The sequence below is a fragment of the Telmatherina bonti genome (genome assembly GCF_933228915.1).
Source record: "Telmatherina bonti genome assembly, chromosome: 2".
NCBI classification, from domain to species: Eukaryota; Metazoa; Chordata; class Actinopteri; order Atheriniformes; family Telmatherinidae; genus Telmatherina; species Telmatherina bonti.
The window spans coordinates 6,083,768-6,155,856 of record NC_136620.1 but is presented as its reverse complement, the minus strand read 5'-3'; the positions used below and the strand labels follow the sequence as shown (position 1 = coordinate 6,155,856).

The 72,089-nt window shown below is 46.5% G+C and overlaps 1 protein-coding gene across 4 annotated transcripts; it reads right to left on the bottom strand.

Moving 5' to 3' along the window:
• Positions 1-11,686: 11,686 nt before the first annotated feature.
• On the bottom strand, positions 11,687-59,781 carry zc3h18 (zinc finger CCCH-type containing 18). 4 transcript variants are annotated; one of them, XM_079255403.1, is made up of 19 exons: positions 59,638-59,781; positions 58,138-59,030; positions 54,409-54,493; positions 52,470-52,618; positions 52,232-52,327; positions 51,618-51,760; positions 49,094-49,123; positions 48,850-48,964; positions 43,114-43,379; positions 33,157-33,339; positions 32,393-32,512; positions 32,204-32,296; positions 31,581-31,859; positions 28,361-28,471; positions 27,015-27,244; positions 21,661-21,875; positions 21,485-21,581; positions 16,850-16,946; positions 11,687-12,384 (listed from the first exon to the last, which is right to left on the bottom strand). In XM_079255403.1, exons 2-19 carry the CDS (start codon positions 59,017-59,019, stop codon positions 12,174-12,176), a joined length of 3,402 nt encoding a protein of 1,133 aa, XP_079111529.1. In that variant the 5' UTR covers positions 59,020-59,030; positions 59,638-59,781; the 3' UTR covers positions 11,687-12,173. The 4 variants fall into 4 exon arrangements, with proteins under 4 accessions (XP_079111529.1, XP_079111531.1, XP_079111532.1 ...); XM_079255405.1 differs by having other exon boundaries at positions 27,039-27,244; XM_079255406.1 differs by having other exon boundaries at positions 31,581-31,820.
• Between the last annotated feature and the right edge of the window lie 12,308 nt (positions 59,782-72,089).

Sequence of the window (72,089 nt, the reverse complement as noted above, 5' to 3'; positions counted from 1 at the left end):
CCTCTTTCCAGCGCGAGGGTGGGAGGCAACAGGTAACAAAACAAGGAGGAATTTTATCTGGTTTTCACCTCCAACGAACTTTCACCTGAACTGTCACGTGACATTCAGACGCGCGTGTTTGTGACAGCTGATGCGTTAAGTTTGGTTAGGTGGACAGAAATGTTTGTTTTTCTGTATGTGGTTATAATTACACACACACACACACACACACACACACACACACACACACACACACACACCCTCCAGATGATGGTTCGTGGTGCATTTTCCAGGGACGTTGAAAAGACTTAAATCGGGGCGACTCTACTGGTTCCTGTCTCATGTGGACTGGGACTAAGAGACGTCCTGGCCCCGGTCCAGACCAGTCCAGAATGGTCCTGCCCGGCCCAGACCAGTCCAACCTGGTCCAGACCGGTCCAGCCTGGTCCAGACCGGTCCAGACCCGTCCAGACTGGTGCGTTCAGTCCATCAGTATTCTCTGAGCTGGTTTCCATGTCGATGAAACTAAAACATGCAGACAGACAGTCTGATGGAGGACGAACCGAGATGGAGACGTTGTCATGGAAACAGAGACACTGTTACCCTGGAAACAGATGGAGACACAAAGGCCTGGAAATGTGACGGAGCATTAGAACATCTGGATGAACAGAAATGTTGGGTCTGACATGAAGCAGCAGAAACGCTGGATGATGATGATGATGATGAAGCTCAGGCAAGGCCGGATTATCCAATGGGCATTATGGGCACAAGCCCAGGGGCCACACCAACGTGGGGCCCACATCTTGCAGTTTGGACATGAAACTAAATGTACATAAAAGCCAGAAAGTTCCACCAGAGTCTCCAGTGTTGCTACTGGTTCCACTGGCTGAGAGATGATTTGTCGTTTCACACTGGTTCATTCACAATTTTCACCATGTTCCGATGGGGAGTGGGGCCCGAGCTCAGTGATGTCACAGTGATGTCACAGTGACATCATCTGTCATGATGCTTTCACAGCCTGCAGGTGTGAGCTGACGTGGCGGGCCGGCACCACCTTGCAGGAACCGGCGAGGTGCTTCTGGTTGCTGTTGTGCTCGGACAGCCGATTCATCAGCCTGAGCTCGGCGTGTCTCCAGAGGTTATGACATCACGCGGCGCCGCCTGGTTTGCTTTGGTGACATCATCTGTTTGCAGCCTGCATCGCTGACGCAGCTTTTTATTTCTGGGCTAAAATCTGGTTCCGCACCGAACGGCGCCGCCTGCCTCTCAGCCGGGCTCAGGAAGACCTCCGACACTGCTCCAACCTGCAGGTTTTCACAGTTTCCCTGCTCCATCAGCCTTCAGTCAGGACTTTACTCTGATGGAGACAGACGTGTGACGATGCAGGTGAGAGTTTCCAGCAGGTAAACATGTAGTTCCGCCCTGCGAACACGAAGTGCTGCGTGACGAAGCCGTAAAACCGGTTTCATTGTGTGAAACGAGGCCGATGCCCTGAAAAAAGATCTGGTGTTATTTTTAGCTGCAGCAGAATTTCCATCAGAGCGGCTTTCATCATCAGAGAGTGGCGGCGGCGATCCGGATCTGTCCGAGGAAGAGGAAGTCTATCCTCCCTGAGAAGCCACGGCTTTCCTGCTGCTCTGACGTCATCAGGACAAAAGCACCATCTTGTCCTTGTGGACGGGTCGGGGGCATCAGCCGAGGAGAACGATGCGATTGGCCCGGCATCGGAGGTGGGCGTGGTTAACGTGGAAACGCATGAAGCAGAAACGTTTCGGGTTTTTATAGATGGTTTTAGGGAGCAGCTGCTGGAGGAGGTGAGACGTGTTAAAGATACGGAGACGTCCAGGAGTCCAACATGAGCTTCCTGCAGCCCGACACGTGTGGAGGTTTATCTGCAGACGGAGAGCTCGTGTTTCAGACTAAACCTCCACACAGAACTTTCCTCTTAACTCAGAGCCGGAAAAGTCTCAGAAACAGGATTTCAGCTTGTCAGACGTCTCCACATCCCGTCCAGAACAGATCTCTGACCCGGCTGACTGTTTAGGGGGGGTCTTCATTGGACTCAGCGGTTCGGATGATGAAGGAACGATCAGCTGGGTTTCATGTGAAGAACTTTCTGCTACTTTTTGGATGAAAATTGCTTCATAAATAAATGGTAGTTTGGTTTTGTCCTGCAGCAGCGATCTGTCCAAACACCGGAGGACCGGGACAGCTGACACACTGATCCTCATGAGTAAAAGTACCGACCTGTGTGCTGCTGGCTGGCGCTCATACGCCTGCAGCGTGACACACCATGGTCAGTCCACAGAGACGGGACTGTCCTCTTATCAGCAGGACTTTTCCAGGGACTTTCCAGCAGTGAGACGTCTGCAGACATGAAGACACGTCTCTCTGGACCTTCTGGATCCAGCTCCAGCTGTCCAGGTCTCATTTTAGGTCTGCGGACGTGTTTCCCAGCCCTGGTCCCTACACAGCGGTCTGACCAGGTTTACTCTACCCTCCCTTCCCACTCAGAGTTTGCTGTACTATCTGTAAGTAATGGCTACAGAAACACTCTGCTCCTCTCTTGCTTTCTCTCTGGACCAACTCTGTCCTATGCCGTCTAAACCAGACAGACCAGTCTCCTCCCAGTTTGGCTCACTGAGGTTCTACCACGTCACAGAGCAGGTCTCAGGCCAGCAGAAAGAAAAGAACTCCCTGACTTGTCCGAGTACCAGCAGAACCTCTCAGTCTTCACATCCAGCCAGAGGGCTGCCAAGGTACATATTTATCAGAACCAGATCCACAATGGTCCCAACACACACTAGCTGTTCATGGCCTTTAACTGTCTTCTTTCTCCAGCACCTGCTCAGCTTCTCGTCATGGTGACTGCAGACATGTTTACTTCCTGTTTTACTGAAAAGGTTGCTACCATCAGTTCTCTGAGCCTGATCAACTCAGTCCATCACATCCAACTAGTGGTGCCTCACTTTGGTCTTTCCACCCTCTGAATGAGGACCAAGTCTCTAAACTTCTAGTCAACTCTAGATCCACTACCTGTCCTCCAGATCCAGATACCGACATCCTGCAGTCTGGTCTCCCAGTTCCTCCGCCATAAAAACCAGTTTGATCCACATCAGTCTGGTTTCAGGCAGAACCACTCTACTGGAACTGGTCTCCTGTCTGGTACTGGTTCCCTACGACTTGCCAGATCCACTGGTCTGTCTGGATCCTGCTGGACCAGATCCACTGGTCAGTCTGGATCTTGCTGGACCAGATCCACTGGTCTGTCTGGATCCTGCTGGACCAGATCCACTGGTCAGTCTGGATCTTGCTGGACCAGATCCACTGGTCAGTCTGGATCTTGCTGGACCAGATCCACTGGTCAGTCTGGATCCTGCTGGACCAGATCCACTGGTCAGTCCTCGTCTGGATCTTGATGGACCAGATCCACTGGTCAGTCCTCGTCTGGATCTTGATGGACCAGATCCACTGGTCAGTCCTCGTCTGGATCTTGATGGACCAGATCCACTGGTCAGTCCTCGTCTGGATCTTGATGGACCAGATCCACTGGTCAGTCCTCGTCTGGATCTTGATGGACCAGATCCACTGGTCAGTCCTGATCCTGCTGGATCTGTCTGCAGCCTCTGACACAACCAACCATCAGATTCTCCTCTGCTTACTCTGAGCTCAGCATCTCTGGTCCTCTCCTGGTTCTCGTCCCACCTCCCAGGAAGACCTTCAGAGGAGGTGTGCAGTGAAAAGAGAAGAGGGCCGAGCCCCAATCCCTGAGGCTCCTGACTCTGCGCCGTTAGAAGCCCCCCCCCCAGCTTCTCCTACCACTGCTTACAGAACTACTCAAACAGCTGCTGTCTCTCATCACTCCCTCTGCAGTTACGCTCTGACAGCGAACCGTGTTACCACCACCACGTGGAGATAAATCACCAGCCAGACTCTTTTCCTCAGTTCTTCCCTGGCGTTGGCACCACAGACATACGCAGATGCCTCATTATACACTGGAGCGTAATGCAGGCGTCGCCATATTGGATGGATCACCGCCATATTTGATGGGTCGCCGCCATATTGGATGGGTCACTGTAGTTTCCCCACATAACTGTTTTCTGTGGAACAACGCGTATATATTACACACAAACAAAATACTTTTTTACATAACTAGTTTATAAATGATATTAATAGTGAATCCATCCATCTTCTGCCGCTTATCCGGGGTCGGGTCGCGGGGGCAGCAGCCTAAGCAGGGAAGCCCAGACTTCCCTCTCCCCAGCCACATTTGCCAACTCTGCGGGGGGGATCCCGAGGCGTTCCCAGGCCAGCCGAGAGATATAATCCCTCCAGCGTGTCCTGGGTCTTCCCCGGGGTCTCCTCCCAGAGGGACATGTCTGGAACACCTCACCAGGGAGGTCCAGGAGGCATCCTGACCAGATGCCCGAGCCACCTCAACTGGTTCCTCTCGATGCGGAGGAGCAGCGGCTCTACTCTGTTCTCCTCCCGGATGACCGAGCTCCTCACCCTATCTCTAAGGGAGAGCCCGGCCACCCTGCGGAGGAAACTTATTTAACACAGTGAATAATCTACTAAATTCTAATGATAAATTTTACTCCTATGAGGTGTTTATAGAAAAATATGATATTGATGCTTCAGAAAGAGTTTTACATGGAACTGAGTGTATTCCTGCTATTATTGTTTCTCTGGCGCAGAGCATCCAGGTAGGTGCTTCTCTGTCTGCAACAGTAACTCTTTTCTCAGTTACAGATAATAGATGGAACAATGCTTTTATTAGAAACTTACTGGATCCTGTCACAACTCCTATAAACACAGATGGATTCTCCTGGACAAAAACTCTGGAACCTGATCTTCCTGCTGCCTAATCAGAAAACTTGTGCACAGGTGCAACCCTTCATAGGCAAATAAGTCCACGTTCTTTCCTACGGTATGTAACACCTGCGCGTAGCATGTTGCTGCTGACCGTTTCCATGTAATTTCCTTTTGGTTCCAGCTACAAAGATACATCTGTAAAAATATAACAAAAGATATTAATCTGAGTAAACTGGAAATACTTCTTATAGTCACTCAAATCTATCAGCCAACGAAAAATATACAATTAATTTAACAATCATTTTGGCAAAATACTCCTTGAACAAAATGATTGGCATCAAAATTGACCCTCATTTCACAACTTTAAAATAACAGACCTTCACGTGTTTTTAGAACAACATGGAAAAAAACAATGAAATTATGAGAAGAATTTAATCTTAACGTACAGCAGATCTCTTCAGTGTCTCTCAGCTCTTCCTCTCGTTAGAAAGAGGTAGAAGGATTCGTCCATTTCTTTGGCACAATAAGCTGCCACAGAGATGGTCTGACCCGAACCTCATCAGGATGCCTCCTGTCTGCTCTCATATGTACGTCACTTCCGAGGAAAGCTTCTGTTAAATGACTGTAGAAAAAGACAAGTTGTGCTCATATTTATTCATACCCTTTCATTAAAGAAGGAAAAAACAGCTGCCTGTAAAATGAAACTGACTAAATTAATAATAAATAAACATTTTATGAAAATTATTACATTATTTTCTAATTCTGGTTCAATAGATTTTTTTTTTTTTTAAAAAAGCAAACAAATAAGATAATTTATTACATATTCCATCAGTCATAAAGTAACATTAAGTTGAAGAATCCTTTAATGTTTCCTCTCAGTCAGACTTCTGCACCTGTTGACAGGTATTTTGTCCCACTGTTCAACAGAAAAGTCTCTAATTTGTCCAGGACCCATTTGTTTGTTTGTTTTTCTTTCTTCAACTCAATTAAATGAAAAAACAGTGTCTTATATTACTAAATTATATTTTTGCACATTTTTAGTTATTGTTCCTTTTTTAAGTCTCCAGTTATTTGAGTGACTGTTGTAAATTCAGCTTTTCTTTAATGTAAGGGGATGAATACATATGAGCACAACTGTAGTTTGGATCACAAGTTCTGACGAAACCTGATGAATGAACTCGGTTCAGGTTCACACGTGTCCAGCTGTTCCCGTCTCATACGCGGGTATTTATCACTGCGAGTTCCAACACATCCCTTTAGAAACTACTGAAATGTTCATGCAGGCATTTTACAAACCTGCAGCTTCACCACCAAACTCATTATTTATACATTCATTACTGGTCTGAAATCACATCTGTGTGGATTCATTTCTGACTTTCCTGGAAAATCGAATCGAAAAATCAAATATCAGGATTTTTTGCTTTTGTCATTTTTATTGTTTTTATTGATTTTTTTACTTGTCTTCTTGGGCATTACATCAGCAGAATGATGGTCTGGCTACTAGGTTGTTTTTTCCAAGCTGAAATAAAATGTTGAATATAAAATAAATCAACTCTAAATGAACTGTCAGATAAAAGTGAATGTGGTGTCTGGCTTACAGAGCAGAAGGAACATGAGCCGCTTTATTTCCAGCTGGATCGCAGCAGAAATGTTCGGACTTTCCTCACCCGAGAAGCAGCACGTGATGATCCAGCCTGACGTTGAATAAATCCTGTTTCTCAGACTTTACTGGCTGCAAAACAAACAAGCTGGATTTTCAGAGAGAAGTTGGGACTTTCAGACCAATAATGAAGCATTTGATAGCCGAGTCAACTTTATTTATAAAAGCACTTTCCGAGAGCAAAGGCTGAACATAAAAGTATTAAAGTATTAAAACAATAAAACCAGTAAAAACAATAGAATAAAAGCAAACAGCAATAAAAAGAGCTGGGTTTTATGAAGGGAGTCTGGTCCCGCCACAGAAAAGACCCTCTGAGCTTCCTCAGTCCCTCCAGGAGCAGCTGACCTGCTGACCGGAGGGTCCGGGGGGGAGTGCATGTGTAGCAGAGAGGTAGGGCGGGACAAGCTCATTTAAACACTTTAAAACAAATAAAAGGATTTTAAAATGAATCCTGAAAAGAACAGGCAGCCAGAGCAGCTAAAAGAGGGTAAACGTGCTCCTTTTCCTGCTTCAGCCAACAGATGTGCAGCATTTAGCAGCATTTGGGACAAAGATTTCCCAGAAACACCAAAGTATAAATCATGGATTTGATCAGCTGGTCTCTCATCGCAATGTCCTGAGGGGACGCTTTCCACTGGATACGTTCAGGATTCATGGGCCAGGTGGAGACCGATGTGTCTGGCAGTTCTGTCCTCTGAAGACGTGGAGGATCTTTACATCTTGGATTATTGGTGATCGGGATTCTGCTGATTGCCGCGGGCGGAGTTCTGATTTACCTGAAGACCTGTGAGATTCTGGCAGCAACTGGCAGGCTGCCTGACTTCTGCAGCAGAATGTGCCGGGCTAGCAGCGCACATACTCATGTGTTGACCGAACTCGACCATAGCTAGGATGCCAGTCTGGCCCAAACTGGCAAACTGGTGGCGGTTCCGGAGCTGGTCCGCAGAACTGATTCCATCGTTGAGTGGATATCTGCTCTTATCGGTGGAAACTGACCCTCCCCATCAGGCTGTTTGGAGCTGCCAGCATGAGTCCAGTTTCACACCCAGCAGCAGGTTTACAACGTGGTGCCAGAAGGCCCGAGTGGACAGGAGAGGACCCACCAGAACCAGGACTAAAAAACATAACTTCTGTCTTCTGCTTATTAAAATGAAGAACATTTAAGGCCATTCAAGGCTTTGACCTCATGAAGACAGTTTAAAAGCTTCTGTGGGGAATAAGAGTCCCTGTGGTTAAGGGGATGTACACCTGACTGTCAGCGTAGAGACGAAAAACACAGTCGTGCTTCCTAAGGACTGACATTATTAGGAAGGAAGGAGCTGTAATGGAAAAAGCAAAGGCCTGAGAATGGATCCCTGTGGGACCCCGTATGAGGATGACTGGAAATGGCCCAGTCAAAGAGAAAACGTCCTCTTAGGAACCATTCCAGGGCTGTACACACAATGCTGCAGATGTGTTAATGAAATGCTGTGACCAACTGTATCACAGGTTGCTGTCAGATCCAACACAGATGTGGAAAAAATAGTTGGTTCCTTCAGTCAATGGAAGAAAAACTCACAATGGTCACAGAAATAACTTTAATCTGACAAAAGTAGAAATAAATAAAAATTCAGACTTTTCAACCCACCTTCAACAGAATTATATAAAAAATAATCTCCTGAAACAGGCCTGGACAGAAATTATGGTACCCTTAACTTACTATTTTGTTGTGCAACCTTTTGAGGCATCACTGCAATCAAATATTTCCTGGAACTGTCAATGAGACTTTTGCACCTATCAGCAGGTATTCTGGCTCCTCATGACAAACTGCTCCAGTTGTCTCAGGTTTCCAGGCGTCATGTTTCAGCTCCTTCCAAAGATGCTCGGTAGGATTCAGGTCAGGACTCACAGAGGCCACTTTGGAGTGTTTCTTCTGAGCCAGTCCTGGTGTGTTTAGCTGTGTGTTTTGGCTCTTTGTCCTGCTTTAAGACCCATAACCTACAAATGAGACCAACAGCAGCACATTTCCCCCTAAAATCCCTTGATAGGATTTCATTGTACCTGCACAGATTCTAGACACCATGTGAGAGAATCTGAAGCAGCCACAGAACATAACAGATCCTCCATGTTTCACAGCAGGGACGTCTTTTTTCCTCCATATGCTTCATTTTTCCATCTGAACATGGAGCTGATGTGGCAAAAAGTTCCATTTCTGTCTCATCTGTCCACAAGACATTCTCCCAGAAGCTTGGTGGCTTGTCAACATGTCGTTTGGCAAATTGCAGTCTGGCTTTTTTTATGTGTTTTCGACAATGGTGTTCTCTCCCATTAAGTCCACTTTCGCTCAAACAACAACGAATGGTCTTTCTGGGCTCTTTTGTTTGTTTCATTTGTGTTATCCGTCTTTGATTTGTCATCAGTTTTCCTCCTGCGGCCACATCCAGGGAGGTTGGCTACAGTCCCATGGATCTTAGATTTTATTCTTTTCTACAGTCATTTAGAAGATGCTTTTATCCAAAGCGACGTGCATATATACCCTGATAGGCACATCGGGGGGGCATTTTAGGATTCAATGTCTTGCCCTGGGCGAACTATGCTTCCTGCTCTCGGAGAAGACGGACGCTTTTTCTCTCCCTCCCGTTCCCACTCTGACCTGCTGCTTCTTTGTATTGTCAATCTATCTATCTGAGCCTCTTGCTCCATTTTCTTCTGAATTTCAATCATGAATCTGGTCAGCTGGTCTCTCAATGCAACTTATCAAATCTTTTTTCCCCAAAGAACAGGCGAAGGGGAGCCTGCTAGTCCCGACAGAATGCATGCTGCTGGATACGTAATGAAGGTCATTTGCCTGCTGCTTCTTTCTGTGGAGGATTTTTACACAATTGGATTTATGATAACTGGGTTTCTGCTGTTTGGTGTGTGCGGTTTCCTGGTGTCTCACAAATTTTGGAAAATCTGTGATGGACAATGCCGAGCAACTAGCACTCGAACTCATGCGTGACAGCACTGGACCGCGACTGGAGCTGATCGTGGTTCTGGAGCTCATTCCTAAGTAGGAAACATCTTGGAGAAGCGGTTGGTTGGTTTTGGTGGAAACTGACCCCCGATTCGGCTGTTTCGGAGTCCGACAGAGACCACTAAGGACTCAAAGCTGAGCCAAACGAAGCCTCGCTTGACCCAAAACAAAGCTGTTATCTGGATCTGGCTCTCTGACCGGCCTTCGGCAGGCTGGTTATCACGTCTCCTTGAATGTAATGCTGTCTGAGTCCCCCCCCCCTTTCTCAGGCCTGTGGAATTTAACTGAACTCAGCTCTCAAGGCCGCATTTACATCAGGTGGCACAGATGAACTGGGGAAAGTTCACAGACTCACTCACTGAACGCACACACCCACTGTTACAGACACACTCTCCCATCTTTCACCGTCTTCTCCGGACCTCGCCCCTTCCCCCACTCACGGACAGTGAGTTGGATGGGCGCGCTGCTTGGCTGGCTGCGATTTCACTGGCTGTCTTGGAGACCCGCCCCATCAGAAAACACCAGAATAAGGCCTGGAGGTGGACTGATTAACTGCATCAATGTGCTTTTATTTACTTTATTTAAAGGTAAATTTGGGAAGTTTGTCAGTTTCGGGCAGCACAGTGGTGTAGTGGTTAGAACTGTGGCCTCATAGCAAAAAGGTTGCTTGTTTGAGCCTCAAACGGTGGTCCTTCCATGTGGTGTTTGCATGTTCTCCCTGTGTCTGCATGGGTTCTTACCGAGGACTCCGGCTTCCTCCCACCGTTCAAACACATGCATGTCAGTGTTAACTGGTTACGTTACGTTGTCCCAAGGAGTGTGTGTGAGTGGTTGGTTGTCTCTGTGTCCAGGTGTACCTGCCTCTCGCCCAGTGGTTGCTGGGATAGACTCCGTTGAATTGGACGAAGTGGTTAAGAACATGGATGGTCAGTCATGGGAAGACTGAACAGAGTGCAGACCTACCAAGCACCTCATTTCCACACATAACGACACGCGATGTGCCGCGTACATTCTACGGACACACGATGTGCCGCGTACATTCTACGGACACACGAGTACATTCTATGGACACACGATGTGCCGCGTACATTCTACGGACACACGAGTACATTCTACGGACACGCGATGTGCCGCGTACATTCTACGGACACACGAGTACATTCTATGGACACATGATGTGCCGCGTACATTCCACGGACACGCGATGTGCCGCGTACATTCTACGGACACACGATGTGCCGCGTACATTCTACGGACACACGATGTGCCGCGTACATTCTACGGACACACGAGTACATTCTACGGACACACGATGTGCCGCGTACATTCTACGGACACGCGATGTGCCGCGTACATTCTACGGACACACGAGTACATTCTACGGACACACGATGTGCCACGTACATTCTACAGACACACGAGTACATTCTACGGACACGCGATGTGCCGCGTACATTCTACGGACACACGATGTGCCGCGTACATTCTACGGACACACGAGTACATTCTACGGACACACGATGTGCCACGTACATTCTACAGACACACGAGTACATTCTACGGACACGCGATGTGCCGCGTACATTCTACGGACACACGATGTGCCGCGTACATTCTACGGACACATGAGTACATTCTACGGACACACGAGTACATTCTACGGACACACGATGTGCCACGTACATTCTACAGACACACGAGTACATTCTACGGACACACGATGTGCCGCGTACATTCTACGGACACACGATGTGCCGCGTACATTCTACGGACACACGATGTGCCGCGTACATTCTACGGACACACGATGTGCCGCGTACATTCTACGGACACACGATGTGCCGCGTACATTCTACGGACACACGAGTACATTCTACGGACACACGATGTGCCGCGTACATTCTACGGACACACGATGTGCCGCGTACATTCTACGGACACACGATGTGCCGCGTACATTCTACGGACACACGAGTACATTCTACGGACACACGATGTGCCGCGTACATTCTACGGACACACGATGTGCCGCGTACATTCTACGGACACACGATGTGCTGCGTACGTTCTACGGACATAGAACGTATACTCTACATGGTTGGAAAGGCTGGTGTTACCACCTTTATGACCTGCTTGCTCAGCAGACAAACAAACAAATGAGGGCTTCTTTATCAAAATAGTTTATTTAGGCTTTTTGTCACAAAAGCAAGACCACACTCGTCTCTAAATGTCCCCGTCCTCGTCTCATCGTCCAACTAAAAGTGTGACACAAAAAAACACGTTTATCACTGAAGAGCCAAGAAGAAAACTAAATGCTTAAAAAAACAAGTATTTCACATCGCGGTTGCCTAGGGTCCAACACCTGAAGGAAACGGTTGTGTGTGTGGCTCCACCTGCATGCTCACGCACAGGTGGAGAGGAGGGCGGAGCCAATGGTGGCGCTGCTCCGCACACGAAAGAAGACGACAATAAAAGAGGGCGGAGAAAGAGAATAAGTCGATTGGGGGTGTAAAAATCTGTTCCAGGGTCCAGCCGGTGATCAGATGCAGCTTACCATCCTCCCGCTCCATTACTCACCACAAGCCCAGAAGCCCCGCCCACTTCCCGCTGCAGTCCGACAGACATGGAAGCAAAGACGGTCTGGAGATGGAGCGATGCACGAGTACAGGACGATTACCTGTCCGCTAAACAGCCTCCAAACACAAACCACTAAATCTGGTAAGTTTATTTGGCGGGGATCTTGGCCCGTTTGCGGGCAATGGCGTCCTCCACGGCCTTCAGCTGCTTCAGCAGCTCCTCGCGACGCGACAGCGTGTTGCTAGGCTTGGCCGAGCTGGAGCCGGCAGCAGGGGCTGAGGCCGGCAGCGGCAGCTTGCTTGATGGGGGGGCCGGGCCTTTTCCAGACGACTTGGGTGGAGGGGACGCGGGGCGTTTCCTGGGGAAGACAAACAACACATAAATGGATGAGAGGAACCACCTACACTTCACCTGTCAACTGTTTGAGACAACCCTGGCTCAACCCTGACCACCTTAACTAGTTCAACCATGCATTAACTAGTCCTTGTTTCCTGTCATATACTTATTGTTCTGAGCCAGATCAGCTGGTCAGTGTTTCGGAGCGGCTGTGTTGGTCATTTCTGGGTTAGTGAGTAATCCATCAATTAACTTTCTTTCTAGGCTTACCGCTCACCCTGCCAACATAGACAATGGTGCAAAGTAAGATCAATACGGCCCAGCCGGGCCTTCATTCTTGGGTTCAGGTTAGAAGTGTCACCACTGGGCCTGACTTTGCCTTGTGGAGACCCACTGGATCAGATATTCTGTCTGCTGTCCAAGGTTGACTGGGTTTGGAAAACGATTTCCACATGAATGTGAAAATTGGTTAAAATAAGACTCTTTTTATATCATCTAAACATTTTAGATATTTGAGGTAAGAAAGCTAAAATGTATTTCCGAGCCCTCTTTTCTGCCCACCCTCCACCACCACCACACAAACACACATATAAACAAACACACACACTTCTCCAGATTTACAGAATGAAACATTCCTGACAGAAGAAGCAGCCAGTTGTTTTGCTCTGACAGCTAACAGCTGTTGTTTCCTGTACAATCAGACCATGAATAGCGATATAAATATTTATATAAAAGTCCAGACATCATCATGGACCCAGAATAAAGCAGCTCAGGTCCAGTTCCTGTTTTCCTCTAACAAAGCTGCACCAGGTTCCTGTTCTCTCCTCCGCTGCCGCCGTGACCTTTACATAGACAAAACTATGGTTTTCACGTGATGTTGAGCTTTTTCCGCTCTGCTGGCGATGGAGCATACGACTTCACTTCCTGAGGACTTTCTACATCCAGTTCTGTTTTTTCTGAACATGAACTACAGCAAACGTCTGGTCCATCACCATGGCAACGGTCATGTCGGGTCAGGCTCCATTTCTGGAGCCCCACCATCACATCCACCCCCCACCATCACATCCACCCCCCACCATCACATCCACCCTCCATCATCACATCCACCCTCCATCATCACATCCACCCCCCACCATCACATCCACCCTCCATCATCACATCGACCCCCCACCATCACATCCACCCCCCATCATCACATCCACCCCCCACCATCACATCCACCCTCCATCATCACATCCACCCTCCATCATCACATCCACCCTCCATCATCACATCCACCCTCCACCATCACATCCACCCTCCATCATCACATCCACCCCCCATCATCACATCCACCCCCCACCATCACATCCACCCTCCATCATCACATCCACCCCCCACCATCACATCCACCCCCCATCATCACATCCACCCTCCACCATCACATCCACCCTCCATCATCACATCGACCCCCCACCATCACATCCACCCTCCATCATCACATCGACCCCCCACCATCACATCCACCCCCCACCATCACATCCACCCCCCACCATCACATCCACCCTCCATCATCACATCCACCCCCCACCATCACATCCACCCCCCACCATCACATCCACCCTCCACCATCACATCCACCCCCCACCATCACATCCACCCTCCATCATCACATCCACCCCCCACCATCACATCCACCCTCCATCATCACATCGACCCCCCACCATCACATCCACCCTCCACCATCACATCCACCCTCCACCATCACATCCACCCTCCACCATCACATCCACCCTCCATCATCACATCGACCCCCCACCATCACATCCACCCTCCACCATCACATCCACCCCCCACCATCACATCCACCCCCCACCATCACATCCACCCTCCACCATCACATCCACCCTCCACCATCACATCCACCCTCCATCATCACATCGACCCCCCACCATCACATCCACCCCCCATCATCACATCCACCCCCCACCATCACATCCACCCTCCATCATCACATCCACCCTCCATCATCACATCCACCCCCCACCATCACATCCACCCTCCATCATCACATCCACCCCCCACCATCACATCCACCCTCCATCATCACATCCACCCCCCACCATCACATCCACCCTCCATCATCACATCCACCCTCCATCATCACATCCACCCCCCACCATCACATCCACCCCCCACCATCACATCCACCCTCCATCATCACATCCACCCCCCACCATCACATCCACCCTCCACCATCACATCCACCCCCCACCATCACATCCACCCTCCATCATCACATCCACCCCCCACCATCACATCCACCCTCCATCATCACATCCACCCCCCACCATCACATCCACCCCCCACCATCACATCCACCCCCCACCATCACATCCACCCCCCATCATCACATCCACCCCCCACCATCACATCCACCCTCCATCATCACATCCACCCCCCACCATCACATCCACCCTCCATCATCACATCCACCCCCCACCATCACATCCACCCTCCACCATCACATCCACCCTCCATCATCACATCGACCCCCCACCATCACATCCACCCCCCATCATCACATCCACCCCCCACCATCACATCCACCCTCCATCATCACATCCACCCTCCATCATCACATCCACCCCCCACCATCACATCCACCCTCCATCATCACATCCACCCCCCACCATCACATCCACCCTCCATCATCACATCCACCCCCCACCATCACATCCACCCTCCATCATCACATCCACCCTCCATCATCACATCCACCCCCCACCATCACATCCACCCCCCACCATCACATCCACCCTCCATCATCACATCCACCCCCCACCATCACATCCACCCTCCACCATCACATCCACCCCCCACCATCACATCCACCCTCCATCATCACATCCACCCCCCACCATCACATCCACCCCCCACCATCACATCCACCCTCCATCATCACATCCACCCCCCACCATCACATCCACCCTCCATCATCACATCCACCCTCCATCATCACATCCACCCCCCACCATCACATCCACCCTCCATCATCACATCCACCCCCCACCATCACATCCACCCTCCATCATCACATCCACCCTCCATCATCACATCCACCCCCCACCATCACATCCACCCTCCACCATCACATCCACCCCCCACCATCACATCCACCCTCCATCATCACATCCACCCCCCACCATCACATCCACCCTCCACCATCACATCCACCCCCCACCATCACATCCACCCTCCACCATCACATCCACCCCCCACCATCACATCCACCCTCCACCATCACATCCACCCCCCACCATCACATCCACCCTCCATCATCACATCCACCCCCCACCATCACATCCACCCCCCATCATCACATCCACCCCCCACCATCACATCCACCCTCCATCATCACATCCACCCCCCACCATCACATCCACCCTCCACCATCACATCCACCCCCCACCATCACATCCACCCTCCATCATCACATCCACCCCCCACCATCACATCCACCCCCCACCATCACATCCACCCCCCATCATCACATCCACCCCCCACCATCACATCCACCCTCCATCATCACATCCACCCCCCACCATCACATCCACCCTCCATCATCACATCCACCCCCCACCATCACATCCACCCCCCACCATCACATCCACCCCCCACCATCACATCCACCCCCCAACCATCACATCCACCCTCCATCATCACATCCACCCCCCACCATCACATCCACCCTCCATCATCACATCCACCCCCCACCATCACATCATCCACCCCCCCAACCATTGTTCCATTGATGTTGCAATAAAACCCAGATTCATTCACACTCCCACCCGCCCATCATGACATCCACCATCCCCTCCCCATCCTTAACAACCATCCCCACCATCATCACATCCACCTCCCACTAACCCCCTGACCATCACATCCCACTTCATCATATCCACCACCCCCCCACCACACCCACAGTGTGGTGGGTGTAGGAAATATTGTAATTTTCCAGGTACAGCTGTAATTTTCCAGTGGTGTCTATAAGTTCATGATGATGATGATGATAAACATCCATCACCCAACCCGTCAAACTGAGCGTGCGCCTGTGTATCTTGCATAAGTTTGTTTGTCTTGGAAGACCACTGGATCAACAATCAGACAGAACGTAACGGCAGCTGCTACAGGTGGGTGACCAGAGGTCATAGGTAGTCTGCTTGAACTTGTCAGAGTGACAAGTACACGTTACTTGTATGTATCAGTCGTGTCTCAACCCTTTCCCAGTCCCACCCCCTGCGGCTCAGTGTTGTTATGAAGGACCGGTTTCTTTTCCAGTGAATATTGTGAAATGTTTAGTAATAACTTAGTGCGTGCTTCCTCTTTGCTTAATGTTCCTCATTGTGGTTGAACTCCTGTGGTAAAGCTAACTTCTTTCCCCTGGCAGGATGACACTCCAAACTTCCAGCTTACTGATGATTATTGAGTAGATTCATATCACCAACCTGTCTCCCTGGGGAGGCATGGGTCGTGGTCCCTGGCCTCTGGGCCGATCCATTCGTGGGGAAAGCGGTGGTCGACCAAGGATCCTTTTATCACGGCCTGAAAAACACCAGTTTAATGCTTAATGAGGCTTCTGTGGCCACTGGTGAAGAAACAAAGAGGCAGGAACCCTAAAAACTTTGGATGAATATCCCAACTTCCACATTGGGTTGTGTCTTTCTAAGATCAGAGAAGTAGAAGTGAAAAGAAGAGAGAAGTAGAAATGTGGAGACTTGCTGACATTTAAATTTGAACCAGTCAGTTCTCGTCTGCAACAATACATCATTTGAATTTCATGTCATTAAGTGAAGTTAGATGAAACATTTCCAGTTTTAGACAGGCATAGATGAAAATAGAGTAGCATAGTTGATAGTAAAAAGTAAAGAGAGAGAATATCAAGCTAGCATGAAAAACTCCTGCAGTAGGAAGTAAGACGCTGCTAAGCAACAAATACAGCATCCCAGTCTCTGGCCATTTCATCGGCTTGCTCTGTGTTATCACATCCATAAGCCCATCGTTCAGCTGCAATCAGTCAAAACAAAGAAAGTCAGAAAACCAGTTTAAAAAACAGTCCGACCAGTCAAAAAAAACAGCCTGAATCAGAAAATTAAATGAAATGAAATGAAAAATACTTAATACTCAATATTATAGTATATAATAATAAATAACTAGAGGAGGTGTTGTTCCGGAGGCTGATGGCTGCTGGCAGGAATGATCTTCTGTATCTTTCAGTCTTACATCGGACCTGAAGAAGCCTCTCACTGAACACACTTTGTTGTTTCATCACTGTGTTGTGGAGAGGATGTGAAGAATCCTCCATAATCTTCATCAGCTTGTGCAGCATTCTTCTTTGGACAATCAGCTCCAGCGGCTCCAGAGTTCCTCCAAGCACAGAAGCAGCTTTCTGGATCAGTTTGTTGATTCTCTTCAAGTCTCTGGTTCTGATGCTACTACCCCAGCAGATGCTGCAAAGCTGACTGCACTCTCCACAACAGACTTATAGAAGATATGCAACATCTTGGTGCAGACGTTAAACCATCTCAGCTTCCTTAAGAAGTACAGTCTGCTCTGACCTTTCTTGTAGATGTAGTCAGTGTTGCATTTCCAGTCCAGTTTGTTGTCCAGCTGAACTCCAAGATACTTGTATTCCTCCACCACCTCCACCTCCTCTCCCAGGATGGAAACAGTGCTTTGTTTATTCTTCTTCCTCCTGAAGTCAACAATCATCTCTTTTGTTTTGCTGCTATTTAATATGAGATGATTGTCACCGCACCATTTAACAAACTGACTGACCAGTTCTCTGTACTCTGCTTCGTGTCCATCCCTGATACACCCCACAACTGCAGAGTCATCAGAGTATTTCTGCAGATGACAGGACTCAGAGTTGTACTGGAAGTCTGAGGTGTACAGAGTGAAGAGGAATGGCCAGAGTACAGTTCCTTGTGGTGCACCAGTGCTGCTGACCTCCATCTCAGACACACAACCTTTCAGTCTCACAAACTGGGGTCTGTTTGTGAGGTAGTCATAGATCCAGGTGGTTGTGGAGGTATCCACCTGGAATTTATGGAGCTTCTCACATAACAAAGCAGGCTGAATGGTATTAAAAGCACTGAGAAATGAAAGAACATGACCCTCAGAGTGCTGCCTGAATGGTCCAGATGAGAGTGTGCTCTCTGGAGCAGGTATATGATGGCATCTTCAACCCCAAGTCCATTACGATATGCAAACTGGAATGGGTCCTGAAAGGTGTTTACTTGCTTGTTGAGGTGAGCCAGTAAGAGTCTCTCCAGGACTTTCATGATGTGAGATGTCAGGGCAACTGGTCTGTAGTCACTTGGTTCAGCTGGTTGGGTTTTTTTAGGCACTGGAACAAGGCAGGAGGTTTTCCACAGCACTGGGACTCTATTTTGTCTCAGACTGGTGTTGAAAAGGTGCTGGAGAATCAGACATAGTTGTTCTGAGCAGGTCTTGAGAACTCTGGGACTGACACCATCTGGACCTGCAGTCTTGTTCTGGTTCAGTTTCTCAAGTTGCTTCTTAACCTGATTGCAGGAGACAAACAAGGTGGAGGTCTCAGGATGTCCTGATGTGGAGGGAGATGAAGCTGTGTTCTGGTCCATGACTGAGCTGCAGGGTGACAGATTGGAGGCGTGACAGGAAAGCAGTGGGCTTATGGAGGGTGTGTGGTCTGTTGGGCTGGAGGTAGGGGGTGAACTGAACCTGTTGAAGAATATGTTCAGCTCATTAGCTCTGTCCAGACCTCCATCAGGCTGGTCCCCCTTTAACTTGAAGCCGGTGATCTTCTTCATTCCAGACCACACATCCCTCAGGTTATTCTGCTGGAGCTGACTTTCTAACTTCTTCCTGTAGTCCTCCTTGCACTTCTTAGTTTGTGTTTTAAGTTGTTTTTGTGTTGCCCTCAATAACTCCCTGTCTCCATCCCTGAAGGCTTTCTTTTTGATGTTCAGCAGCTTTTTCAGGTCACTGGTGATCCAGGGTTTGTTATTGGGGAAGCACCTCACTGTTCTTGTTGGGACGATGCTGTCCACACAGAAGTTTATGTAATCTGTCACACACTCAGTCATGGCGTTGATGTCGTCTCCATGAGGTTCACAGAGGACGTTCCAGTCTGTAGCCTCAAAGCCTCCTCTAAGAGCATCTTCAGCTTCAGCAGACCAGATTTTGATAGTCTTTGTGATGACTGGTTGCTGCTGAACGATGGGCTTGTAGGTGGAGGTGAGAAGAACCAGATTATGGTCAGATCTTCCTAAAGGAGGCAGGGCAGAACAACTGGATCCATTATTCATATTTGCATAAAATAAGTCCAACATCTTATTTTCTCTGGTGGAGCAGCTGACAAACTGCTGGAATGTTGGTAGAGTTGCAGAGAGGGAGACGTTGTTGAAGTCTCCGGAGATCGCCATGAATGAGTTTGGATGCTGTGTTTGTAGCCGAGCAACGACGGAGCTGATGACGTCACAGGCTGTGTCTGGTGCGGTACCAGGTATTATATAAACCGCTACCAGAATAACACAGGTAAACTCTCTGGGTAAATAATATGGATGGAAGCTCACAGCTAACAGTTCCATGTCCCTTGTGCATATATTCTCCTTGACAGTAACATGTCCAGGATGACACCAACGCTGGTTAACCAGCACTGCAATTCCACCATCCTTTAGCTTTCCGCTGTGTTGTCTACTGCGGTCTGCACGGACCGTTTTAAAGCCCAGTAAGTCTTTAAAGAGCCAAAAATATACATAAAAATCTCCCTTGCAGCACATCTTCTGAACAGACATGAAATTCTCAGAAAAAATACCTAATTTGAGGTAATATCTGTGTGAGAAGAGTTTGTACTTTAAAAAAATCAAGATAGCAAGTCGGAGGTACTACAATTTGCTGCCATCAGACATTGCAATCTAGAAAGGAAAGACCAGTCAGAATGGAAATAATTAAGATAATTATAAAATAAAAGAATAAAATGGAAAAACCAGTCAGAAAACCAGCTGAGTGAGAAAACCAGTCAGAAAACCAGCCAGAGTCAGAAAACCGGTCCAAGTCCTGTGACCCATCATCACCAGTCTAAAACATTACTGGACAACCAGCAAGAAATTCCACAGCTTATCAATTAGAGAACATGTTGAAAATAAATCAATATCAATAAAAGTGTTTCTGTATTTTTAGTTGACAGAAAATCACTTCCTGTTTCTATGAATTACCAACGTCTTGTTTACATTTTCCAAACAGCTCATCTTCCGGAACATCCGTCTTTGACACAAACAACCTAGATTAGCAGGGGGCGGAGCTTAAGATGCTGACAGATGTAAGAAAAGCACAAAGCTTTTCTGCTGGGAGGAAAAAAACTTTATATTTCCCATTGGAAAGAAAACACTCAATTTAATGAATTTCCCATTTAAACTACGGCTCAATGGAAAAGTCCAGAGCTGCTCCTTTCCATTTATTATTTCAGGGAACAGGTCGAAGAAAGGAAAGAGGTAACGAAAAGGAAACAGGTAAGACAAAAGGAAACAGGAAAGGAAACAGGGAACAGAAGAGAAATCATCAAACATAGTAAACAAAGCAGAACAGTTCCAACCCTAGAAGCCACCCAGTTCCATTTCCAGGAATAGTTCTAATGACTTTCCAAAACCAATCTTCAAAGATTTTTTTTTTTTTAACTTTTATTTCAGATGATTTTACAGTCCATCAATAAGGTTGGTGGTTCTGGTGAGGATCCATCCCTCCATCAGACCTTTATTTGACATTACGTAGAAAAAATGTTTAAAAACAGCTGGTTTATGTTTTAAAAATGAAAAGCTTGTCAATCACTGAGAAGCTGAGTTGATGTTTCATTAAATTTCACCAGGTTTGCACTTCCACAGGTTACGTCTACTAATTATTTAGTCTGGAAAAGGTTGAGTTCTTCTTCAGTGGTAATAAACTTTAAAAGTTAGGAAATAAATTAAATTAAAGGTTAACCAACAGATTTTTCTGCATGACATTATAAGTCTACTAATCTACAATCTCAGAATATCATCAGTGCCTGAGCTTGTGTTGTCCAGTGACCGTTCAGGTAAAAATGTGTCGGTGATGTGTCTCACCTCTGTCTGGAGACATGGCCATCCTTTTGCTGACGGGGGAACTGGGCCTGTCCTTGTCTGAAGGAAGGTATCTCTTCCTGTTGCCTCTGTCACCCTGCTGCTGACAAACAACACATTCAGTTAAGACAGAAACCTCAAGCCGACACTTCAAGTCTGCACGAGCCGTTTGCAGCAACCTTGTTGAGGAGGGTGAGTTTGATGTCTTTGTGAGAACTCGAGCCTCCATAGCTTCCAGGGGGACCCATGTTGCCAGGTGGAGGGTGTACTGGATGGCCTCCCCTGTTACCAGGTCCTGATCGAGGCATGGAATTACCTCCTCTGGGAGGAGCACCAGATTGGTCCATTTTCCTGCGATCGTCTCTGAAAGGTTCGTCTTTCTTTGATGGTCTATCTGTGAGGGGAAAAAAACAGAAATCCATTCAGAAAAATTCAGTTGCATCATTTTAAACTTTCTCTCACTTATCTTAAGCTTTTTATTATTTTCAGAGGTGGGACTCGATTTCATTATCTAATTAATTACAAGCTTTGTAATAAGTTGAAGCTGGGGTAGGTAATGATGGGGAGCTAGCAGGTTGTGGCGCCCTGCCTTGGCTCCTCCTCCTCTAAGATGGGAGGAAGAATCTTTGGCTATCAGCTCCTCTCTTACGGACCCAGATCCCAGTCTGGTTCTGGGAGGCAGACTACCTCTACCTTTAAGGTCAAGCTAAAGACCTTCCTTTTTAATAAATCCTATAGTTAGAGGTAGTCTAGCTGTCCATTAGTTATGCTGGTATGAGAACGTCCCACGATGCACTGAACACTTCCTTTATTCATTCCCTCCATGTGTAAACATATGACAGTATCAGCATCAGTAACACTAAAAGGCCCAGAGATACGAGAATTTTCATCAGCCGGCAGTCCCCCCACAAATCACTACTCCCTCTTCTCATGTAAATGCACTATTTAGCGCTTTCATGAGGAACCATTCCACCCCCTTCAGTGCAAAGTTTTAGCTCATGCCTCTGTATTTAGAGTTTTACCTGAGAGCACTGAAAAAACTCATGTTCATGATGAAACATAATGAAGGAAACATTTATAACGAAACATTTGTGTCGCCAGTTCTGCAGTATAGGAGTGATTTCACGTGGCAGAGGAGCACATCAGCTGATGTAACTGTACATATCAAGAACTGTCTAAGAAAATAAAAAATAGCTATTTATATAGGCTACATATTAATATATATGCTTCCCTATTTCAAAGGCTAAAACTAGAAGCGCAGCGTTGCTTCTGCACCAGCAGCATGGCTATAGTGGAAAAAAAAACAAACCCGACAAAGCGTGAAACGTTTGTGGAGTTGTTACATGCTTGTGTCTAGACTCCACAGCACTGTGACATCGGACCAAACAGTCGCACGCAGCAGCAATGTAAATTCTGAATTGAGTGTAGCTGTGTGATGTGTGTTGACACTGTCTGTGTCATCAGATCTCTACATCGGTGTATGACGTCAACGAAAAAATCAGATCCGCTGCAGCACCAGGAAGGTCAGTCACCAACATGAAACGTGTCGGGGTCTTTTTTTTCTAACCAACCCTCTTGCCCCTCAAATTCACACATCCGCTGAACTGATGAATGGATGGATAGATGGATGGCTGAATAGATGGATGGCTGAATAGATGGATAGATGGATGGCTGAATAGATGGATGGAAAGATGGATAGAAGGATGAATTGATGGAGGGAAAGCTAGATAGATGGATGGATGGATGGAAATATAGATGATGAATAGATGGATGAATGGATAGATGGATGATAGAAGGATGGATTGATGGATGGATGAATGGATAGTGATGGATAGATGATTATAGAAGGATGGATTGATGGATGGATGAATGGATAATGATGGATAGATGATAGATGAATGGATAGATGGATGGATTGATGGATAGTGATGGATAGATGGTTGGATTGATCAATGGATGAATGGATAGTGATGGATAGATGGTTGGATTGATCAATGGATGAATGGATAGTGATGGATAAATGATAGATGAATGGATAATGATGGATAGATGAATGGATAGATGGATGGATTGATGGATAGTGATGGATAGATGGTTGGATTGATCAATGGATGAATGGATAGTGATGGATAGATGATAGATGAATGGATAGATGATAGATGGATGGATTGATGGATAGTGATGGATAGATGGTTGGATTGATCAATGGATGAATGGATAGTGATGGATAGATGATAGATTGATGGAAAGATAGATGGATAGAGTGATGATAGATTGATGGATGGAAATATAGATGAATGGATAAATAGATGGACAGATGGATGGAAAGATAGATGATGGATAGATGGATGAATGCATGGTGATGGATAGATGATGGATGGATGGAAAGATAGATGGATGGATGGATAGTGATGGACAGATGGATAGATGGATGGACAGAGATAAATGAATACATGATAGATTGATGGATAGATAGATGAATGAATGATAGAGATGGACAGATGGATAGATGGATGAATGGATAGTGATAGACAGATGAGTAGATGGACAGATGAGTAGATGGACAGATGAGTAGATGGACAAATAGATGGATAGATGGGTATATGAATGGACAGATAAATGGATGAATGGATAGATGGATATATGGATGGACAGATAGATGGATGAATGGATAGATGGATATATGGATGGACAAATAAATGGATAGATGGATATATGGATGGACAGATAGATGAATGAATAGATGATTGATGGATAGATAGATGAATGACTGGATAGAGAGATGGACAGATGGATGGATGAATGGATAGATGGATATATGGATGGATAGATAGATGGATAGATGAATGGATAGATGGATGAATGGATAGATGGATATATGGATGGACAGATAGATGGATGACAGATAGATAGATGGATATATGGATGCACAGATAGATGGATGGATGAATGGATAGATGAATATATGGATGAATGGATAGATGGATGACTGGATAGAGATGGACAGATGGATGGATGAATGGATAGATGGATATATGGATGGACAGATAGATAGATGGATGAATGGATAGATGGATATATGGATGCACAGATAGATGGATGGATGAATGGATAGATGAATATATGGATGAATGGATAGATGGATGGCCAACGCAGTGCCAGGTGAGCAAGCTCTATAACAGAAACCATAGCACTAAGCTTTGTGTGCATTGCAGAAAGTTTGCCTATTGTAAATGTAGGAAGGACTCACCTTGGGTTTGTGGAAACTGCTAAACAGGACAATTGTGGGCTAACATAGTTTGCTGTTCATACTGTAGCCTACATGTATGAGCACACACAATGCAGACAATGTGTATTTTATGTAACATCTCAGGCTTCATATTTTCTGCTTTTTTCAGTGTGAAATAAATGTTATTCCTTTACTCAAGTCATACTGTTTGTCATTTTGTAAGTTGAAATGACTGAAATGCAGTGGACTTTGCCACTAAGTTGTTGGTCCTTTCACATTGTGTGCTGTGCACTGAAGTCTTACTGACCAAGTTACCAACTCTGGAAAAATGGGCAATGCTCTGCCTTCCCTAGTAAGAAAAGCATGGTAAAGACCTTTTTTATGGGGAGAAACTAAATCCAGTTTGACATCTGGTTGTTCTACAGGATGACAATACTGTCATCCTATCATACTGTTTAAATACAGCATGACAATAGTGACAGTTAACAAGGTGAGAGTGAATACACAAACTTGTAGAGGGGAGGGGGACTTGCAGGAAAACCTGACATTCTTGGGCCTTGCAGTGTTAACACAATTCTCATTTTTCTGGGAGTCTTCCTGGATAAAAGCTGCAGTGCATGCTGGTCTTTCTTTCCTGTTTTCTCCACCCAACCAGTCGAGGCAGATGGCTGCCCTCCCTGAGCCGTGTTCTGCTGGAGGGTTTTCTTTCCTGTTAAAAGGGAGTTGCTTCCTTCCCACTGTCGCCTCATGCAGCTCAGGATGGGGGATTGGATCCAAGTCAAGATTCGATGTATTCAGTTGGTTTCTAGTCGCTAGGCTATTCAATATGAATTTGCTTAAATTGGTGTGTATGTAAAGTGCCCCGAGATGATGTCGTTGTGAAGAGGTGCTATTTAAATAAAGCTAAACTGAACTGAAAAAACAACCCAAGAGATGCAAACTAATGTTTCCAACTGAACTCCTTAAGTATCATCAGGGAGATTTTTAAGCGTTATTCGTGCTGAGAGCTTTTTTTTTTCACCTATTAAAGGCAGAGTATGTAAGATTTCAAAGCGATTCTTTCCACCACCAGGTGGCAAAGACCAGGTCGTGCTACCGCCACAAACGACCACAGATTGGCAGTAATGAGCAAAACTCACCCCTCACCCCTCCTCCTTGCCAGCTCCAATGAGGGCAGGAATCGCTTGTGAGCTGTAGCTGAGAGCCGCTCTGCAATAAATGGGCTTATACTCCCCCCTACTGGTGGAAAAAAGTACTTTTTATTTTTACTGGTCAGAAAACATTCAAGAAGGGTCTTTGTCATTACGCAAGCGTGTAATTTAATAAAGCATCAAATATGGACAGACTGGAACCTACATGTTTTACATGTTTAAAAAGCTATCTAATTATGATTGCAGTTCTTTTTTCAGTTAATTTATTTTGAAAATATTGAAAATCTTACATACTCCACCTTTAAGTCAGGGGTCGTCGTCTTGATTTTGCCTGGGGCCTAAATTTTCTTTACCAACTGAATAGTGGGACCTCTTCACAGGTTTTCTTAAAAAAACGTCTTCTATTTCACTGTATTTATATATTTCATCATCATCAGCCAGTCAGTCATTTTCTCAGCTGCTTAGTCCAATTAAGGGTCGCGGGGAGGCTGGAGTCATATTTCAACATATTATATTATTATATCATTTGATATTTAAATGTAAAACATGTTATTTGTACACCATGTTGTTATATATTTAACATTGTGTGGGCTCTGGTATTCTTCATTGTCCAGCAGTAAATGAAAAAGTAGGTCAGCAGAAGTGGGAACTGAACCTTACACCTGGCTGCGTGTAAATAGCAGGTGCTTTTCCAGGTGAACTAAACGCCTACATGGGCGTTCAGCCCCAACAAAACCAGTAACTTTTTCATCTGTCCTGGTATTTTTGTTCCTAATGTGCAACATTCCTTTGATGGTTTAGTAACCGTGCGGCTCTGGTCTGTTGCCTCCAGTGTCTGAAAACTCCAGCAGTAGCAGCTGTTAAACTTCACGCATCTAAACTGAGCCTGGGTGGCTGAGTGGAGGAAAAGATGCAGATAGCTTCAGGGTTAACTCCCTACACTTTACCCAGTAGCAGCTAGCTGCAGATAGCTTCAGGGTTAACTCTCTACACTTTACCCAGTAGCAGCTAGGTGCAACTAGCTTCAGGGTTAACTCTCTACACTTTACCGGGCAGCAGTAGTGATGCAACACAGGACTCTGCTGGAACTAGAAGAACTGTTTGGTGTTTTTATTACTGAAGTTGTTGCTGGTGAAAATGGACCATAACTGACCTCCTGTCTGCCTGGCTAACTGACCCCTGTTCTTGTCCCTTCCTGGTGGGGACCGGTCCCGGGGTGGCCCTCGCTCTTTGCGGGGATGATTTGGAGTGGGAGATCGGGAGCTGGCTGATGACACTGGGCTGGCCAGGTCTGCGTACATGTCGTCAGAGTCGGCGCTGCGCACTGAGCTACTGCTGGACGATGCAGATGATACAGAGGAAACGCTGCTCACACTCAGTGATCTGAAAAGAAACAAACCAGTTGGATGTTTGTAGCAAACAGACCCACAGACCACAGATCAGAAATGCTCATACCTGGATTTCCTGGAGCGTTTTCCATCAGGAGGAAGATGCAAGAGAGCAGGCAGAATTTATCAACAGCAGAAAAAATAATCAGAATGAGTCAGAACGTATACTAGCAGAAGGGTGAACATTAGATAGACAACATCTAGTCCGAGCGGGAGGACTTTTGTTTCCTCGGCACCTTTTAAATTCATGAGTGAAACCTCAGTTTCCACCATGTGAAAGAAGAATTACTGCAGTAAAGTGACGAAGAAAAGTTTATTCAGTTGTCATGACAATATTTTCACCCTGAATTCATCTTTCTCCACAACCTCTCACAAGCAGGTCTTTTTCTGTATGGGTTGCCCTGGAGGTGGTCAACACCTCAAGTAAACACGTGCATGAGTGACTTCAGACTCAGTTTTATGAGGCAATGACGAGGCTGCTGATGTTCATTATCTGATTAGTAGATAATCTGATCAGTAACTAGTAGCTCTGTCCATGTGCAACCCTTTATACCAAACTGAATGTAAAGCTGCAGGGAAAACGGTCTGTCCCGCCTCGTGTTGTTCAGGCTGATTAAACCCAGGGATTTAGGTCAAATAAAACCTGGTTTTTCTATTATAGCTGTATACTACTCTGCACCAGAACAACCTGAATAAAAGTTATTCATTCTGACAATAAACCATGAAGGTAAAAACTAGTTTGTATTCACATAATGTCATATTCGCCTCAGGAGCAGGTGAATATGACCTGCTAACGCTTGACCAGTGAGTGCTGCTTCTTCATTTTAGCTGTTTTTAGTTTATCCAGTTGTTGACATCACTGTGGTTACTTTAGCCCTAACCGAACACATTACTGATCTCTATCCACCGAGACGTCCCAGAAGGACATTTAAAGGAATCTGCAGCTGAACTATTTGTAAAGAATGGAAATATTCAGACACATCTTACTGAACATCATCACTCTTTCTGGTTTGGTTTTGTTCACCAGAGGTTACAGAAGAACTTGCAGACGCTGCAACATGAACAAACATGTCCTCAAAATGCTGCTGTTGTGATGAGCTTAGGGGCGTACCTGGATTTTCTGGATCCGGATCGAGAGCGTGAGAAGGAGTTGGATGAGGACCTCGATCTGGAGCTAGACCCGGTGTAACTACTACCACTTCCACTCCCACTCACAGTTCGCCTGGAAGAGAAGAGACAACGCAGTTTTAGAAAGTCAAATCCCATCAGTTTCCAGACTGGTGGTGGTGGTGGTGTCCAGACATGTCCTCCATGGAGACATTCAGGACAGAGCAGGACCTGATTGGGGGGGGGGGCTCTCAGCGGGATGGAGAAGGCCTGCGTGTGCCTCTACGTTAACTCAGGAGGGTCTGGGGTGTGAGCAGAGTTCACCCAGCTCAAGGTAAACATTTAAATACAGGTCAGGACACTGAAGAACCAGAAACACGCTTCACAGTTTAAAACCAACAAAATAAATGGTGCCTGCAGGGAATTCGGACCCGTCTGACTGGTTTAACTGGGTTTATTATGTCATCATTACACATAAAACTGCAACCAATTTCATTCTAATTTTAGTGGTATTCTGACGCAGCTTCCTGATGTGTTTATGGACCAGACTCACAAACACATTCTTTGATCTGTTTATTGGAAAATTGAGATCATTTGGATGTGTGTGGTTTTCCATCTGCAGCGAGTCAGATGTTTCCAGTGATCTGAGCGCCGCTGTCTAAACAAACTCATTTGAATGCCCACCTTCCCGCCCACACAGGAGGGAACACCAGTCACCACGACTTGATGGCTGGTTCAGTGCAAGCGCATCTGAGCAGGTGTTTACCTTTTTATGGTATTAGCTCTTGAAACTAAAAAGCTGCAACCATGATGGAGGCAGTAAGAGCACGATGTAAAAGATGAGAGAACAGAGCGTGCAGGTGTCCGACCGGTTTTCCAGGATAATTTCCAGGTGGAGCTCATGCTGCCCACACATTCTGTTCTTCCCTTTTCTTTCCATTAACAAAAACAAGCAGTACAAGCCTCATGGAAGGTAGTTTTTCCTCCTACACCTTCACCCACCTGCTTTCTAAGAGCTCTTCCTAACCAACCGCACCGCCATCCAATACTCCAGCTTTATCCCACACAAACATGCAAATGTAGAGGTGTCTGATGTCCGACCCCGGCCAGCGGTCCTGGGACAGTCGGAAGCTGCAGATTCCCATCTTATCTTAGCAGCTTTGGGCTGACATGTTTGACAGAAGTGCATATGGTGTTCATGATTCTGTAGAACTGAGCTGATCTCCAAGGTCAATGCAAGCTGAATGCAAACAAAGTTTTTTGTGCTTTCAGAGCCATATTTATGCACACTAGAACTGAGGAAGCCTTTAACCTTTGGCAGACATACGGAAACACGTCGTATGTTTTACCTGATAGTATCTGTACCTGCCTGCAAGACCTGTCCTCCTCCTCTTTATGTCTCCCCATCAGAACCTCATCACCTCTGCTTCTCAGAAGTTTTCATGTAATCTCAGAACTACTAGGCCCAAAATGGAGGCCTGTTTTTAGCTTTATTTTTTATCCACGCTTTTATCCAACTTACATATGACTTACATATGAGAGAACACACACACTTATACACCAATTGGCACATCGGGGGGGGGGGGGGGGCAACTTGGGGTTCAGCGTCTTGCCCCAGGACACTTCAGCACAGTCAGGGGAAGCCTGGATCTCCTCAATGCTCCTCCTCCTGAGCTACTTACACACTTCATTTGTTTTCCCAGCACATCCCTCAGTTATGCAGCCCACCAGCAATCCTCCCATTAGGCCCTCCAGCGTTGTGTGCACACTTATCAGGACATCGGTTGTCAGATGTTCTGTTTTCAGTCAACGTCTATCGCTGCGAGTGGTGGGGGCTGCAACGCCGCCCTATGGCTGCGAGTGGTGGGGGCTGCAACGCCGCCCTATGGCTGCGAGTGGTGGGGGCTGCAACATCGCCCTATGGCTGAATCAACAGATGAAACAGCAGCAACGATCCTCCTGTGAGGAAGAGGATTTTCAGGACCGGCTGTATGCAGATGATGTGGTCGGAACGCGCCTCCACTGGGAATAACAGAACTGATCTCTCTGGATAAGTTCATAACATCCTTGTGACAAAGCCAACATGTACTCCGTGGACCCTTCACGTGCGCGTCCCTGCTTTTACTGGAAAGTTGCTCAAATGGGTCGGATGCTGCTGATGGGGTCTGGGTTGGGGAAACATGCGAAGCCCCCTGGTGTCTGGGGGCTTCCCTCCTCCCGGGGGGGTTTGGGCTGGTCTGGGCAAGCCATTGTGGCAGCGGGTCAGGCCTGGTGTTTGGTGGGAACTCTGAGGACCAGGGTGTCTCCTGAGTGGGACACACTGGACTGGCCCTGTCCGCCCCAGTGTTGGGCCGACTGTTGTTTGAGGGGCTGGTGCCCGGTGGGGCTTCCAGCCCGGGGCCTTGCGTCCTCTGGTGGTGGGGGTGCTCTGGCTTTGGGTTTTCACTGCTCCCTCCTGGGCCAACATGTGGCCACCCTTGCGGTGGACCTGTTCATGGTGCTTGGAGGGGGCACCCCCCCTAATGTTTAGTACACACACACGCAGAAGTACACAGATGTTGCAGCTGTTGTTGCAGCTCACGAACTTTACAGATTATCTTACACGTGTGCTCCTGAACATGTCACGTGTGGCTTAGTGTAAAACATGTTTAGTGAGGCTCCTGAGGGTGTTTTGCAGCTGCTGTCACTTGTTTGCTGCTTTTTGTGTTCTTTCCTGCTCCTTTTCTCAGTTTCTCTCTTTTTCTGACTCGTCTTTCCACCATTTCTTTCTTTCCTGTCCGGTCTGGCCCGGTCCGATCCGGCAGGTAGAGGCAGTGAAGGGAAAAACAAATCTAACAAAACAGATTTAAAAAGGAAAATAAATGTGCCTTGAAGCTGCGTATAGATGGGTTACTACACAGTATTTGTTATTGTTTGATCAGTTGTGACCCTGAATGAGTTTGATGCGCCTGATGATATCCAAGATAAAAATGTGGGAAGCAGGTCAAGGAAAACAATTTTTCCACAAGGTGTTTTCCTGGACAGGTTCTTCTGCTCATCAGCTTTCCTTTCAAGGTTTATAAAATATCTAGATTTAAACTCCAGAAGGACCACGCGTCTAGTCACAGACTGCATTTTGAGATTTACCAAAAAGGCTTTTGATCGGGAAACTGGTGGAATTCCCTCAGTTTTAGGTTTCAGGTGATAGCGTGGGCACAGCGGACATGTTTATTCTCTGGTCTTACCTCTGGGGAGGGTGCTGCTGCCTCTCTCTCTGCCTCCCCTGCCGAGGGTTGGGGGGCCTCACGGGTTCCCGCGGTTGAGGCGGTCTTCCCGCTACAGCAGCTCCCGCCCCTCCACCTGCACCGCCACCCTCCCTGGGGTTGCTGGGAGGCTTGCCTCCCTCCATAGAAGGTTTGGAGGGCCTAGCCTGAGGTCCGCTGGGCAGAGGTGGACTGGGAGCTTTCTTCATGGGGGGCTTGTCCCTGCGAGGAGGGGGCATGGCACCCGGCTTCAGTGGCACACTTAAGGAGGGAAAAAGCAGCTTTTTCATGCATGTAGACTTGATGCAAAGAGCTAGCATGCTATTAGAGGACATTCACCATTCCTGCTAATGATTAAAAGAGACACATACTGGTGTCAGCCAATCTCAGATATCAATATCAATCTGGGTCCATCCTGCAAGTTTTAGATGTTTCCATGCTCCTACACACCCCACTCAAATGAAAGGAACATAAAAGCTTGTGCAGACATGTTCCAGGCAACCAGTCTGTTTAATCCTGGCGTGTCTGTGCAGGAAACATGAAAACCTGCAGGGTGTCGTCACCTGGATGTAAAAACCTGGACCATCTGAGTGGGTCAAATTTACCCTTTAACTGCAACTGGTGGGAGCTCTGGTTTATTCCGGGCATTTCTGGGTTCCGCTGGACTGGCTGAGGGAGACGTGGAGAACGACCGAGATCTAGGAAGAAGAGGACAAGCAGAAACATGAAGATACCAGTTCTCAGATCAGAACACTTCTACCAGTTCAACCAGTAATGAGGAGGCGGAGCGTCACCTGGAGCGGCTGCCGCTGAATGAGCTGTGCTGGGAAGAGTGGCTGGAGTAGGAGCTGAATGAAGAAGAGCGTGAACGGGACGACCCAGAGCCAGTGTAGGATGAAGAGCGAGATGAAGACCTGCAACGCAAACGCAACACGTTAAGCTTCACACCAACATAACACACATCAACCATCAGTCACGGGATCAGTACACATGAAACCATGAGCGTAAACTGGATCTGTATTTTAAGCTAGCTCAAGCTAACGTGGTAAAAGATGCTAGCAGATACTAATATGCTAATTGAAGCTAACCTGCTAGGAAGTCCTGGGTTCAGGAATCTAACACATGAGCAGAATAAAATACTATAAAGTCTAACATGCTACCAGGGCCCCTCCAGCATCAAACAACTGGTTGAACTTGGTGGCTCCAACGTTTGTTTGTAGACCTTGTTATGCACAACTGAAGGCATCACATTTCCACGTTCTGCAGATGGAAGATGCAGCACTCCAGGTTGGGATGGTTATCATTTATAAATCATTTAATTGTAATGAAATAAATAGTTTTTGTGACTCATTTAATCAGCACCTTGTCTGAAGAAAGTGTGTGAACATAAAGAACAAATAAAAAACAAACAGCATCATCCCCACTAACAATAGACAGATCCTTTTAGATTTTTAGCCACCGTGAAGAGACCACCGCCAATCGTCGTCAGCTGATCAGATCAGCGGGGAAACCCACAGCGATGTAACAAACATGGAAACCCGACATGGAGGACTCATACCTGGAGGAGTTGGACAGAGAGACAGAGGAGCCTGATGGTCGGTGTCGCCGCCTGCCTCGTGGTGGGGAACCCAGTCCGGGGCGTCTCCTGGGAGATTTGGACCGGCGCCATGGGTCCTTCCACTCATCCGGTCGCCTCATGACTGGAAGCATTTCTTTCTTTGAGGGAGGCTCCATCGGCCTGCTGATGAGGCAGAGGTGGAACTTATCAGTAATTATTTACCACAAACAGGGCCATCTAAAGTAGAACAATGAACTGTGCAAAGCTAGAGAGCGGCTTCTATCTCAGATGATTGACAATAACGTCAACAATTTTTGTATCTTTTCCTTTCTACTGAGAAAATAATGAGCTGAAATATTGACACAATCAAACAAAAAAACTAGTCTATATCGTGAACCTAGAAATAACTCGTATATACACGTCACAAATTCATGTGTTTGATTTAAAATTCCTACAAGAAAGTTTGGCCTTATAAATAGTGGTGCCATTTGGCAAATAATAAAGAAAAGGACTAACCCTAAACCAATTATATCTTCAATGAAAAACTATGAACATGTCTTTGACTGCAGACCTGTCTCTAACCAGCTATAGACCTGTCTCTAACCAGCTATAGACCTGTCTAACCAGCTATAGACCTGTCTAACCAGCTATAGACCTGACTAACCAGCTATAGACCTGTCTCACCAGCTATAGACCTGTCTCTAACCAGCTATAGACCTGTCTCTCACCAGCTATAGACCTGACTAACCAGCTATAGACCTGTCTCTAACCAGCTATAGACCTGACTAACCAGCTATAGACCTGTCTCTAACCAGCTATAGACCTGACTAACCAGCTATAGACCTGACTAACCAGCTATAGACCTGTCTCTAACCAGCTATAAACCTGTCTCTAACCAGCTATAAACCTGTCTCTAACCAGCTATAGACCTGACTAACCAGCTATAGACCTGACTAACCAGCTATAGACCTGTCTCTAACCAGCTATAGACCTGACTAACCAGCTATAGACCTGTCTCTAACCAGCGATAGACCTGTCTCTAACCAGCGATAGACCTGACTAACCAGCTATAGACCTGTCTCTAACCAGCTATAGACCTGTCTCTAACCAGCTATAGACCTGTCTCTAACCAGCTATAGACCTGACTAACCAGCTATAGACCTGTCTCTAACCAGCTATAGACCTGTCTCTAACCAGCTATAGACCTGACTAACCAGCTATAGACCTGTCTCTAACCAGCTATAGACCTGACTAACCAGCTATAGACCTGACTAACCAGCTATAGGCCTGTCTCTAACCAGCTATAGACCTGACTAACCAGCTATAGACCTGACTAACCAGCTATAGACCTGTCTCTAACCAGCTATAGACCTGACTAACCAGCCATAGACCTGACTAACCAGCTATAGACCTGACTAACCAGCTATAGACCTGACTAACCAGCCATAGACCTGACTAACCAGCTATAGACCTGACTAACCAGCCATAGACCTGACTAACCAGCTATAGACCTGACTAACCAGCCATAGACCTGACTAACCAGCTATAGACCTGACTAACCAGCTATAGACCTGACTAACCAGCCATAGACCTGACTAACCAGCTATAGACCTGACTAACCAGCTATAGACCTGACTAACCAGCCATAGACCTGACTAACCAGCCATAGACCTGACTAACCAGCCATAGACCTGACTAACCAGCTATAGACCTGACTAACCAGCCATAGACCTGACTAACCAGCTATAGACCTGACTAACCAGCCATAGACCTGACTAACCAGCTATAGACCTGACTAACCAGCCATAGACCTGACTAACCAGCCATAGACCTGACTAACCAGCTATAGACCTGACTAACCAGCCATAGACCTGACTAACCAGCTATAGACCTGACTAACCAGCCATAGACCTGACTAACCAGCTATAGACCTGACTAACCAGCCATAGACCTGACTAACCAGCCATAGACCTGACTAACCAGCTATAGACCTGACTAACCAGCCATAGACCTGACTAACCAGCTATAGACCTGACTAACCAGCCATAGACCTGACTAACCAGCCATAGACCTGACTAACCAGCTATAGACCTGACTAACCAGCCATAGACCTGACTAACCAGCCATAGACCTGACTAACCAGCTATAGACCTGACTAACCAGCCATAGACCTGACTAACCAGCTATAGACCTGACTAACCAGCCATAGACCTGACTAACCAGCCATAGACCTGACTAACCAGCCATAGACCTGACTAACCAGCTATAGACCTGACTAACCAGCCATAGACCTGACTAACCAGCTATAGACCTGACTAACCAGCCATAGACCTGACTAACCAGCTATAGACCTGACTAACCAGCCATAGACCTGTCTTTAATCTCTTTAAAATCCAAAATCACTGATAAAGTTGTGCTCGATGACTTTAAATTTCACACTTTCGACCTGATCACAGCAGTGAAACATCATTTATTCAGTAATATTCAGCATCCCAGTTTCCCCAGTCGGCCTGCAGGAGGCCTCGGTGTCAGATGTGGAATCGTGCACACACAACTCGATCCAAGTGTCCTATAAATCATTTCCAGGTCTGTTTCTTGAGTGCAGCGTGTCTTCTGGAGCCCTTTTGTGTCGTTTTTGTTTGGCTTTTTATGTTAAAGCGTAAAAAGCAGACGCCGCAACACTGACTACCACGTGACTGTGTGCAGCAGGGATATGATGATATGCTTTTGTCCCAATGCGGTTCTGATTTTTTTGGGTGCCGAATTCGATTTAAATTGTGATTAATCACAATTCTTCGATACTGCTGATTTTTGTAGATTAAAAACATAAAAAATGTAGAAAACTTTTTTTTTTGCTCATCATTTTTCTTGATTTCAATGAGGAAAAAATAACACAGTAGCCAGACCATCATTCTGCTGCTATAATGCCCAGGAATTTCAAACGTGAGGCATAAATTCAGCCTTCTTTTGACTCTGGTTGAGTGAATCTTGGTCATAGTGAGATGAAACTAGTATGTGTGGAATCTGTGGGATGTGTGCTTTCAGTAAACGTGTTGTTTTCTCATTTCCATGACGCTGGGTGGACACGAGGGTCCATTATGTTTGTTTACGTATTTCTGCAGACTTTTTTATTCGGTGTTTTCATTGTTTATTGTCCAATCTGAGTTTGGAGGTTATGGTAATGAGTTTCATGAGCTTTTAGCCAATAACTCTTTTCCCTCCGCTTGTCTCAACTTAACTCGCCTCAACTCATCTCAGCTTGGTCCTGTTTCTTTTACATTACAGTTTAGTACCAGGTCTAAAAGGGGCGGGTTTGCGTTAAATCGCTGTGACGTCAGTGTTGTGCACGACAAGCTCCATGACAACACAGGACCTCGAGCCAATCTGCTACTTGGTCTGCGGCTCGCCGGTCACTGACTATAAATCGTACCCATTTGTTTACCACTTCCGGTCTGGTCTGTTTGATCCACTCCGACCATGGTGGTCGTTGACCTGCCGAAAGTCACTTTGAGCTTTTCCAGCTTTTCTCGACGCTGCTGGAAACTCTGTTGCTAGTCGTAGACGTTGAGTCGGAAAGCTCTTGATAGATGTTTTCATTTCCTGTCGCTCCATCCAGTTCCCTCTGTATCCTTTCCTCAGGAACCAAGCAAAGAAATGTCTCCACCTCAGTGTTGGACCACGGGACAGACTTTTGTTGCGACATTGCTCGTCACGTAATGTAAACAACTGAGTTGGAATTGCTCTTCCAGTGATGTCACTCCCTGACCTCTGATTGGCTGTGCCCCTGACCATGCAGTCTGGCGATGTCACACACAACCCGACTCAGCTCGCTTAGAACCTGGGCTGAGGTGTTACAACATAAGTACTGATAAACAGCCGAGTACAAAAGCCGAGTGGAAAACCCAACAAACCGAGCCGAGGCGAGTTAAGTTGAGACGAGTTGATACTGGTGGAAAAGGGCCATGACAGTCTGGATTTTCTGTGGATTCCACACATTTTTATTTATTTATTTTTTTATTACCCACACAAAGTTACACTTGTGAAAACGGGATGTTTACTTCTGCAGCCCCCGTTAGCGGGGGCTTGGGGTGGAAGAGGTTAGGTTTGGTAAAGATTTGTGATGGCATCAGTGTTCGGTAATTTTTTAAATTTAGTCATAAAACTAATAAATTCTTTCAGCAGAAGCCCCCCACAAGGCCTGGAGGGTGGGGGGGCTTCTGTTTTAGTCCAAGTTAAAACAAACGCCTGGAACAGACGTGTAAATTTTCACTTGATTATGAAGTTATGTGTATCTTAAGATCTATGTGAAAATTACCAAAATTTTTTCTTTTGTCCATAACTTGACAACAACATGAAACAAAATAATATTTATAGATCAATGGTTGAATCCAATATTCAACATCTCTGTACATTTTGGAAAAGTTCCTAATCTAGTTGGCACTATAATGTTAAGAAGTTTATACTGCGAAAAAAGCTGGACAGATATGCATCAAATTGCATTCACATTCTTCAAGTCATCCTGAGACAATTTCTAGAATAGAGCAAAGACTGGAGAAAGTGGGCGTGGTTCATGAGCAAGTGAGTTTGGCTTTGTCTGCAAAATTAGAAAAATTCCTAAAAATGTCCATTTTGTCCCACAAAGCTAAATCTGGAGGACATATTCCTTGAATGATGCAAAACATTTGCGTTGCTGCAACTTGCAGTCTAGTGAGGTGTCACTCCTTTTTCAAATGTATGCAAATGAGCTCAACGTGTATCTCTTTGACAAATTCCTCATTACAAGTTTGGCGACAAATTTTCCAGTCATTCTTGATCATTCCTGTAAATTTATGAAGTTTGGTCAAGATTCATAAAAACCATGTACAGGAATGTTTTTTTTTTTTTTTAATTCAGTCATAAAACCTAAAAAATTAAATGATTTCTATTTCAGCAAATATCATTATGAGATGAAAAATTTCCATAACTTAACACATCCACAATCATCTGTAAATATTTTCACAAATTTTCCACAAACTTTGTATTTTTAATGAATATTTTAACGAAAGAATTCAAAGAAACACGAACTAATCTTTAATTTCTCTACTGTTGCATGGAGGCAGCCCAAAATACTTGCCAGCACGCCATACGCTGTCCTGGACATCCCAGATTTTCTGAAGCAACTGTTTAGGAGTAATGGTTATTTTTAAACTGCACACACACCCAGTCTTGTATACATTCTGGAGAGCTGCCTTTATTGTGAACGTCACTGGATTTTTGAGAAAGGTATTCTTAAGACCTGTGTGTAGATCTGCAGATTGTTGGAGAATGTGGGCATGGCTTGTGGCTCATTTAGACTGAAGTGAGAAATAACTCAAAAATATCATCTTTGACTTTAGAATCTGGCTAAAAGGTGATGACCAATGTCTGCACCGACGGTTACGCAGGGCGACGGCCAGGAAAGGCAGGGAACAGGCGCTGCTTCGGGGGTTTGGACCCCATCATCGCTGTTGCAGTTCTAGCTTAATTTTTATTGTGGTTTTGGCTATTTGTTGTTGTTTTTTGTGCTTCTTACCATTACCTGTAATGCTTTTAATGTTTTATATAAAGCACTTTGAAGTTTCTTGTATGTGAAAGGTGCTATAAAAATAAAGTTGCCTTGAGGTCCAGTCGCTGAGCACAGGAATAAAACCAGTTTGACCATCTACTTGGTTTTGGTTGATCTGATGGAAAAGAAAGTAACTGACTAGAAATAATCTGAATCTGCACTGGAGCTGGAAAACCCTGCTTTCTTTTCTGACATTTACCAAAAGTGACCTGCAGTTTTCAGGAGCGAGGAATGGTGGGCTGTCAGACGGAAAAACTGCAAACATGGGTGGGGGGGGGTTAGACGTAAAGCGGGTGGCAGTGGAGAAGGAGGTATAACTGGTTGTGCACTGGTATTAAAGGTCAGCAGTTCCAGTCCTGTTCCCTCACAATACCGAGGGGGGGGGGGGGCACTAGCTGACGTTCTCTAAGGGCGGGTCTGAGCCTGGATAAATGCAGCGGCTCTGTCATCTGGCGTAAAACATGCCAACAAAAAACGTGCAAATAAGGCTTCCATGCCAGAAGCTGTGGAAAACAGAGGAGGAATAAGGGGGGGTGGGGGTGTAGATACCTGACTTTGCAGCTGGGATAAATAAAGGTGATGATTATTATTAATAATCCCACACTGTTGAAACATTTCCCTGCAGCACAGACAGGATTTTCCCTGCTGTGATGTCAGTGTTTGCCTCTGTGCACGTCATAAATAATCTGCTGGAGGAAATGAATGGTAACGGATATTCCCACTCAGTGACTTGTCCTGACTAACGCCTCTCAGACTCTGCTTCCGGCTGAGCACGGCAATGAAGTAAATAACTTGTATCTGGGTGTATCATTACAAAACAAACCCAAGACTTCCACAAGCACTGACTCCAGATTACATCATCTCATCAAACATCCTACGTGTGGCAGAACTAAAAACATCCTCTCATAAATGATCCACAGCAATATCACCAGAGCAAACAACTCGTAGCTAAAAATAGACCCATAGCACAGAGGTTTCTAGTTTCTTATCAACTAATGGGTTTTTCTTTGAGGAAAGTCAAAGGCAGTCTAGCACATTACCCAGTGAGATGTTGGCAAACACCTTCTTCCCAGCAGGACTTCTGGGAAGAACAAACCTGTTTGGTGACATGCTCAGATGACACGCTGACCTCAGATGCTTGATTTCATTATTACGACGGGGTAGGAAACAAAAGCTGAGGTTTATGTAACCATTAGATGATTTTTTTTTATTATTCAGGAACATATTCAGAGCTACATAACAATGAGATGGGAGGCAACTGGCTCAGCTTCAAACACAGGAGGCCTGAGGCCAGCATCGCGATAAGCCCGTATTTCCTTTATCTGGCTCCTGGGAAACATTCATGGTGGCTCACGCCAACGGATGCCAGTCGGCTGATGCACCATCCGCCTTCCATCACAATGGAAAATAGGTTTAAAAATCCCACAATTTTATATTTTGGTCATGTCCCAAATATCGAGCTGTTTTGGGATGATATTTTTACAGCCGTCAACATGGTCTTCAAACAATCTTTGGACAAGGAACCCCGCTTGGCAATCTTGGGCCTAATCCCGATGGCTTCAACGGAAAGGTAAAAAAATACCTTTTGAGGATATTATTGACTGCTGCACTCAAATGTATAACCATCAAGTGGTTGAAACTGGAGCCACCCACTTATTCCATGTGGATTGAGAAAGTCAGAGAAATATATGTGATGGAAGGCGTTACCTTTTCACTAAGAATACAAAGGGAGTTGTTCATTAAAAAGGTGGGGTCCTACAACAGCCCTGCTGTGTCAAAAATAAGTCTGATGTGCATATACGTGTATGTGTATATACATACATACACTACTCACAAAAAGCTTTTGGGTGAAATTTCACAACAAGCCTAAAATGCATTCAAACCTGTACAGGTGAACTTAATGTGATCTTCTCTAAGCTTTTAAATGCACATGTCCAACTGTTAAATGTTTCAATACATTTTGCACAAGTTGCTGTTCTCTAACAAGGAGCTTAACGGCAAAAATCACGGCAGGTGTGTGATCCTTGAATTGACCAATAAATGTCCTGGTTCAATTAGAGCTGGTGTTTAAACAGTTGTCCTCATCATGCTGTTCACATTTTGACATCATGAGACCAAGACGACACCTAACAATGGAACAACAGTCCCTTGCCATTGCGATGCTTCAAACAGGACGTTCTCAGACAGAAGTGGCCACTGAGCTTGGAGTGTCACAGAGTGTCATCAGCAGGTTGCAACAGAGATATGGAGAGACTGGAAGAGTCACAGAAAGGCCTAGAAGTGGACGTCCTTTGGCCACATCCCGTGCTGATGACCGCTACATTGTGAACACTGCCCTGAGAAACCGGATGATGAATGCCACTCAACTCCAGGCACGTTTAAGAGAGGTGAGAGGCACCCAAGTGTCACGTCAGACCATTCGAAACCGTTTCCATCAGCGTGGTCTGCGTGCTAGACGACCTGCACGGGTACCTGACCACACCACCAGGCACAGGCATCATCGTCTTGCATGGACCAGGGAGCATTTACGCTGGACGAGGAACCAGTGGGCCTCAGTGCTGTTCTCTGATGAAAGTTGATTCACACTGAGCAGAAATGATGGCCGGCAACGATGTTGGAGACGTCAGGGAGAGCGCTATGCATCAGCCACTGTTGTCACCAGGCCAGCTTTTGGTGGTGGCGGTGTTACAGTGTGGGCAGGGGTGTCCACTTGGTACAGAACTGCCCTACACTTTGTGAATGGTACAGTGACAAACCCATACTACCTGAATAACATCATTAATCCAGTGATTGTGCCCCTACATGAACAGCACAGGCCTAATTTCATCTTCATGGACGACAATGCTCCTGCTCATCGAGGCCGCATCATCAGGGAACGGCTGTTGGAGACTGGTGTACCTCAAATGGAACGGCCTGCACTCTCTCCAGACCTGAATCCCATTGAAAACCTGTGGGATCAGCTGAGCCGTCGTGTAGAGGCTCGAAACCCTGCACCCCAGAACCTCAATGACCTGAGGGCTGCCCTTCAAGAAGAGTGGGATGCCATGCCTCAGCAGGCAATAAGTTGCCTTGTGAACAGCATGAGACGTCGTTGTCAAGCTGTAATTGATGCTCAAGGGCACATGACCAGATATTGAGACGTTCAAATTTTTTGTTGTGGTGTAACTACCATTGTTGTTACCTTTTGTGTTGAATGAATTTTTTGAGATGAGGAAATCAGTAGTGCATCCTTCTACTTAAATGTCTTACTTTTATGATATTATATCACTGTAGCATGAACATATTGCATTTTCCATAAATTTCACCTGAAAGTCAAATATCCCTAACTTTTTGTGTGTATATATATATATATATATATATATATACACACACACATACACATATATATATATATATGTTTTTCTGTAAGTATATATATATTTTTTTGTGTTACTGATACTATTTTATTCATTATTATGTGTATATATATATATATATTTTGTTTTTATTTTATTTATTCATTTATTTTTCACTATTTGTTTTGTGCTTTATTTCCAAGTCTGCCTCACTTGGCAAATATTTAACTGCAGACATGTGGATGTTGCATATTTGTATTTCTTGAGCATTGCAAAATTCAATAAAAAATAAGTTGGAAAAAAAAAAAAATCCCACAATTTCATGACCAGGTGTGTTCAGGCCGACGTTCACTGTTAAATTAGCCGCCGGTGAACGATAAGTTTAACGATACTGAAGTTAACGAAGTTTTCCACTTCATGGTGTCCAGTCTTCACCTGCTGCTCACACAACAATCTCACCTGAGACGTCTCCATCATGGATGTTCCTGGTACGGATATATCTGACGTTAATCTGCACTCTTTTACCAACACTAGAACTGCAAACAACCACATCATCCCTCCTTGGTCTACAGACTTCAGAACCTTCCCTTACCAGACCCTTTCTCTGAAAAATAAGTTCCAAGTTTGGCTTCAGGACCAGCTGCTGCTACAGGCCGTGACGCACTGGATTACAGTTTGGCGGCTGGTTGACCCTCTCCTCTCCCAACCGGTCCAGGATATGGACTTCTGGTCTAATGGACCCAGGTGATCGAAGACTCAGATATTCCATTTATAAATAACTAGATACATTGCTGATCCCAACGGTTTCTGCCAGCGTTACCTGGGATTGGTGGTAATGGGAATGTCTTTAATGAGAACGGGTTCTGTGCTTCTGGTTCAGTTTAGCTAGAAATGCAGAAGTTCCTGCAGAAGACGTGAAATCTACTCGTCTTTATTGACTTCCAGGACGTAGCGGCTGGCATGTGATGCCATGTAAGACCCCTGACATGGTGAAGATGAGGGGATAAGAGAAAATGAAATAAAGCAGGTTTCTCTTACTTTGGAGGCATATTGAGGGGGGAGCGCGGTTTCATCTTGTCCTCTTCTTTCTTCTCTCGAAGGTCTCGAGGAGGTCGCAGTCTTGGCCTCTCCTTCTCATCGCGCTTCATGCGGTCCCTCTCCCACTCCTCTTTCCGTCTCATCCTTTCCTTCTCACGCTCCCGCTCTCTCTCCCGCTCCCTCTCTCGCTGCCGCCGTTCCCGCTCACGGTGGTCTCTCTCCCGCTCTCGGTCTCGGTGGCGCTCTCGGGGGTCGCGCTCGCGCTCCTGCAGACATCAGAGGAAATGTGGTTAAAGTCACATGTTTACGGTGAGATGGCGGTGCAGCTTGGGGGAAAATTGCAGTCCAGCTTTTTTATGATGTGTTTTATCAGCAATGGTGTCCTCCTTGGTCGTCTCCCAGTCAGTCCACTATGCCTCAGACGACCTGGGCATAGTGGACCAAGATCTTTCTGGGCTCTTTTGTTCCTCTTTGTATTTTCCGTCTCTTTGGTTTGTCATCAGTTTTCCTCCTGCAGCCACGTCCAGGGAGGTTGGCTACAGTCCCATGGACCCGAGATGTCGGAATAATATCTGCAGCTGTAGTCAGAGGAACATCAAGCTGCTTGGAGACGCTCTCATAGCCTTTACCTTCACCATGCTTGTCTATAGATCTCGTTCTGGTCGCCTGAGACAACTCTTTCCTCTGCTTCCTCTGGTCCATGATGAGTGTCCTCTTTGGACTGATCTACGCTGTAAACGTTCATAACCGAAGAAATCTGAGGTATAAATCGGATTTTCTCTGCAAAGGTGAGACACCTCAAAGACAAACTTCTCCAGTGCATCCAGCAGGGTGGCCACTGTGTCAATGATCTACCGGTATTTAAACTGGTTTTCCCTTCCTTTTCCAGGCCTCTCTGTTTATCCATTTCAAGCTCTCTCATATGAAGAATTTTCTTTGCTTTTTAACCTTAAAGTCTTTGATGTCGAACTGTTATCTGTAGTTCAGTACTTTAACTCCTACTCCGTTAGTGTTTTCTGTTGTGCATCTTTAGTGTTTAACATCCTGTATCAGCAAAACATACCTGTTTGGGTTCATTTTTAAGTATAGTTTATAGACCATCTTTAAACTTGTAGAGACGGATGTAAGAGAAGCTTATAAAAGGTTTAAATGTTTTAATTCAGGTGCTGCATTTGGAGTTTTTCTGCATTTTTTGGAATTTGCTGGTCGTCATTGCTCTGTTGGAGTTGCACTTTCACTTTTAAAGATTTATTTATTTTGTTGTGTAACTTTAGTTTAGCTTTATCTACACATTAATCTGAACCAGAGGCCTCTAACAAAAAGGGAATTAAATGCTGATGCACTTTGGAATTTGTTAAGATGTTCCTGCAGCTTCATGTTAAAGTCTTGATTGAAAGATGTAAAAGTTTAGTCTCTGAAACCTGCTGTTGAGTTACAGAAAGTTTAGGTTAAAAGATTGTGAAGTGTTACATTTTACATCACTGCAACTTATGGTTAAGTCACCAAGAATCAGCATTTGAAGTTTTACAGTTTACAGGTCAGACACCATCGGATTTAAAGTGGGTAAAATAAGAAATATCAAGTTGGAGCAACTTGAGTTAAAAACAAACAGGGTTATAAGTTGTTAGAAAAACTTAGTTGATAGGTGAGTAACTCAACAGCAAAACTTTAAGTGTGAAGTTTAGGCGTTTAACTTGGAATTTTCCTGAAGTTTGCTGCCTCCAGGTCTGCTTCAGTGACAGGCATCACTGTTGTGGATGTTCCTGGTACCAGCATCAGAGAACTGCTCAGATTACTCTGCATCGATTCATTTCACACCTCTATAGATGTGTGAATCTGTGGTCTTCATTCAATCCTGTAGATTCCAACGTGACAACACAACCTAACAGAGTGGAGTCCGCGTCGTTCTGCTGTCAGAATCAATAAATCACACACATTACGTCTGGATCCCCTCAGAAAACAGATGGAAGGGCTGCAGGTGCAACTGCACAATAACCAATGGGCGTAGGGCAGCGGGGCGTGGGGCAGCAGGGCGTAGGGCAGCGGGGCGTAGGGCAGCAGGGCGTAGGGCAGCGGGGCGTAGGGCAGCGGGCGTAGGGGAGCGGGCGTAGGGGAGCGGGGCGTGGGGCAGCAGGGCGTAGGGCAGCGGGGCGTAGGGTAGCGGGGCGTAGGGCAGCGGGGCGTAGGGCAGCGGGGGTAGGGGAGCGGGCGTAGGGTAGCGGGGCGTGGGGCAGCGGGGCGTAGGGCAGCGGGGCGTGGGGCAGCAGGGCGTAGGGCAGCGGGGCGTAGGGTAGCGGGGCGTAGGGCAGCGGGGCGTAGGGCAGCGGGGGTAGGGGAGCGGGCGTAGGGTAGCGGGGCGTGGGGCAGCGGGGCGTAGGGCAGCGGGGCGTGGGGCAGCAGGGCGTAGGGCAGCGGGGCGTAGGGTAGCGGGGCGTAGGGCAGCGGGGCGTAGGGCAGCGGGGGTAGGGGAGCGGGCGTAGGGTAGCGGGGCGTGGGGCAGCGGGCGTAGGGCAGCGGGGCGTGGGGCAGCGGGGCGTAGGGCAGCGGGGCGTAGGGCAGCGGGGCGTAGGGCAGCGGGCGTAGGGCAGCGGGCGTAGGGCAGCGGGGCGTGGGGCAGCGGGCGTAGGGCAGCGGGGCGTGGGGCAGCGGGCGTAGGGCAGCGGGGCGTGGGGCAGCGGGGCGTGGGGCAGCGGGGCGTAGGGCAGCGGGGCGTAAGGTAACGGGCGTAGGGCAGCGGGGCGTAAGGTAACGGGCGTAGGGCAGCGGGGCGTAAGGTAACGGGCGTAGGGCAGCGGGGCGTGGGGCAGCGGGGCGTAGGGCAGCGGGGCGTGGGGCAGCGGGCGTAGGGCAGCGGGGCGTGGGGCAGCGGGGCAGCGGGGCGTGGGGCAGCGGGGCGTGGGGCAGCGGGGCGTGGGGCAGCGGGGCGTAGGGCAGCGGGGCGTAGGGCAGCGGGGCGTGGGGCAGCGGGCGTAGGGCAGCGGGGCGTAGGGCAGCGGGCGTAGGGCAGCGGGCGTAGGGCAGCGGGCGGAGGGCAGCGGGCGGAGGGCAGCGGGGCGTAGGGCAGCGGGGCGTAAGGTAACGGGCGTAGGGCAGCGGGGCGTGGGGCAGCGGGGCGTAGGGCAGCGGGGCGTGGGGCAGCGGGCGTAGGGCAGCGGGGCGTGGGGCAGCGGGGCGTGGGGCAGCGGGGCAGCGGGGCGTGGGGCAGCGGGGCGTGGGGCAGCGGGGCGTGGGGCAGCGGGGCGTAGGGCAGCGGGGCGTAGGGCAGCGGGGCGTGGGGCAGCGGGCGTAGGGCAGCGGGGCGTAGGGCAGCGGGCGTAGGGCAGCGGGCGGAGGGCAGCGGGCGGAGGGCAGCGGGCGGAGGGCAGCGGGGCGTAGGGCAGCGGGGCGTGGGGCAGCGGGCGTAGGGCAGCGGGGCGTGGGGCAGCGGGGCGTGGGGCAGCGGGCGTAGGGCAGCGGGGCGTAGGGCAGCGGGGCGTAGGGCAGCGGGCGTAGGGCAGCGGGGCGTAGGGCAGCGGGGCGTAGGGCAGCGGGCGTAGGGCAGCGGGCGGAGGGCAGCGGGCGGAGGGCAGCGGGCGGAGGGCAGCGGGGCGTAGGGCAGCGGGGCGTAGGGCAGCGGGGCGTAAGGTAACGGGCGTAGGGCAGCGGGGCGTAGGGCAGCGGGGCGTAGGGCAGCGGGGCGTAAGGTAACGGGCGTAGGGCAGCGGGGCGTAAGGTAACGGGCCTAAAGCAGCGGGGCGTAAGGTAACGGGCGTAGGGCAGCGGGGCCTAAAGCAGCGGGGCGTAGGGCGGCGGGGCGTAAAGCAGCGGGCCTAAAGCAGCGGGGCGTAAGGCAGCGGGCCTAAAGCAGCGGGGCGTAAGGCAGCGGGGCGTAAGGCAGCGGGCCTAAAGCAGCGGGGCGTAAGGCGGCGGGGCGTAAAGCAGCGGGCCTAAAGCAGCGGGGCGTAAGGCAGCGGGGCTAAAGCAGCGGGGCGTAAGGCAGCGGGCGTAAGGCAGCGGGGCGTAGGGCAGCGGGCGTAGGGCAGCGGGGCGTAGGGCAGCGGGCGTAGGGCAGCGGGGCGTAGGGCAGCGGGGCGTAGGGCAGCGGGCGTAGGGCAGCGGGCGTAGGGCAGCTGGGCGTAAGGTAACGGGCGTAGGGCAGCGGGGCGTAAGGTAACGGGCCTAAAGCAGCGGGGCGTAAGGTAACGGGCGTAAAGCAGCGGGCCTAAAGCAGCGGGGCGTAAGGCAGCGGGCCTAAAGCAGCGGGGCGTAAGGCAGCGGGCGTAAGGCAGCGGGCCTAAAGCAGCGGGGCGTAAGGCAGCGGGCCTAAGGCAGCGGGGCGTAAAGCAGCGGGGCGTAAAGCAGCGGGGCGTAAGGCAGCGGGCCTAAAGCAGCGGGGCGTAAGGCAGCTGGGCGTAAGGCAGCAGGGCGTAAGGCAGCGGGCCTAAAGCAGCGGGGCGTAAGGCAGCGGGGCGTAAGGCAGCGGGGCGTAAGGCAGCGGGGCATAAAGCAGCTGGGTGTAAGGCAGCGGGGCGTAAGGCAGCTGGGCATAAAGCAGCTGGGTGTAAGGCAGCGGGGGATAAAGCAGCGGGGGCGTAAGGCAGCTGGGCATAAAGCAGCGGGGCATAAAGCAGCGGGGCGTAAGGCAGCGGGGCGTAAGGCAGCTGGGCATAAAGCAGCGGGGCGTAAGGCAGCTGGGCATAAAGCAGCTGGGTGTAAGGCAGCTGGGCATAAAGCAGCTGGGTGTAAGGCAGCTGGGTGTAAGGCAGCTGGGTGTAAGGCAGCTGGGCATAAAGCAGCGGGGTGTAAGGCAGCTGGGCATAAAGCAGCGGGGTGTAAGGCAGCTGGGCATAAAGCAGCGGGGTGTAAGGCAGCTGGGCATAAAGCAGCTGGGTGTAAGGCAGCTGGGTGTAAGGCAGCTGGGCATAAAGCAGCTGGGTGTAAGGCAGCTGGGCATAAAGCAGCGGGGTGTAAGGCAGCTGGGCATAAAGCAGCTGGGTGTAAGGCAGCTGGGTGTAAGGCAGCTGGGTGTAAGGCAGCTGGGCATAAAGCAGCTGGGTGTAAGGCAGCTGGGCATAAAGCAGCGGGGTGTAAGGCAGCTGGGCATAAAGCAGCTGGGTGTAAGGCAGCTGGGCATAAAGCAGCTGGGTGTAAGGCAGCTGGGCATAAAGCAGCGGGGCATAAGGCAGCTGGGCGTAAAGCAGCGGGGCATAAGGCAGCTGGGTGTAAGGCAGCTGGGCATAAAGCAGCTGGGTGTAAGGCAGCTGGGCATAAAGCAGCTGGGTGTAAGGCAGCTGGGCATAAAGCAGCTGGGCGTAAGGCAGCTGGGCATAAAGCAGCGGGGCGTAAGGCAGCTGGGCATAAAGCAGCGGGGCGTAAGGCAGCGGGGCGTAAGGCAGCGGGACGTAAGGCAGCTGGGCGTAAAGCAGCTGGGTGTAAGGCAGCGGGGTGTAAGGCAGCGGGGCGTAAGGCAGCGGGGCGTAAGGCAGCGGGGCGTAAGGCAGCGGGGCGTAAGGCAGCGGGGCGTAAGGCAGCGGGGCGTAGGGCAGCGGGGCGTAAGGCAGCGGGGCGTAGGGCAGCTGGGCGTAAGGCAGCGGGGCGTAAGGCAGCGGGGCGTAAGGCAGCTGGGCATAAAGCAGCGGGGCGCAAAGTAAAATGTTAGCTAGCTCAGGCTTGTTTATAAACCCACATCTCGGTGACGTCCACGTGCCAGTGGTGTCCAGATAAAACCCTGCTCTGGTTGAGGCTGAGGATACTCACACTGTAGTGGTAAGGAAGAGGAGCTTCGGTGTACTGGACTCTGAAGTTCTCGTACTGACCCCCCCTCCATAAGGCCTCCATCTCATAGTCGTAATAAGGGTCAGCATATGGATCCCTGCAGAGGAAACTGGGTTAAACTCAGAGAGTTTCCAAATTCTTTCATTCTTATGAAACTAAACAGACTTGTAGACCTCCCATCTCCACAGTTTCATCATGTTTTAGTCAAACTGGATTGAAGACTTACCCATAAATAGGATCCCTGAAGTCCATCTCTCTGAAACAGGAAAAAACTTTCATGAAGAAAATCAGGCTTTAGAGCAAACCAACTATCTGCTGATTCTCTTCTTCATTTCTCCAAAGAGACCAAAGTTGACGTTTCCCTTTGAACCACCACAGATGGTCATCTGAGCTGGGCCGGTTCATCAGAAACCACCCCAAAAGGTTCAAACATCTCAGTCCACCATTAGTCCAGACCAGAAAAATCCCTCCACCTGCTGACATGGAGCCTTGTTGTGGACATCTGCCATCTAAAACTACATCCTGGACCTACAGTCCAACCTAAACCCTTTGATTAGAAACACTTCTGCAACACCAGCTTCAAAACGTCCTCTGCTGCTCCCTCAGGAGATTATATATATATATATATATATAAATTTATTTTACATTAAACTGTGGCTTTTAAACAATCTCTTTAGGATTCCACATATTTTAGAAAACAAACAACATGAAGCTTTGTCTTGACAAAGTGCAAATACTGATGTAAACTTAATAGATAAATATAAGTGAAGATTAAACAACGCTGTGTGTCGTGGTGTTCTAGACTCCGTGTCGTGCATTATAACCGTCTAGCACACGGTTACGAGTTGTTTAATCTGCTCATGGTCCCACACAGTAAACATTTAATGACAAATTAGTATTTTTTTTCTACAACATTTGCTAATCATGGTGAAGTATAGGAACTATTTTACGTTGGCCTGGATGTACGTTTTATACCAAACAACCGCTGTCAGGCTGCAGCACGTTTCTCTCGTTCACCTGTTAAAAGACGGCTGATCTGAACCAGCTGGTTAACGCGTTGCTATGGTAACGCCCCGTAGCGGAGGGATATTACCGTGTTTAACTGGCCGAACTATGTATAGGAAAATAAAGCAGCCAGTTGTCACTGACAATGGTATAAACTATGTTTAGGTGAACTTCCACAACCTACTGCAGTTATTCTACATTGACCTGCAGCCGGAGCCGACTGAGACTGGCCGCCTGGGAGTGCTTTAGGACGGGAGAGGCTCCCGCTGCTCCTTCCTTACAGTAACTGCAGAACAATATGTGTCTTCAAGTCAGTCGCCAAAACACCAGAAAAGTCTCTAATAACTTCAGTAAAAGCTGTTAGATTTGTCGCTTTTAACAAAAAAAGTCTCCAGATTTAGCGAGAAAGTCTCCAAGTTGGCAACAGTGTCTGAATGAAAGCAAAGCGGCTGTGGGAGGAGTTTACAGCACAGCGCTGCAACGCCAGAGACGCTCGATTAGCAGCTGAAGACAGCTGAAGACACCCTTTTAGTTTTATCATCGTTGGAAACCCAGATCGTACTGAGATTAAAATCTGACTAAATCGCCCAAACCTAATAGAAACAGATATATAGATATTAAGGCTGTGACGATATGCTTTTGTTACGATTCAATTTGATTACGATTTTTTTGGGAGCTGATTTGATTTAAATTGCGATTCTCAAAATTCTTCAATATTGATGATTTGTATGTAATTTGAATGTAATTAAAACAGAAATGGTTTTTTTTATAAAACTTCTTTTTGCTAGTAATTTTTCTTCATTTCAGTTAGGACACACAGCAGCCAGACCATCATTCTGCTGCTATAATGCTCAAGAAGACAAGTAAAAAGATCAATAAAACCACTGAAAATGACAATTTTATAGTGGATTAATTTAATTTTTTGAAAAAAAAAAAAAAATCAATTTTTTAACAAAAAAATCTATTTTAAAATTGTGAAGAAAAAAATCCCAATTTCTGATTTTTTTATTTGATTTTCACACCCCTAATAGATATAGAAATAGATATAATGATTGGCTCAGAGTTGCCAGGCCACAATAATATATATGCATCATATATGTAATGATAATTGACAATTCTACGCCATCTGGCTGCATTATTTTTATATATGAGCAAACGTAATTCGGAAAGTTAAATCACTGTTATGTCACTCCATTACGGCTGTCACCATAGCAACGTGTTAATCAACTGGTTCACATCATTTGGCTTTAGACGGGTTAATGAGAGAAACGCGCTGAAGTCTGACAACGATTGTTGAGCATCAAGTCAACATTAATAGTTCCTATACTTCAGCATATTTAGCAAGTTTTGTAAGAAAGAAAAACATTTCTTATAACATGTTTACTACGTGGGACCATTGTATAAGAGGATTAAGCAACTCAGACTGGTGCCTTACACTCAACTAACTTTGCGCCGTCTAGAAGCAGCGACGTTTCCCAGCGATATTACCTAAAATACCCTGAAACTTCTAAAGAACTTGATTGGACATTCTCTAACTTTCTGATCTGTTAACCACAAAAACCCAAGAATAAACCAACCACTAAACGCTCCAGTTACCTGACAAATGGGGCTGAAGCTCTTGTCTTCCTCATATTGTTCAGATTTTCCTCATAAATACCACAGGTATGGGTCCTACGTGGTGCCGATAAACACCTGGACCCCAGCTATCAGGCAGGGGAACGTCCCTAACTGTGAGCAGGTCTTACTCTCTGATGATGCGGTAGCTGCGTTCTCTGAAGAACTCGTTCTCTTTGTCCAGTTCTCGCTCGTCCTCTCCGATGGTCACGTTGAAGCGCTTCTCCTCAAAGTCGGGCTCCTGCTCCTTCCTGATGGTGGCCTTCTTCAGCATCTACATGACATGAAGGTAACAGAGGTCAGCACAGGCTGCTGGAAACAGCCTGAACATCCAGTTCAGACCCAGACCCAGTTGAAACCGGTTATGTGCAGACAGGAAAAGGACTCTGAACAAGAACCAGTTCAGTTCCTCTGAAAGTGTGTTCTGGTTTTCCCAGACACAGAACTTTCTTGACCTTTCCAGATTAACTGTCTGAGAAAGAATTCTGTTTAAGAAGAGGACGAGGCGCGCGCAGAGAGAAAAACCTGTTCAGCCTCGCTGCTCCTCATCAGACAGTCAAATGTAAGCTCTCTGATTGGTGGAGAGCTCTAACGGAACAGGCTGCAGGTCCAAATCCTGGTTTCTGAGCAACACGGATGTGAAATGGATCCGTTTTCCGGTGAAAATGTGATAAAAGTCTTATTAATGTGGATTTACGGCATACAGTCTACGAATGCGCCGCTATAAACACGGGGCAGTGGTTACCTCTTTGGCGTGTCTCAGACCCCGCTCCCAGGCGCTCTCCACTGGAGGCTCTGCAGGAGGTGGTGGGGGGGGGAGCTCCTCCACTGCAGGAGCAGCCTGCAGAATACAGAAACACCAGTTCAACCAGTTTCAATCCCATACAGAAACACAAGTTCAACCAGCTGTCCCGGTGGCCTCAGACAACCGGAAGAAGCCGAGCAGCAGCTCCTCCAACAGCTGGGGGGGCTGTGGGTCTTACCCAGGGGTTGCTGGGGATGAGCGGGTGGGGTCCTCCAGGGGGGGCTCCGTTGGGGGAGAAGGGGTCCGGTTTACTGATGAGGGAGTAGTTGCCTTTGTCGTTGACTCCAGGATGGATGAATCTGCAGTTCATTCCCCAGGTACAGTTCCCTGAGACAGACGCAGAGGAACTCCTCATGTTGTCGTTCTACAGTCTATTTATTCATAAAACACACTAAAAGCAGAAAATGTCAGAAATGTAAACTGTTAAAGACATCAACTCGTTTAGTGTCAAACCAAACTAAGTAGAGGCTGAAACTTCCTCAGGTTGATCTGCGTTCACACGTAAACGCCATCATGAAGACAAACTCTACAAGCATCCAGCCGTCTGTCGGGGAACTGCTTTTATTCTACGTGGAGCAACTTGGAGGCAGATCCTGGCAAGCCGAGATCCTTCGAGGTCCCGTTACATCCCAGCTCATCCAGATTCAGCCCAGCGACAGGCCCCCGCCTTGTGTGGCGCCCATCCAGGCTTATTTCTGCTTCCTCCGAGACGTTCCAGGAGGCTGTCTCTAGGGTTGTCATGGTAACAAATTCTGCCATGTGTTCTGCCACTGTGTCAGAAATTATTGCAATAACAATATTATTGCGCTGAGTTATAATTGTTGTCATTTTAAGATTTTCAACTAAAATAACAAAGTCAAGTACATCCTTTGAAAGATGAACATTCTTTCCTTTCTACAGAACATTTAGCTGGATGTGCAGACAAGACCCGTCCAGTCTGCTGAATCAGGATTTCTCCTGCAGGTTTGGGAACATGTTTATCTGGAACATGTGGTCTCTAAACACCATGTAACACAGGTGCATGGAGGATGGTAAAGCTCAAATAGGAGCACATGACTGGACTGGACCAGAGGTGGAATGGTAAGATCTCATTCCTCATGTCGTTGTAAAGTTGTGGAAAAGCCGTTTGTAACATCGATGTTCATCCAGGTGATTCATACTGGCTGTGAAATGCTTTTTTCCCCCTCAAAATGTCACCTTTTTAACAATTTATTTTATTTTCTATTTATTTAACCTTTATTTCACCAGGAAAGTCTTATTGAGGTTAAGAACCTCTTTCTCCAGGGAGTCCTGGCCAAGAGGCAGCAAGAGTTACAGGCAGTTTACATCTTACCACTTAAACAGAACAAATAACTAAAAGCTATTACAACTAAAATAGGACATCTCAAAATCTCTCACTCTGGACTTAAAACTGTTCAAAGAAATAAAAAAATAAAAGTAAAGGGCAGCATGGCTTCACCAACCAGGCTGTCTGAGTGCACGCCATGTTGCTGTTGGTATTTATGTCGGTTAAACAGCCCAGAGGTCGTGGACTGTCGGGAAGACGGAGCTTTTCTTCCCAGCTGGGAAAACTGCAGCTGATTGTTGTTTTAGGTGCAGATAGAAGCTTGTTGTGTTGCCACGTTTATTAATATTGTCTTAAAACAAATAAGGCAGAAAAGAAAGACAAATGAAAATGATTGATTCCGGCTAACTTACTGTGGACATGTTTTCTTATCGTGCGATGAACTGACTTATTGCGACAGGCCTGGTTGTCTCGCTGTACAGTGATGGAACCAGCAGATTAATCACCAAGGAGCTTCAGTAAAATAAGAGCCTGAATAAACTGCCATCCAGATGGTTTCATCTCACACTTCTGCTCTGGAGGAAAGATTTTTCTGACACTTTGCATCCGTCATTTTAGAAAATAACTAAAATATTTAAAGTATTAAGAGGTTAAAACTCATTGTCAGCTTTTTTCCCTTCAGGTTCAGTGATTTAGTTCTTGTTTTACTGCAAGAACCCATGTGTTACCAAAGTCCTACCACTCCCTCTGCTGGACAGGCCCTGAAACCGATGCCTGAAGACCGACCTGTTTCCTGGAAGCGCCTGCAGGTCCTTTCCACCCCACCACGTACCTTTGATGAAGAATCTGCAGACGGGACGTGGTCTGATCTTCCTGTCAGAGGGATCTTTCACCTCGCCCTCCTCCAGGTCATCATCCTGTAAACACAAGCAAATCCAAACATGAAACACTTTAGATCACTTTAAACCCCGGATGTTCCAGACTTTCTGTTGCACCACAAGTCTGCACCATCAGCAAACACATCACCGGGGACATTAACGTGTCCTCCTGAGGACGACTGTCTCACTGCATGTCTCATAGGTTTATAAGCAGTATGATGTGACAGAGAGAACACGCAGGTTGTCATGACAACCAATCTGGTCCAGATCAGGATGCTGAAGATGTCTAGAGACGTCCTTATCACTGAAATGCAACAAGATCGAAGGGAAATGTGATCCACCACGAGGGCTGCAACCATTGTATTAATAGTCGACGAATCTGTCAATTATTTTATCAATTATTCACGATTATTTCTGTTCCCCCCCCCCCCCCCCAACAATCCGTGCTTCCAGTTGACGCAGCTCTTTTTACTGGTTCCAGTATGTTTTACGCCACTCTCTTCATCTGCATTGTATGAAAGTCCCCCTGATTCCCAGTCAGTCACACCTTAATGTCCTTTAGGAAGTTAAAAGAACGACTCTTGAACCAGCTGAATATTAAGCTTAACAGCTTTCTACTAATTTATTCTGAAACATCCAAACTTAGCTATAGTGTCATATCCAAGCTGTACAGAATTTACCTCAAAGGATAACAAAATAAATAAAATATTTTAACCTCTTAATTTTTGTAGAATTGCATTGAAATGATTATTTACATCTTGAAAAAACCTGTTTTGTAGGTAAACAAGGTCCAGAATCCTTTAAAACATTCCTGAATCCAAACGGTGATCCGGATCACCACCAGAATTAAATCACTTCTTCCTTTTAACATTTCCAACAACTCCTGAACATCTCATGAAAATCTATCCATAACTTTCTGAGTTATCTTGAACACAAACAGATAAACGGCGGTAAAAACAGAAGCTCTTTGGCAGATGTAACAACAGCACATCGCTAATGCTAACTTTGCCATCCGGAACGCTGGAAACCATGACTCCGGCTGCTTTCCTTCCAGATGCTCATGCATGACCGTCGTGCTGCCGTGGTACGCCGACTCTGCGTGGCAGACCACACATTTCACCTGTTTGACACTTTGTTTGGCGTAAAATATCCCCGAACTTTGGAAATAGTTGCGCCGCCGTCAGTTTCTTCTTCGTTGTTTAAACAAAGATGCTGCAGGACAATCCTGCCCCCAGCTCTTCCTGTGGTGCTTTGCATCGTTTGCTCGGTGTTTAGAGTTCTACTGTCTAAAAAGCCGCGGTTGGTAAACGGCGTTAAGTTGCCTGGAGCAGCGTTTTATTAGCAAAGCCGTTACGGCGTTTATAACGCGACGCGCTGACAGGGAAATTTCACGTTGATGAATTTTCATTTTTGACAAATCGTTGCAGCCATATCCACCACAGAACATAATGATGGATTCCACTCCTGCTCTCAGCAAAGGCGGACGCTTTTTCTCTGCGCTCCTGTTTCCTCCCTCTCCTCCCACTCTGGCCTGCGACTTTGTCCTGTCTGACTCGGAGCCTCTTTTTACATCTCTTTACTTCCACTCAAACTACATCATGGATCTGATCGGCTGGTCTCTCAACGCAATTGATCATTTTTTCTCAACCCAAAGATCGGGCAGAGGGGAGCCTGCATGTCCTGAGGGGACGCTTCCGGCTGGATACGTTCAGGACTCATGGGCCAGGTGGAGATCGATGTGTCTGGCGGTTCTGTCCTCTGAGGACGTGGAGGATGTTTACATCTTTGGATTATTGGTAATTGGGATTCTGCCGATTGGCGCTGGTGGAGTTCTGATCTACCTAAAGACCCGTGAGATTCTGGCAACAACTGGCAGGTTACGAGAATTCTGTAAGGGTATGTGCCGGGCTAGCAGTCCACAGACTCTTGCGTTGACCGGACTTGACCGTAAGCAGGATACCAGTCTGGTCCATACTGGTCATCTGGCCGTGGTCCTGGAGCTGGTCCGCAGAACTGACAACAACATGGAGAAGATGTCTGCGAGAATCGGTTGAAATTGACCCCCCCATTCGGCTGTCTGGAGCTGCCAGCCTGAGACCTGCTATGGACTCAAGGCCGAGGGCAAATTGTTTTCCTCGCCTGGAACCCACACAACAAACAAATCACATTGGCTTCCCATCGACCTTGGGCCGGTGAAACCCCCCCTGAGAACGGAAGAAGAGATGTTCATAGACGCTCTGTCCCCCCACCTCAACCACCCCCGGCCCCTCCCTGGACTTTGTGTGTCTTGTTTTAGTTTGTGCTTCAGTGTATGAGGATTTTTTTGCTCTTCCTGGCGCGGCCCAGAGTTACATGACCTTTTTCGCCCTCGACCCCCCTATGATCCTAATGTATCTCTGTTCTTAAGTATTGTAAGGCAGTGCTGGTATAATAGCTTCACGGCCTGAGCTTAAGCTTGGCTCTGTATTGCTCTTTTGTCATGAATGTTACATGTCTGTACGTCTCACCTTGGACAAGCTGGCTTGAACTCTGAATTTCCCCTCGGGGATGAATAAAGTATCTTTGATTTGGAACTAAAACCAAATAAATTATAAATATTATTGCAGATCAATCTAATCGACCTCCGTCTGGTCATCATCCTGACACCTGATCAAACACCACCTGGTGCACGAGGATCAATCTCACAGCAGCTGGTACATCTGTGCTGTTCTGACCTGGACATGATGATGAAGTCACTTCCTGTCAGATTTCATGGAAACGTCATGTCTCCATGGAAATGTCACGGAAGGCAAACATGGCTGAGAAAATGCAGGAAGGATTTCCCGACCCGGTTCGGTTTATTTGCCTCCTCCTGCTAAACAGCCGAGAAAGAGAAAATCTTTGGTGGAAAATGCTGCAAATAAAAAAGCCTTGGATCACGCAAGGAGCAGAACCAGAGGCGGAGGGGCCACAGAAAGAGGGAGGGGCTACAGAAAGAGGGAGGGGCCAGGACAGGGTGCCACTTTCACATCTTGCTGGCTCCCCAATATTACCTACCCCGGCTTTAATCTACGCCGGAGACCCACCGAGCCAAGCAGTTCCTCCAGCCTGACGAGGCCGACGGAGGACTAGCTCCATCCTCCAGGAACGATCATTTTACCACACAGGATTTCTGCTTTTATGTTCCGTTTCCCGACGTTCCATATCAGATGATGTGGAAGTATTCTCGATGCAGAGATGGATTCATGCTACATTTCAGATACAGCTGTGTGCACGTTGACGAGCATGCTGCACAGCCGTGTGCACGTGGATGTGCATGCTGCACAGCCGTGTGCATGTCATGTCCCTGTACAGGTAAATCCAGCCTAAAACTGTGTTTCTATGAAGTTTTCTGATGGAGAAGCTGCTGTGGGACAGCTTTCAGAGGAAAGCGTGTTTAAACGCGTCACATTATGGTCATACGAGCCGGAACGGCTCCGTGATGCGCTGACAGAAGCAGCCGTGTACAGGAAAACATAAAGAACCACCGAGCCGCGGGGCAGACCGTTCCTTTAGTCGACTTCCAGGAACATCCGGAACCGGAGCTGAATCTGGACTCGGGGAGAAAACTTATTTCCTGAAGCTGCAGCTGAGACTGAACTCTTTAACGCTTCCTGCTCAACGCTTCGGACCCTGCAGAGGAAAGATCATAAATGTTTACTTACATCAATCTCTCCTTCGTCGATCTCTCCATCATCTTCATCTTTTTTCTTGTCCCTGAGGGACTCCTTCCGTGTCCTCTGGGGTCCTCTGGACTCCTCTGTCCTTCTGGGCTCAGCATCTTTAGGAGATGGTGGGAGGATTGGTTTTTTCACCTTCTTCTTACTGCTTTTGTCCTCACTTTCCTCCTCCTCTTCTTCTCCCTCCACCTTAGTGTCTTCTTCATCCTCCTCTTCATCGGGAGCAGTGACGTTGGGCTCTTCTGGAACCTCTTCGTCGTAGTCTAGCTCATGTTCATCCAGCTCACGAGAAACCGATGCAGAGTCGTCTTTCATCTGTCTCGCTGCAACCGCCCTCCTCCTCTCGTCTTCCTCCTCAGCCCTGTTTTTATCTTCCTCCTCCTCTTCATCATCGTCATCATCCCTTTGCTGTGAAGAGATGTTTTTCCTGTACTCATCATATCCTTCCTCTGCATCCTCTTCAGGCTCTACGTGACTCTGGACCTGTTCATGCTCGGAGTCAGGAGACTGGGGGGTGTCAACAATTCCATTGTCTTCCTCCTGCGGACCATCTTCATCCCCCTCCATCAGCATGATGGTTTCATCTTCTTGCTCCATTCCTCCTCCATCTCCATCCAGCTCCTCATCCTCTGGATCAGAGACGAAGTCTGGGACGACCTCGTCCTCGTCCTCAGAGCCTCTCCCTTGGCTTTCCACCGTCTCGTCCTCCTCCAGGCCTCTGGTGTCCTCATCCTGGGCCAGCTCGCTGTCTGAGATGACCCGGTCCGCCTCGTCGTCAGGAGACTGCAGCAGCTCGGAGTCGGACAGATCCTTTTCACTCCCCCCTGGAGACTGGGGGGACTGGGTCGGGCTTTCAGGGGTATCCATTTGAGAATGTTCTGATGAGAAAAGAAGCGGTTTTGTAACAAAACTGCAACACGGAAACATGAACTCAGTCTTCAGTTTTTAGATTTAACTGTAAGCAAAGCGCATCATGCAGACTTGCCTCCCAGAACCGACTGATTTGTCACCTTTACGGACTACATACAGCTAACATGTCTTATCTGGCTTACTGGCAACCAAAACTATGCAGCAGAAATGGAAGAGAATCGCATGTAAGAAGAGAAAAAGACATGTTTGTTTCTTTCAGGTTTCTTTAGTTAACTTTCAGCGCCAGTTTAACATTTCGGCCCCATTAAAAACACAGAAAGGTTTTCCTGCCTGTGTTTTCAGGACTACCCAACATGAAATCAACCTGCAGGGAAAGGAGTCTGCAACACTTGCAGCACTAGGCCCCAAACCTGGCGACCTGTCCCAAACCTCCTGCAAACCCCTGCCACCACATGAACATGGAAACAGACGCATTTACCAGAGAAAACAACAGAAAACTGCAGCTTTCCAGGCGAACCTAAGCGGCGCCATCTTCCCGTAACAAAGTAGCCTCCATGAAGCTAAGCTAGGCTAACTGCAGTCCTCTGGCCGCCAACAGGCACATTTCTCATTCACCTTGCCGACCCGGAGCTCGTTACTGACGGCGTTAACGACGGACCCTCCCGCTGACACGGATCTCTGCGGGCTACCAGCAATATTTCACGCTTTTACTCGGCTGCTGTGGCGGACAAAATATAACAGCCAAAATATAACAGCCTGCACGACGAAGCGACAGCGGCCATTACCTGGACGTCATCGACACGCGACAACCCAATGTGTGTGTGTGTGTGTGTGTAGATAGATAGATAGATAGATAGAGCAGGGTACGGTATGGAGATAGTTGAGCGTTTTGATGGTATGGAGTTGGCGCGTGGTTCTGGTGGTATAGAACTCATCTTTTATAGAGATGTCCATTATAAACAAGATAAAGATCCATTGAACTAAAGAAAAGGACTACAATGCTTCTACAATGAGCCAATATAGGCCTGACTCCAGTCAATCACAGTCTTGTCTCTATGCAACTATAGACCTGTCACTAACCAGATATAGATCTGTCTCTAAATAAATACAGATCAGTTTCTTTTCAAATATAGACCTGTATCTAACTGACTATACAAATGTCTCTAACCAGCTATAAACCTGTCTCTAACCGACTATAGACCTTCCTCTAACCAAATGGTTTGAGCTATTGGTCATATTACTGTCAACAATAGCTGTCCCCAACCAACTACAGACCTGTCTTCAACTGAATATAGACCTGTCTCTAACCAAATATAAACTTCTCTCCAACCAGCTATAGACCTGTCTAACCAGCCACAGAACTGTCTCTAAACGATAGGCCTGTCTCCAATCACTAGTCTTGTCTCTGACCAACAATAGAGCTGTCTCTAACTGACTATACCACTGATTTCAATTGTAGTGGTTCAGTCAACTTAGGTGAGGTACTGCTGGAGTTTCTGTCTTGGATTCTGATTATTGTTTGCACTGCTAGTGTTGGACTCTCTCATTAGCACTTCACTCTACAGTCTAAAAACAGTTGAGTCTGCAATGCCATGAGAGGTGGTTTCAGCCCATTGCATTCAAGTAACCTGATACTTCAGTAGTCAAGTTCTGCTGAAGCATCAGCTCATGTCAGGTTAGACCACAAAAGATAAAGACCTGCGAGTCAAACTGTGCGAGTCCACCAAGCTAGGACATGAGCAGCTCTAACTTACGCACAACCAACTTATCACACAATGTGCTTCAAACTTATCACTGTCAGACATGAGTACAGACTGAGACGTGTCACACACAGACAACACAATCTGCCAAACCTGTCATGTCCAACGTCATGCACGTCTTACACATCCCTGGATCTGTCATTCCATAGTACACAAAACACAATTTATCAATCAAATGATAAATCTCTCAGACATTCAGGTCCTGAGACTGAGACCTGGGTCCATCCAGCAAACACAGCAATTCCAGCTGTCTTTTCTGTCAATGCTGACTTCACTCAAACACCTTGCTCTGCTGGACAAGGAGGCGCTACGGGCATTCTTATCTCTAAAAAAAGGAACGTTACCTTTCTCCGTCCTATGGATAACTGTTCATCACTTGAGTAGCATGCAGTGAATGTCTCTACACCCTTCACTGCATACATAGTGGTAATATATCAGCCGCCAGGAGGCAATTCAAATGACTTTATCTCTGAGCTGCACATGCTACTCTCTGATATTCCTGATGATGGAACACCACTAATTGGGATGGGAGACATAAACATTCACATTGACAAAACAGACAAAGGACTTCCTGGATCTTATCGACTATTTCAATCTCAAATCGGTTCAGACTCCTCCAACACACAAACTTGGCAACACTTTTGATTTGGCACTGACTAGAAACTGCTCAATAGCTTCATTATATATTTACATCTCTAAAGCTGGAAAGCTTGGCAAAGTAACACAACAGAACACAGCATCCAGGCTATAATTCTGCATGCCTAAATGCTGGACAAGACAAAAAAAAAAAAGAAACTGCTCAATGGCTGACCTGTGAGTCATGGCACTCATGGAACCTGAGATGTGTCAGCCCTACACAGCGGTCTGACCAGGTTTACTCTACCCTCCCTTCCCACTCAGAGTTTGCTGTACTATCTGTAAGTAATGGCTACAGAAACACTCTGCTCCTCTCTTGCTTTCTCTCTGGACCAACTCTGTCCTATGCCGTCTAAACCAGACAGACCAGTCTCCTCCCAGTTTGGCTCACTGAGGTTCTACCACGTCACAGAGCAGGTCTCAGGCCAGCAGAAAGAAAAGAACTCCCTGACTTGTCCGAGTACCAGCAGAACCTCTCAGTCTTCACATCCAGCCAGAGGGCTGCCAAGGTACATATTTATCAGAACCAGATCCACAATGGTCCCAACACACACTAGCTGTTCATGGCCTTTAACTGTCTTCTTTCTCCAGCACCTGCTCAGCTTCTCGTCATGGTGACTGCAGACATGTTTACTTCCTGTTTTACTGAAAAGGTTGCTACCATCAGTTCTCTGAGCCTGATCAACTCAGTCCATCACATCCAACTAGTGGTGCCTCACTTTGGTCTTTCCACCCTCTGAATGAGGACCAAGTCTCTAAACTTCTAGTCAACTCTAGATCCACTACCTGTCCTCCAGATCCAGATACCGACATCCTGCAGTGCATTTGACCAAAAATCAAAGCTGCAGCGATCCATATTATCAACTCCTCCCTTGAATCCGGTGTCTTTTTCTCTGTCTTCAAGCAAGCTCAAGTCACCCTGCTGCTGAAGAAACCAACAATCAACTCAGCCCAAGTTGAAAACTACCGGCCGGTCTCACTGGTGCCGTCCATGTCAAAAGTATAGCATGTTGTCTTCAGTCACTGTTCCTACAGTCTGGCTCTAAGAAGGGCCACCCTACTAAAACTGATCTCCTGTCAGTTACTGAGTTCTTGTGGGTTGGTCAATCCTCAGTACTTATAACAGGACCTTTCTGCCGCCTTTGACATGGTCGATCGGTTGCCTGACCTTACCAATTTGCTCTCTACAACATCAAGAGAATCACACCATACCTGACAAAGCATACAAAAAAGCTATTGGTTCAGGCTCTGGTCATTTCATGCATTGACTGCTGTAATTTGTGACTGGCAGGTCTGCCTGAATACTCAAATACTCTGTCAAACCTTTGCAGATAATTCAGAATCCAGCAGTATGTCTGTCCTTCAACCAGCCCAAAAAGAGCTTCACTGGCTGCCAGTTGCAAAGCGCATCAAATTTAAAGCTTTGGTTCTGGTTTACAAAACAATAACCCAAGACGGCTCCTGTCTATCTTCTCTCTTTAATCCAGAGCCACACTCCCTCTAAACAGTTACAATTGTTGTCATTCTTTTCTCTTAAATATGGAATATCTAAAAATGCAAACACATTAAACCATTGATTAGAAGCTTATATAATTCAAATCTGGTTGAAAAAAAAAAAAAAAAAAAAAAAAAGACCAAGTCAGAGGATTCAAGTTAGAATTGACTATTCTTTGTTCAGTAAAAGAAAATTGTTTATAGCTGAAGAGGAGGTCTTGCTGATACCCTTAGCTGCTAAGCTAATACATCAAATGCAAGGGTCCCGGGTTCAGCCCGAAGATCTCGCCTGTCCTACATCAACCCTCATCTTTTATACTGGACAAATCATGTGACTATGTGCGTGCATGTCTATGCAAATTCATATGAATGTGTGTTTCTGTTAAGAGTGTTGCTTCTTCTACAGGACTGTGACCTCTTCCTTATTCGGACCTGGTGTTGTGTCAGCAGGTGAGGTTCCTGTGAAAGTTGCATCCTCCATACTCTTTTCCCATGGCTCCACAAACCTGCTATTGTCCACTTTCTAAGGAGTTGTCTGCTCCTCTTTGTGAAAATTACTGATAACTTACCCTCGAGCCATGTGTGTGTGGTTTCAGTTGATACATCAGTCCAGCCACCGTCCTTGACTTTTCTCAGCAGGAACTCCGTTTTTGCTTCTTCTGTGCTCTCATTGTGTGCATGTTTTTACTTCTGTTATAGAGTCACAACAGGTCATAATAAAATAATCTATTGATTATATGTTGATTAAATAAATGAAAGAACATATAAGATTATACTTGTGATTAAAAATGATAGAATATGTAAGAATATACTTCACACTCTACCAGTGAATGACATCTAGCATTACCAACACTACATGAGGCTAAATAAGTGGTCAGACTCCTTTTCTCTCTTGTTCCATGGCGGTGAAGTGATTTACCACACTCTGTCTGATCAGCAGAGTCCTTATCTACTTTGAAAAGTAAGCTAAAGATTCAGCTGTTAAAGGAGCATTTTTGCACCAAGCTTACCTCTTTTACTCATCAGAATGAGTTAGAAAGATTTCAAGACTGAATAAGCTGCCCCCAAGATGATATTGTGAGATAGAATAGAATAAAAGAGAATAGAATAGAACAGAGTAGAAAAGAACAGCCAACAATAGTCCAGTCTCTAACCAGCTACAGTATGAGCCTGTCTCTGACTGTAGACCTGTCTCTTGCCAACTCTAGACCTGTCTCTAACCAACAATAGGCTAGTCTCTAGCAAATAGACCTGTCTCTAAATGACAACAGTCTCTCTAACCTAGTTATAGATGAGTCTTTAAAGACGCACAACAGAACTCTTACCATTTTCCCCGTCATGTGCCCCCTACCACTGGCTAATTCGGGATCCATCTCGCATCCTACCTGACCTGTTAGCTCTCTCTCTCGTTTCATCTCTTTCTCTCTTTTGATCTTCTTGTGTTTCTTTGCTGAATCAGCAACGTGTGTTCAAAACAGTCCGGTCCTTGTTATACCGCAAAGCCTAACGTCACCCGTCTCAAAGTAAAATTTCTATATAGTGTTGGTTTTTCAGCTTCGAGACGCTTCTGGGTAGCAACAGCTCTAGAAATGCGCATAATATATGCTACTGTGTCATCAAACAAGTCCAGGATTTAGATTTTTAAGGTCAAAAAGTTGCAGAATGTGTCTTTAAAAAACTTTGCACCATTCTCTAAACAACAATAGACATGTCTCTAACTTGACCGCAGACCTGTCTCGAACCGAATACAGTCTTTTCTCTAACCAGCTATAGACATGTCTCTTACCAACCACAGACATGTCTCTAACTACCTTTAGACCTGTCCTTAACTAACTATAGACCTGTCTCCAACCAGCTATAGACATGTCTCTAACCAGCTATGAACCTGTCTTTAACTGACACTGGTTTGTCTCTAACCAGCTATGAACCTGTCTCTAACTGACAACTTGTTTTTCTCTAAAATTTTAGCAAGATGGCTTGAAAGGAGCGGCTAAAACATGTAATCACCAACATAAGGGATTCTTCAGCTGGTAATTTGACCTATGACAATGACCAAATTCACAACATTTTTACAGACTATCATAGAAAACTGTATTCATGTCAACAACCAATGTAGGAGGAGAGTGACTTGGACCTGGACACGAGACGCTGGACACCACCAACATCAGATTTCGCTTGTCAGAAACTGTCAGGATGAATCTGCTTATTTGGACAGGATCTAGACACAGGATCCAATTTGTACACCCTTCAAACAAATAAGATCCAAGCAGATTATCCCAGTCTGAAAGTGGATTATTTTGCAGCCCAGTTAAGAAACATAGTGAGTTGGTGTTGGTGAAATTGTAGCCTGATGGAAAGAAATGACTTCTTGAACTGCTAAACTCTTGCCTCTTTCTACCACTAGATGGCAGCAGTGACTTGATGCCCTGTATGCTGCAGCAGCATTGCTTACTATCATTAATGTTTTATTATTAATGTTGTATTATTATAGAAAAGCACAGGAATTTTAAATAGTTTTGATTCTTTATGTTAAGTTCCTCTCTGTGGGAAAAACCAAAATAGTGGAAGTTCATTTTATTCAGAAGGACAAAAAGCTAATTATTCAGCAAAGATGAACTCAGCTATTAGAAAATAAAGTCCTCAAACAGTGTATTCCTGCAAACCGGAAAACAGAATAAGGGGAGAATAATTAAATCCACTTAAAGACTGAACTCTAAAAAATGTATTTGGACCATAATCATCATCATTATTATATTTACACATATCACACCTAATTCTTCTGTTGAAAAAATATTCTCTTTATCTAATTACTTGAAAACAAGAGAATTACACAACCAAGTTTTCTTTGGTCTGATTTATTTAAATGATAGTTTCTTTCCAAAGAAAGTATCTAAATCAGAAAATCATCTTAAAGAGGTGCGTAGATTGTGAAGACTCGTTGGGAATTCAGTCAGCAGGAATGTATCATTTTGTGATTCATACCGAGCAGAAATGTACCAAAAATGTACCATAGACCAAGTATAAATATACCAGAAACCTACCAGGATCGTACTAGAAATGCAGGTATGCTGTGGGTGGGTAGGTAGGTATTTATACTGTGAGTAGGTATGTAGGTATACTGTGAGTCTGTAGGTGTGCTGCCAGTGGTTTTGCCACCCGTCCCGTAAAATACGGAATGGTTCTTTAATTGACAGACAAAAGCTGCGTCCCACTTTGTTCCGTATTTTCATAACTTTCCAACAGCCTACACATGTCAGACACACACATCAACACTCAATCTAAAAATAATTAACAAAATAAAACACAGAAAATACAACAGCATTCTCGGCTGCAGCGTCAGTGAAGATGTTTACAAGACAAAGTGCAAAAACGTTTCAGTGTTCAGACATGTTCAAGGTGGACTGTCTGACATCTAACAACACTCATCAGGTGACTGTGATCATATATTTATATGCTGTATTAACCAATATAAATGGCAATTAAAAACGGATTTTAATGAATAAAAAGGTAATGAATACACACATAAAAAAATGTTTATTGTTGAAATATATACTTTTCCTACATTAAAAGGTTTAGCGCTTTATGTGTAATTTAAAAAAAAAAAAAAAGAAATCTGTGTTAAATGATAATTCAGTGAACAATTTTTTTGTATTGTTAAACTATTATGATGGCAGGACTTCCCTTCAAATCACGAGACAGGCAGCAAACAAATATGTATAATAAACAATGAAGAGCCATTTATCTTATGGCATAGCGCCATGGCAATGCGTTGCTATGGAAACGGCCAGCAGAACGATGTCACAGTCTATTAACTTGCCAAATTATTAGTGACCATAGTATAAATGATATGAACCATTTGTCATCCCACTCCTCCCCTCTATGTTACCACAGGTGAAGTGACACAGGTATTTTTTTTTAACCCTTTCATGCATGAATTAATAAAATGCAACATTTTTTAAATACAGTATTGTATCTCTACAGATATGCAATTATACATTTTTTTTATTAGTGATATTTAGAATTTATGTATGCTTTATTTAAATGTGATCTATAAAATATTTGTAAAATCAAATCAAATTGTAATTATATTAATAATTATTCTGTAAAATATAGCTGTATTATTTTCTTTTCCAATTTATTGCTCAGGCAAACTTGCATAATCACATTATGTTCAATTATATCATATATTTATTTATTCTCCAGTGAATGGAAACGTATTGGATGACTCACTAACACCCACTGAAGTGGTTTATTTACAGAAATACCATCTTCATTCATAAATATGCAAGATAAAAGCTAGTAAATAGATGTCCACTACAGGGCCACTATGCATGAAAGGGGTAAAGTTCAATTTACACACAGAAATCTTCCTTTATGTGCCACTAGTGCTGTTACCATGTGATTCACCACACAGTATTAATTAGGTTAATTAATTACATAATAGCTAAATATTGTGCATCTGGCTCTTTATTATATTTTTCCTGATATGTTAGTAGATCCATGTTATCACAATTTTATGAAGCTTAACTACCATCACTTTATATCCAACAATGTTGCACAAGAATGTATTCATTGAAGCATTTCAATCTCTCAGTTAGATTCATTGATTACTTATCATTCCTTTACTTAAGACACTAGGACAAAACATAACTGGTGCACCACTAAACGTTGACTGGGGCTGTGGTGGGCATCCCTTATTTTAATTTGTGAAAGGTGACAACCCGAGCTGCATGTAGGCAGACAGGTATGTATACTGCAGGTAGGTATATAGGTACGAAATGAAATGAAATGAAAAATACTTTATTAATCCCCAAAGGGAAATATTGTAGTATATAATAATAATAACTAGAGGAGATCTTGTTCTGGAGGCTGATGGCTGCTGGCAGGAATGATCTTCTGTATCTTTCAGTCTTACATCGGACCTGAAGAAGCCTCTCACTGAACACACTTTGTTGTTTTATCACTGTGTTGTGGAGAGGATGTGAAGAATCCTCCATAATCTTCATCAGCTTGTGCAGCATTCTTCTTTGGACAATCAGCTCCAGCGGCTCCAGAGTTCCTCCAAGCACAGAAGCAGCTTTCTGGATCAGTTTGTTGATTCTCTTCAAGTCTCTGGTTCTGATGCTACTACCCCAGCAGATGCTGCAAAGCTGACTGCACTCTCCACAACAGACTTATAGAAGATATGCAACATCTTGGTGCAGACGTTAAACCATCTCAGCTTCCTTAAGAAGTACAGTCTGCTCTGACCTTTCTTGTAGATGTAGTCAGTGTTGCATTTCCAGTCCAGTTTGTTGTCCAGCTGAACTCCAAGATACTTGTATTCCTCCACCACCTCCACCTCCTCTCCCAGGATGGAAACAGTGCTTTGTTTATTCTTCTTCCTCCTGAAGTCAACAATCATCTCTTTTGTTTTGCTGCTATTTAATATGAGATGATTGTCACCGCACCATTTAACAAACTGACTGACCAGTTCTCTGTACTCTGCTTCTTGTGCATCCCTGATACACCCCACAACTGCAGAGTCATCAGAGTATTTCTGCAGATGACAGGACTCAGCGTTGTACTGGAAGTCTGAGGTGTACAGAGTGAAGAGGAATGGCCAGAGTACAGTTCCTTGTGGTGCACCAGTGCTGCTGACCTCCATCTCAGACACACAACCTTTCAGCCTCACAAACTGGGGTCTGTTTGTGAGGTAGTCATAGATCCAGGTGGTTGTGGAGGTATCCACCTGGAATTTATGGAGCTTCTCACATAACAAAGCAGGCTGAATGGTATTAAAAGCACTGAGAAATGAAAGAACATGACCCTCAGAGTGCTGCCTGAATGGTCCAGATGAGAGTGTGCTCTCTGGAGCAGGTATATGATGGCATCTTCAACCCCAAGTCCATTACGATATGCAAACTGGAATGGGTCCTGAAAGGTGTTTACTTGCTTGTTGAGGTGAGCCAGTAAGAGTCTCTCCAGGACTTTCATGATGTGAGATGTCAGGGCAACTGGTCTGTAGTCACTTGGTTCAGCTGGTTGGGTTTTTTTAGGCACTGGAACAAGGCAGGAGGTTTTCCACAGCACTGGGACTCTATTTTGTCTCAGACTGGTGTTGAAAAGGTGCTGGAGAATCGGACATAGTTGTTTTGAGCAGGTCTTGAGAACTCTGGGACTGACACTATCTGGACCTGCAGCCTTGTTCTGGTTCAGTTTCTCAAGTTGCTTCTTAACCTGATTGCAGGAGACAAACAAGGTGGAGGTCTCAGGATGTCCTGATGTGGAGGGAGATGAAGCTGTGTTCTGGTCCATGACTGAGCTGCAGGGTGACAGATTGGAGGCGTGACAGGAAAGCAGTGGGCTTATGGAGGGTGTGTGGTCTGTTGGGCTGGAGGTAGGGGGTGAACTGAACCTGTTGAAGAATATGTTCAGCTCATTAGCTCTGTCCAGACCGCCATCAGGCTGGTCCCCCTTTAACTTGAAGCCGGTGATCTTCTTCATTCCAGACCACACATCCCTCAGGTTATTCTGCTGGAGCTGACTTTCTAACTTCTTCCTGTAGTCCTCCTTGCACTTCTTAGTTTGTGTTTTAAGTTGTTTTTGTGTTGCCCTCAATAACTCCCTGTCTCCATCCCTGAAGGCTTTCTTTTTGGTGTTCAGCAGCTTTTTCAGGTCACTGGTGATCCAGGGTTTGTTATTGGGGAAGCACCTCACTGTTCTTGTTGGGACGTTGCTGTCCACACAGAAGTTTATGTAATCTGTCACACACTCAGTCATGGCGTTGATGTCGTCTCCATGAGGTTCACAGAGGACGTGCCAGTCTGTAGCCTCAAAGCCTCCTCTAAGAGTATCTTCAGCTTCAGCAGACCAGATTTTGATAGTCTTTGTGATGACTGGTTGCTGCTGAACGATGGGCTTGTAGGTGGAGGTGAGAAGAACCAGATTATGGTCAGATCTTCCTAAAGGAGGCGGGGCAGAACAACTGGATCCATTATTCATATTTGCATAAAATAAGTCCAACATCTTATTTTCTCTGGTGGAGCAGCTGACAAACTGCTGGAATGTTGGTAGAGTTGCAGAGAGGGAGACGTTGTTGAAGTCTCCGGAGATCACCATGAATGAGTTTGGATGCTGTATTTGTAGCCGAGCAACGACGGAGCTGATGACATCACAGGCTGTGTCTGGTGCGGTACCAGGTATTATATAAACCGCTACCAGAATAACACAGGTAAACTCTCTGGGTTAATAATATGGACGGAAGCTCACAGCTAACAGTTCCATGTCCCTTGTGCATATCTTCTCCTTGACAGTAACATGTCCAGGATGACACCAACGCTGGTTAACCAGCACTGCAATTCCACCATCCTTTAGCTTTCCGCTGTGTTGTCTACTGCGGTCTGCACGGACCGTTTTCAAGCCCGGTACAGACACATTACAGTCAGGGATGTGTTCATGCAGCCATGTCTCGGTGAAGCACATAATACTGCACTCTCTGTATTCTTTCTGGGACCTTGTTAGCATCTCGAGCTCGTCCGTTTTTTTAGCTAGCGATCTCACATTACCCATGAGGACGGTCGGGAGAAATGGTTTAAATCTCCATCGGTTTCTTCTCTGTCTCACTCCCGCTCTGCATCCTCTTCTCTATCCTTTCAACTCCATCAGGGGCTGCTGCAGGTGGGTATGAACAAGTCCACAGATATGCTGGAACCAAATGGTCCAAAGGCTCCGGATGATGCTGCAGGTGGTTTATTCCTTTGTTTCACTTTATAAAATGAACATTCAGACACACATGAGACGTCTCTGACTGCAGTTTATTTATTGTGAAAATATTTGTGTTCCTGATTGACCCTGCTAGGTTTGCAGTGCTACAGCTGTGATTCCACCTTGTGCCCCCCCGCCCAGCAGCCATGTCCTCTTGTGTTGCATCACTTCTAGACATAAAGCAGCAGTTTGGTTCCAACATGATGGTTGGAGGTCGGGACAACAGTGTGACACGTTCCCATCTAGTGCCATGTGCATCCATCTGCCTGATGACACCTCCACCTGCCCTCCATCTGCCCGATGACACCTCCACCTGCCCTCCATCTGCCCGATGACACCCCCGCCTGCCCTCCATCTGCCCGATGACACCTCCACCTGCCCTCCATCTGCCCGATGACACCTCCACCTGCCCTCCATCTGCCCGATGACACCTCCACCTGCCCTCCATCTGCCCGATGACACCTCCACCTGCCCTCCATCTGCCCGATGTCATCTCCACCTTATATAATTTCTTTGGTTTTATTTTCTGCTGTTTCCCATTTCTCCAGATGTTGTGCGTACAGCGTGTCAGAGATGGTGTGGAGGTAGGGACATTTAACTGCCAAGTTGTGTTTTTATAAATCCCAGAAGTCGACTATGATTGGCGTACGCCGGGTTTTATGCGACAGCTTTATAAATGATGCCCCTGATCCGCCCTACTACCACATCAGGATGTGGTCTACAACCATTTGTTCTCTGTGATGTTTTTTAAGGTAAAAATGAAGGTGAAAGTGACTCTGATGTGGACCAGGTGTGATAGTATTTCATGCTTTATCTCAGAGATTAGACTGATCCCACTTGCCAGTGATCTGACTACTGATCCTCTGAAGAGTTTCTAACTTGCAGCTGTCAGCACGTCCACACTGAACTTGAATGTTGTGACTCTTCCTACTTTTCAGTGAAGATGGATGAAACCTTCCACCAGACTGTAAGTCACTCTGTGGGTGCGTTCAGATCAGATTCCCCAAAGCTAAAGCTGATTTATTTCTTGTTTACATTGATCACATTATTTCCTCCTCCACATTAAAAGCAGGTTGCCGTGTTTTATTGTGAAGGAGGCTGTGCTGTTTCCTGTGAGAGAGTGTGTGCTGCTTGGTGTGTAGCAGCACTCTGAGAGCTGGTCCAGCAGGCAGCAGCAGATGCTGCCGAGCAGCCTCCGACTCCACACACATGAGAGAACAACTCATCCTGGAGGGTTGCAGAGGATGCAGCTGACGAGACCACTGACCAGGTAAAGACCGTCCTTTAATCCTAAGTTTTTTGTCTCATCACCAACCTGCTGGACAGAGGTAATTTATTTCATCTCTTCATTTTCCTGCTCCGCTTACAACTGGAACATGTGTGAATGTGGAAACGTGGGAAAACGTGGAAATGTGAATTCTGTTCTGGTTC

Coding starts and splice junctions, on each gene's coding strand:
- zc3h18 (XM_079255403.1), bottom strand. CDS start 59,019: ATGGATACCCCTGAAAGCCCGACCCAGTCCCCCCAGTCTCCAGGGGGG. Junction 52,328..52,469: donor TCATCCCCAGCAACCCCTGG/GTAAGACCCACA, acceptor TGTATTCTGCAG/GCTGCTCCTGCAGTGGAGGA. Junction 21,582..21,660: donor AACTCACCCTCCTCAACAAG/GTTGCTGCAAAC, acceptor GTTTGTCAGCAG/CAGGGTGACAGAGGCAACAG.